Source organism: Ostrea edulis, chromosome 5 (assembly GCF_947568905.1).
Source record: "Ostrea edulis chromosome 5, xbOstEdul1.1, whole genome shotgun sequence".
Taxonomy (NCBI): domain Eukaryota; kingdom Metazoa; phylum Mollusca; class Bivalvia; order Ostreida; family Ostreidae; genus Ostrea; species Ostrea edulis.
Window position 1 is genome coordinate 30,798,477 of NC_079168.1, and position 71,310 is coordinate 30,869,786.

The 71,310-nt window shown below is 38.3% G+C and overlaps 8 protein-coding genes across 13 annotated transcripts in view; 3 read left to right on the forward strand and 5 right to left on the reverse strand.

Moving 5' to 3' along the window:
- LOC125649919 (thioredoxin-related transmembrane protein 1-like) overlaps window positions 1–11,452 on the forward strand; it is a 15,284-nt gene extending 3,832 nt beyond the window's left edge. For both annotated transcript variants that reach the window (XM_048877783.2, XM_048877784.2), the window contains exons 4-8: window positions 2,553–2,681; window positions 2,869–2,914; window positions 3,959–4,060; window positions 4,284–4,382; window positions 8,369–11,452. In XM_048877783.2, coding sequence (XP_048733740.1) covers window positions 2,553–2,681; window positions 2,869–2,914; window positions 3,959–4,060; window positions 4,284–4,382; window positions 8,369–8,479 — 487 coding nt within the window. In that variant the 3' untranslated portion in view covers window positions 8,480–11,452. The remainder of the gene's footprint in view (window positions 1–2,552; window positions 2,682–2,868; window positions 2,915–3,958; window positions 4,061–4,283; window positions 4,383–8,368) is intronic.
- Window positions 11,453–16,810: 5,358 nt separating this feature from the next.
- Window positions 16,811–31,357, reverse strand: LOC125649916 (lysophosphatidylserine lipase ABHD12-like). Of its 4 annotated transcripts, none has more exons than XM_048877779.2 (12): window positions 31,266–31,357; window positions 29,385–29,513; window positions 26,731–26,842; window positions 26,466–26,582; window positions 25,632–25,708; window positions 24,908–25,037; window positions 22,356–22,393; window positions 22,067–22,146; window positions 21,006–21,088; window positions 19,500–19,578; window positions 19,142–19,269; window positions 16,811–17,611 (listed from the first exon to the last, which is right to left on the reverse strand). In XM_048877779.2, exons 2-12 carry the CDS (start codon window positions 29,503–29,505, stop codon window positions 17,584–17,586), a joined length of 993 nt encoding a protein of 330 aa, XP_048733736.2. In that variant the 5' UTR covers window positions 29,506–29,513; window positions 31,266–31,357; the 3' UTR covers window positions 16,811–17,583. The 4 variants fall into 4 exon arrangements, with proteins under 4 accessions (XP_048733736.2, XP_048733737.2, XP_056021729.1 ...); XM_048877780.2 differs by having other exon boundaries at window positions 29,385–29,741; window positions 31,266–31,334; XM_056165754.1 differs by having other exon boundaries at window positions 29,385–29,738; window positions 31,266–31,320.
- Window positions 31,358–32,761: 1,404 nt separating this feature from the next.
- On the forward strand, window positions 32,762–35,369 carry LOC125651226 (uncharacterized). The gene is made up of 3 exons (XM_048879807.2): window positions 32,762–32,932; window positions 33,137–33,339; window positions 34,322–35,369. The coding sequence occupies exons 1-3, from the start codon at window positions 32,762–32,764 to the stop codon at window positions 35,367–35,369; spliced, it is 1,422 nt and encodes a 473-aa protein (XP_048735764.1).
- On the reverse strand, window positions 35,312–40,577 carry LOC125649907 (uncharacterized). The gene is made up of 5 exons (XM_048877761.2): window positions 40,323–40,577; window positions 39,005–39,087; window positions 37,225–37,954; window positions 36,788–36,894; window positions 35,312–36,404 (listed from the first exon to the last, which is right to left on the reverse strand). Exons 1-5 carry the CDS (start codon window positions 40,504–40,506, stop codon window positions 36,144–36,146), a joined length of 1,365 nt encoding a protein of 454 aa, XP_048733718.2. The 5' UTR covers window positions 40,507–40,577; the 3' UTR covers window positions 35,312–36,143.
- A 2,780-nt stretch (window positions 40,578–43,357) lies between these two features.
- LOC130054930 (uncharacterized) lies at window positions 43,358–43,918 on the reverse strand. The gene has a single exon (XM_056166040.1). The coding sequence runs from the start codon at window positions 43,916–43,918 to the stop codon at window positions 43,358–43,360; it is 561 nt and encodes a 186-aa protein (XP_056022015.1).
- A 1,992-nt stretch (window positions 43,919–45,910) lies between these two features.
- LOC125651225 (uncharacterized protein F54H12.2-like) lies at window positions 45,911–47,816 on the reverse strand. The gene is made up of 3 exons (XM_056166041.1): window positions 46,782–47,816; window positions 46,431–46,652; window positions 45,911–45,967 (listed from the first exon to the last, which is right to left on the reverse strand). The coding sequence occupies exons 1-3, from the start codon at window positions 47,814–47,816 to the stop codon at window positions 45,911–45,913; spliced, it is 1,314 nt and encodes a 437-aa protein (XP_056022016.1).
- An 8,214-nt stretch (window positions 47,817–56,030) lies between these two features.
- Window positions 56,031–57,278, reverse strand: LOC130054931 (uncharacterized). The gene has a single exon (XM_056166042.1). It carries the CDS (start codon window positions 57,276–57,278, stop codon window positions 56,031–56,033), a length of 1,248 nt encoding a protein of 415 aa, XP_056022017.1.
- Window positions 57,279–67,108: 9,830 nt separating this feature from the next.
- The window catches only part of LOC125649902 (uncharacterized), a 16,981-nt gene continuing 12,779 nt past the window's right edge, over window positions 67,109–71,310 (forward strand). Inside the window, exons 1-2 of one of the 2 annotated variants that reach the window (XM_048877752.2) lie at window positions 67,109–67,350; window positions 70,776–71,310. The exon at window positions 70,776–71,310 is cut by the window's right edge and continues 1,043 nt beyond it. In XM_048877752.2, the coding sequence (XP_048733709.2) occupies window positions 67,329–67,350; window positions 70,776–71,310 (557 nt within the window). In that variant the 5' untranslated portion in view covers window positions 67,109–67,328. The remainder of the gene's footprint in view (window positions 67,351–70,775) is intronic. The other variant, XM_056165756.1, reaches the window with a different exon arrangement.

A 71,310-nucleotide genomic window follows, 5' to 3' on the forward strand; every position in this document is an offset into this window, starting at 1 on the left:
CTATGCAGTGTCAAACTGTTAACTGATGTAATGGCTTCATGCTCCTGAAAAGTTGATCTCGATAAAATTTTATATCAGAACTTGAAGGCAAGATACCAGTACTTCTTGGTTCAGTTTCAAACTTTGTTCCAAAAGAAAGAGAGGGCAAAGGTCAAATTTTATTTGCACACCAAGCTTTGTATATTAATCTGATTAACATGACAAGGATGATAGAATGAAATATTAATAAAATCTATAAGTACTCACTATAATATGCATATTCATATGTCTAGTGTAGTATTGATTAGGAACTTTACTAATTACTTTTTGAATTCTACCCAGTAATATGTTACAGCTTGTTAATTTCTTACAACCAATGTGTGATATATACCCGCAAACTTTTAAAGAAAAGAGAGGAGATGAAATTGAAAGTATATAATAAAATGTTAGATATTATGGTACATATTGTATGTAGGCAGTTGTATTATGATAGGGGGTGGGGGGTGGTATCATCCCAGTCCTACTCATGAATGTAGTAATGATTTGACATAAGTGACAAGTGACCTTTATTAATAGTTAAAGCTTCAGTGATGTGATTACTATGATATGATTATCACAATTCATAAGCACGCTGCATATTTGTAAAAATTTCATTAGTGTTTCATTATCCGGCCGTCTAAGACGGAGTGTATTAGATTATGGTGATTGTACTAGTCCCTTTGTCCCGCTTCCTGTCCGTTTCATGACTTAAATACTATGAGGCATTAGAATCATGAAATTTTGTCATTTGATACATCTTTGGTAGAGGCCTCTTTAAAGTTAGGTGACTGTGGTCTTTGATTAAGATGATATGACCAAATATGGCAAAATCCTGCCCAACTCAATAATATGGTCTAGAATTATCAAACTTGGTCGGTTAATGCATCTTAAGAAGAAGGTGTGTCACACCCTAAATCAAGGTCACTGTGACCTTTGATTGAGATGGCCGTATATATGTCATAACATTTCTTTTTTTTGGCTCATGTACATTCTAGTCAAAGAATCTACAAACTTTGTCAGTTTGTGTATCTGTAGAGAAATGTGAATTGTAGCTTAGAATTGGGTCATTGAAACTTTCCAAGTCGTTAAGTTGTTTTTTATAAACTGTTTTAAGGGAGGTAATCCCTACATATGTAAGAGTAATGCAGTAACCCTTTTCAATAATTGTTACATCAAGAAATATAATTTTATTAAAACTTTATTAATAATTAAAAACTTTATTAATTAAGTTCATATAATGCAACTACAGAGCAGTGAATAGAAGAATTATTTTGTTTCTAATACTAATGATATAAATATATATATATGCAGTCTTGTACTACAAAATTTGCAAAGACTTAACAAGCACATCACACAACAGATAAAGGAATTATCTTTTGGAAATGATGATCTAAGCAATGGTATTTCAAGGAGTTTTGATTAAAACCAAATTCTGTCTGTCCAGTTAAGATTCCATTTGTCCCTTGGGGATAATTATCTAAGCCATGGTGTTTCAAAGAGTTTAACTTGACATGCAACGCTCATTTTGATAAGAATCTATTTGCATCTGTCCATTTAAAGGTTAATTAATTGGTATAATGTAAGAAGAATGATTTGTCACTCCTTTAGTTATGGGGTATTTCTTTGTACAACCCAAAATATTTGTAGGTTATAGACTTTGTATGGAAAAATATGAAGACCAAGTTTTTGGGCGCGTAGACGGACCGAGCTTGCTAGGTCCGTTCGTGACAAAAAACGAGGTCGTCATATTTCCCATACAAAGTCTATAACCTTTTTATTATATACTTTCAATTTCATTTAGAAACTAACAATAATTTTATTTTTAACAATAACTTTATCGGTTTAACTGAGTAAAAGATGAAAAACACGAAAAATTTGAAAATTAACAGCGTAGAAATTTGATTGTGACGTAATGTTTGCGGGCTGGAATGTTTCCGGGCATATATCGTGTGATATATGCCCGCAAACTTTTAAAGAAAAAAGAAGAGATGAAATTGAAAGCATATAATAATAATAATTATATCATGTGAAAGAAATTTAAATACATGAAGTGAAAAATGTTTTGATATGTAGATATTTAAAAAATACAAGAGACAGATACTGACAATTCAATATTGTTGTACCAAGGTTAACATGATTTTGTCCTATGCACACTCTTCTGTTTATGATTTTGATTAATAAACATTTGACAGGCGCATCATGTGCCGTGGTGGTGCACTTTATTAGAATAGTAAATGTACAAATACTCATAAAAACACATCTTACACATATTTATCAATGGAAATGATGGTTAGCTTTTACAATTATTGATGGACAAACTTATGTATGTGTGTTTGAAATGTTGGTAAGTAATGCTGAATTTCTAAGGAAATTCAATTTATGATAATATTTTATTGAGAAACTGAAAATAGAAATAAATTAGTAATTTCATCGAGAAACTGATAATACAAATAAAACTGAAAGTAAAAATAAATTAGTAATTTAACTGCTACGGTTTTTTTAAAGTTTGGAAATGACACATGACTGTTTTTCAGTATTAAGGATGGAGAGTTCCGTCAGTATAAGGGAGGAAGGAAGGAGTCAGAGCTGATCAGCTTTGTGGATGACAAGAAATGGCAGGAGATGGACCCCATTCCCTGGTACTTCTCCCCGGCTTCCATTCAGTAAGATCTTTTAAGATCCGCGCTCTGTGAGCCAGTTTTGTCTTTCTGAAATAAAGAAAGTTAAAATGTCTTAGGGAATATTATCAAGCACAAAGGAATCTTCACAATGTTCAGAAATTTTTAAGTTTATACAAATGCAAAGAATGTGATTTTGTTGCATAAGCTTATTCCAGCATGTTCTTTTCAGAATGGCTGCTTTAGGAGAGTTCTTCAAAGCTGCCATGATAGTCAGGGTAAGGAAACTTTATACCTTAATATTTGCTTACCTGAGCCCAAGGCCTAAGTGAGCTCTGTCTTGCTGGTTTAAACTTTCACATTTAGATCTCAAGAACCATTGGGTCAACTTCCACCAAACATGTCAGAGAGCATCCTTAGACAAAAGAAGTGAAGAGTCACGCTTCCTTCCGAGGGGAGATGGTTATAAATAGTTAAGATAGGCTGAAGTGTTGAAAGAAAATTGTTTTCTCAAGATCCACTGATGCTAAAATGCCAAAACACGTTTGAAAACTTCATTAGACAATGAAGATGCAAGTTTGATCAATCCATGATTTTTTAATGTTGAGACAGGGTTATTGTACATCAAAAAATTATGTATTCTCCTCCCTCTAGGAAAATATTGCTTTTGTTCTGTTCATCTGACTATCTGTTCTGTCATTCTTTTTATCACAAAGTTTCAGTTGTTTGAATTTCAAGTACTATAGCATGGAGTTTGCCACTTTGAGATACAGGGGTGTTTGTAAATGCTGTTACATTATAAATCAGATTGACGTGACATGTTAAAGAGGGCAACAAGACAATAATTCTATTAAAAAATCTTCTCAATATCCACAAGTGTTTAAGCATCCTCATGGTGTGTATAGTTTGGTGAACCCCTGATGTAAGATTAGGGCCACAATAGAAGTTTCAAGTTTTACATTGGAATCTATTTAAACATTTCATTGAAATCTTCTATTTGGTCATTTCATTGAAATCTTCTATTTGGTCATTTCATTGAAATCTTCTCAAGAGCAACAAGACTGCAATCTCTCAACTTCATGTGCAGGCACAAGCATCCTGAGATAGCGTAGATTTAAGTTTGTTCACACCCTATACTCCATGTGGAACATCAATATAAAGTTTTACATGTGGAAAATACAGCTTCTCAAGTGAACGATGGGCCCATGAGCCTCTTGTTGATTTTAACAAATGCTAGAAATTTTCATTCTACAAATTTACTTGTAGGATTTTAAACATAAAAATTTTGAAATGTTTGACTGATGTAGTATGTCTCTTTACAGGACCTCTACAATACTATGACAAAGGATTATGGGATACCAGAATGGGCATGTTATGTCATATTTGCCATAGCAACCATTCTCTTGGGATTGATTCTTGGATTGGTCAGTAATTGTTATAGATTTTGGAATGTTTGTCTTGTTTGTGCACCGGTCTGTCTACAGCAGTCCTGCTACACAGCTCACCTACAGTTTTTAAAAGTCTTTTATTTTTTATACTATTTTGTCTCTACCAACATTGTGAATTAGTGATATCAGTAAATTGATAAGAAAACAATATGAAATTGAGGAGAAGGCTATTTTTCATCTGTTTAGGGTTTTTTTCCAGTTGATAGTGCTCTGTTGTGATATGATGCTGCCATCCAAATACGTACCACACCCGAAAGAGAGACCCCAACCCGGACCTCAGGGTGACGGCTCGCAAAAGGTAACGCTTGTAAAATGTTGTTAATTTCACCAGGGAAGAACGTGTGATACAAAACACACATTATGAATGCTGCACTAAATAGCCAAAACCACTGTAGTATTAATTGTGTACATGTAATCAGCATGGCATTTAAACATAACACTTAATACTGTCTAAGTGGTATTTTAGCAAGACACAAATTCAGCAATTTTTCCATAAAGAATGGGTATGTATATTTAACAAGAGATAATTTCTGCAACTTTCTAATACCAGGAAGAATAGCTATTACCTCCGAAATAAATTGTTAGCAATATTCAATTTTAGGCCACAGTTTTTTTATTTCTTGGTTTACGGATCTACCGACCCTAATTTCTGGGGAATGGGGGGAAAAATAAAATGCAAATTTCTACTTTTATTAAATTCTGTCGATTCTACCCAACATGTCAAATCGAAAATAAAAATAAAATGCATTTTCAATTTTACGAATAACAAATCGTGAAACGCAAACGTATTGATTTGTATTTGGTAATCACTATTTGTTTTGCGAAATATCTTTATTCCGTATTTTTAAAAACCCTGTAAACAGATATGACCACGCACGATGACAGTAACGATACCTATATCGTTCTTGTCGACGAAACAGATGCCAGATGGCATTTCATCATGGAAAAAAGGAATTGATAGAAATAAATATTTCTCATACATATGTCAGTATTCTTGCTGCTAACATAACACAAAATGCAGTGCTATTTGGGTGTTTAAAGATGAGAGGAAGGTACGGTTGTTAGCGACTTTACTAAACTGGATGTTCTATCGTTAAATTGATAATGTTCTACGGACCCGGTTTGAGTGTGGTGAGGGCCTGTACCGAGACACAGTTAGATTATTCTAACTAGTGACTTTATACCACAGCAGTACATGTCATAATAAATGTATTTGAATACATGTACGTGCATCTCTGCCGTCAAAAATCCTAACAGGGAATAGTTCTAACAGTGTGAGAAATTGTTAGGTGCTTTTGATATTATAATGAACGCCTGTAAAAAATATGACCAGATAAAACTCAGAAAGGTATGCATATTTTTCGTAAATTAGTATACCTTGTGTAGTGGTGTAAAGAATTTGAGTATCAAATAAAAATGAAAAACAAGAAACATTTCTTTCAAAAAGATGATAGATAATTCCATGGGCATGTCTATGTGGGGAAAATGGGGTTAAAAATTATTTCATAGGGTATAAACATTCTGAAATTAAAAATGGAATTACTACATACAATTGTAATTTAGTGCTTATATTTATTTTTTTTCTTTATATTTACAATTTGTAAATGTAAAATCTTTATTGAGCATATACAGTAAAATTACTGAACAACATTACTGGATACTTTACAACATCAAAGAGATATGACCTTATACAGTCTCGGCTTATGTTCTACCAAAGTGTAACATAGATACATGTATATAGTTATACACTGAATTTGAAATTGCATTTTTTTTTCAAAATTCATATTAGCATACTAGTCACTCTAAAGAATTTTTTATCTAATATTTTTTAAATACATGTTTTGTTTATTTGTACTCACGAAATAATGTTAATGATTTTATTGAAAATAAAACGATAGATATTAAAAATGTTTATTTTATTTTTATTTCTCCCGACCGACCCTAAATTTTATTTTTAAAATTAAAAAACTGTGGCTTTAGCGATCTAATCACTCTAGCTATTAATGCCAAAATTAAATCCTTGCTAAATATTCTGTTTATACAGTATATCCTTTCATGGGACAGGTTTTCAGAAATTTCCAGGCAACTTCCAATAGATATTTTATTTAAGTATTTTAACTCCTGATATAAATTTGTTTGAAAATTAGACTTTGGATACAAAGACTCTGGTCAAAAGTTCATTGTGCAAGGGTCACCCTACAAAAAAGTAAACTTAGCTGTGTAGAAATTCTTTTATAATTCATTACAAACTTGTCAAGTATACATGTTAACCATGTAGCAACAAAGCTAGGCAAAAATTACTTAGGAGAGAGTGTGATTTATATTTTATGATCCACATGAAATTCATCATGATAATTATCTTCTTAAGCCTGGCATCATAGTACAGATTACGGAGAAGGTATTAAATTATTTACAGCGGTGATTAACTGGTCTGCCCAATTGTAAGTTATATTCAGACCATAAATACCATTCCGTTTCCTTTTAAACCATTTCCAGCAGAGTTTTGTGGTATTTTGTCACAGTCTACAGATGGGCAGACACCTTTACAGTATCTTGAAGGATGGCATCAGTTTGATACTTTGCAAACTATTTTATAGAGGGGCCGGAGGTCATAAGCTATAAGCATATGCATATTCATGTCCATGAAAATTGATTGGGGCTAGTTTTACCCATGTTTGTTCATTGTCTGTTTGCAAGATACATTTTGTGTGCCTTGAGGCAAGCAAAAAGAAACGAGATAAATATGCTCAAGATACATATAAAAGAAGTACATATTTTGCAATGATTTCTGAATTGAGTAGATATCCCATGTTTTGCTCAATAATTTTATATTTTCATCATACTAGCATATACTTGTCAATAGTCCTGAATCTTCCTTGTTACACTGTGCTTATACACTAATACAGAGAATACCCATCTGTGTTCATACAGTGTGTCCTGTCTATATCTGTCCCTGTTACACCGTACTTATACAGAGAATACCCATCTGTGTTCATACAGTGTGTCCTGTCTATATCTGTCCCTGTTACACCGTACTATTACAGAGAATACCTATCTGTGTTCATACAGTGTGTCCTGTCTATATCTGTCCCTGTTACACCGTACTATTACAGAGAATACCCATCTTTATTCATACAGTATGTCCTGTCTATATCTGTCCCTGTTACACCTTACTTATACAGAGAATACCCATCTGTGTTCATACAGTATGTCCTGTCTATATCTGTCCCTGTTACACCGTACTTATACAGAGAATACCTATCTGTGTTCATACAGTGTGTCCTGTCTATATCTGTCCCTGTTACACCGTACTTATACAGAGAATACCTATCTGTGTTCATACAGTGTGTCCTGTCTATATCTGTCCCTGTTACACCATACTTATACAGAGAATACCTATCTGTGTTCATACAGTGTGTCCTGTCTATATCTGTCCCTGTTACACCGTACTTATACAGAGAATACCCATCTGTGTTCATACAGTGTGTCCTGTCTATATCTGTCCCTGTTACACCATACTTATACAGAGAATACCTATCTGTGTTCATACAGTGTGTCCTGTCTATATCTGTCCCTGTTACACCGTACTATTACAGAGAATACCCATCTGTGTTCATACAGTATGTCCTGTCTATATCTGTCCCTGTTACACTGTACTTATACAGAGAATACCCATCTGTGTTCATACAGCGTACCCTGTCTATATCTGTCCCTGTTACACCGTACTTATACAGAGAATACCTATCTGTGTTCATACAGTGTGTCCTGTCTATATCTGTCCCTGTTACACCATACGTATACAGAGAATACCTATCTGTGTTCATACAGTGTGTCCTGTCTATATCTGTCCCTGTTACACCGTACTTATACAGAGAATACCCATTTGTGTTCATACAACGTGCCCTGTCTATATCTGTCCCTGTTACACCGTACTTATACAAAGAATACCCATCTGTGTTTATACAATATGATTTTTGTAACAGTCACAATAATGTATTAAAAGAACCTTTAAAGTAAGGAAATAGGCTAATTGTAAAAAGCTTTAAATTTCTTTTCCTTTAAAAAAAAAAACAAGTACAGAATCATAGGAGAAATGAATTTTTACTATATTGGTCAAAAAGACTTAAAAGAGGGACAGAAATTGTACCATGATTGGTGTGTGTTATTCATTTTCAAAGAACTTCAGTAATTACATTGCCAGAGAAATCTGATTTGCCAAGGAATTTCATCTAATATAATACTCAATATGTGTATTACATAGACTTTTTACGGACACTTTTTCAGGAGGATGAAGATGCGGATGGTGAGGAATCAGAGACTGACATTATTGATGACACAAAATCAGCTGATGGAGACTCAAAACCAAGGAGGAGGCGGGTGAAAAAAGCAGACTAGTGTGAAAGGGGCGAGTCCACGATGAAAAAAAGCGGATTAGTGTGAAAGGGGCGAGTCGATGATGAACTAAATACAGTAAAACACTCTTACAGTGAAGGGTTGGGGGATGAACAATTACAGTAAAACTCGCTTTTAGTGAAGGTTTGGGGATTAATTACAGTAAAACATGCTTATAGTGAAGGGCTGGGGACAAACAATGACAGTAAAACATGCTTTTAGTGAAAGTTTGGGGATTAATAATTACAGTAAAACATGCTTACAGTGAAGGGCTGGGGATGAACAATTTTGATTAATTATGAATGTAAATCATTATGTCCAATGAGTTCATGTTTGAAAATAACATGGAATGAAAACAACTTCATTTTAAGCAGGAATTCATTATAAACATGTTTGCTATATCCATGTTTTACTGTAAGTGTGAATTCATTATAAACATGTTTGCTGTATCCGTGTTTTACTGTAAGTGTGAATTCATTATAAACGTGTTTGCTGTATCCATGTTTTACTGTGTGTTTGAAATAGTGTAAATGTCACGTATTTAGCATGTAATGAATGACTACATTTCTGATGAATTTTATTCTGTTATGGTAAATTTGTGTTAACTTCTGTTCAGAGGGATACTTTTTATGCTTGGTCCCAAACTGTGTTGTTTTATATCAAGCTGACATGAACTCTGTTTATAGTATGTTATATAGTTCAAAGAAAACATGTTAGAATGTGCCAACGATTTTCAGAAGATTTGCATTTCAAGTTGATATGGTTAAAGTGATGATGTTGATTTAATGATTAGTTAGAATCAATATTTAGTAATATTCTACCGAGAAAGGATTTGGAAAAGAATAGAAATCTGAACAATATTTATGTTGCGTTGTAGTTTAGAATTTTTATGATGTCTGGTATTATCTCGTCATATTGACTGGCAGGGTTTAGTATTGAGTTGTAGTGACGGTATGGAATACGATATTTTAAACAGGAGAGAAAGAGAAGCTTGTGTGATGCATGAACACATCCCTATTCTACAACTACCACTCTGAACACCTACAACTTTTGTGTGTATTTGTTTGTATGGAGATCTGGTGTGATTCCGTGATGGTTCTATAGATTCAATAGGCCACAAAGATATTTCTTTACTAATGAAATGTATTTTGATACAGATTTTTATTAATTTTCATTTATTTTTTGCATTATGATTACAAATACACGTCCCAGAAAAAGCGTGGTTTTAATATTGTGTTTCTGTACGCAGGTTAACTGTAGAATAGGTCAAAATGTATCCCAAATTAAAGACCACTTTTAATTCAGAAGTATTGGATAGGAATTTAGCAATAAGTATTCTTCTAGTCGTTGATGAAAATTGAGAAATAAGAATAGATTTCATTGCCATAGAAAGAGAGAATTGTATGTCTGTAATGGTGAGAAAGCTCCAAATAAGCATTGTGTGCTGTGTGTGTGTGTACGTGCGCGCTATTTCTTATGTTAATACCAAATGGATATGAATGTGCATTTTTTGGTAAAGGTATAGGTGTTGTATGTTAGAATTCCACCCACCTTTAGATTACATTTAGCATTATTTAGAAGCAGTTGTTTTAGTTTTAAACTTTGAGCACTGAAAGATGTTCTGCACCTTTTGCCATAAATTCAAGGTATTCATTAGTGTATTGAGTAATTTTTTTTTTTTACCTCAATGAATAGGATAGTGAAAAATTGGTGTATTTTTAGCATTTGCAAGGAGGGTCTGATTTATCATCGTGTAACAAATTTAAGTTTACATGTCATTACGTGCATTCATAATTGTAGTAGACATCGTAAAAGCAATGTATTGCCATGTTCTCTGTCGTACTTTTTACAGGAAGCACTAGGTAGCAGGACAGAGATGTCATGGTCAGTAGTTGAAAAACACCCAACGAGGAGTGTTATCATCTTTCTATCTCGTATAGATTACTCAGAATTTAGTTGGTAAGAGAATTGAGTTTTAGGCTATTGAGGACTAAGGTCCAGTTGAGTGACAAGTTTGATAGCATTATGGACACATTAGGGGCAAGATCAAAAGATCAATTTCGGATAAAAATCTAAATTCAAGTAAGGGGGGGGTGGTAGAAATTTGCAAAGTATCTGTCATCCAACATCGATTACACTTTAGTGGAAAAAGACAAGTTGCTGTTAAAAACCACATAATAATATTCCATTTTAATGAATATTTAATAGTTTTAATGTACATTTTCATATAAAGGTATACCAAGTGTTATTTAAACTTGTATGTTGTTACTTGTTTAATCGATTAGTTTCAACATTTATCATTTTTTGTTTTTTTGGGGGGGGGGGGGGGGGGGGGGGGTGAAAACTATATGAATTTAGATTTTTGTCAGACATTGAACTTTTGATCTCGCCCCTTATAAAGTGCTTTTTTACTTGTGAATTTCATACCAACCGAAGAGATGTAGATTTGACTTTGGATTAATATTACTGATTTTTGAGGTTCAAGGTCAAATGAAGTAGATGACAGTGTTTTCAAAGATACCAGCCTGGTGGCAAGTGATGGAAAACTTTTGACAATATCAGGGTTGAAAGGTCATGGTCAGTGAGGGGTTGACACTATTTTGAATGGTGTATGAGATGTAGTGTCATTGTCTTGAGAGCAGTGTTCATTGCAGCCGTGGCTTGTGACGATGATTTAATGTTGGAAACGTCCTATATACAGTAGATAGGAAAGAAAAAGTAAATAACGCTCATTGACAGGAAGTGGAACAGACTTTTCGTTCAGAGATGAAGTTATGATATAGTACTTAGATTTTATTTTTAAATGATTTGTTCCTGATTCTTCTTTAAATCTTCAATATTTTAACTAGTATACAATGCTTACTGTTTTTAATCTGTTGAATTTTTATAGCTCAATATTCCAAGAACATAAGCTTGAGTTTGTTTTTATTGTGTTCTATGCAAGTTTTGAATTAAAAAGAATGAGTTTGTACATACTTCTGACTGTATTCTCTTATTTATTACCTCCTATTGAAAAAGAAAGACATATTACTTTGCCTCTGTTGGTGGGTCAATAAATGAAATGTCAGACCATTGACTATAGAACTTTACATAATATTTGTCAAACTTCACATAAGGTGATTATTCATGACATCACAGGTATCTGAATTTTAATCAATAAATAAATATTAGTAGAAAAAAAAACTATTATCTATAAATATTTATAAATGGAGGTTTGTTTGGATTTTTTTTATGCTCCCTGAAAAATTTCAGGGGAGCATATACACCGTCATGTCTGTCCGTCCATCCATCCGAGCTCATATCTCCTAAACCTTTCATCAGAAATTGATTACAAATATTCATTGAGACAAGGACTTTTTTTAAAGTCTTTCAATATAATTTTGAAAAGATCATTCAACAGTTTTTTAATATGAAAGTTCCCCATCTCCTAAACCTTTCATCAGAAACTGATCATAATTGATCACAAATATTCCTTGAGTCAGGAGCAAGGTCATTTTGGAAAGGTCAAGGTCACTCAGAACATCTTGTATAATGAAAAAGTTCTTTATTTCAACAGTTTTTGAACAGATGTTGATCTTATATCACACAAATAAGTAATTGGGGAAATGGCTATCAGACAAAGGTCATTTTGTCAAAGTCTTTCAACATATACCTTCTAATATATGAAAAAGAAACTTTCATTATACCCCCCGCAACAAGTTGTGGGGGGGGGGGGGGGGGGGGGGTATACTGGAATCCGGCTGTCCGTCTGTAGACGCAATGGTTTCCGGGCTCTAAAGCATTATCCTTTCCACCTACTGTCACCATATCATATATATGGACTACCCATGGGATGAAGATGTTCCCTATCGATTTTGGGGTCCAAAGGTCAAGCGCACTGGACATCGAAGTAACAATATGGTTTCCGGGCTCTAAAGCATTATCCTTTCCACCTACCGTCACCATATAATATATATGGACTACCCATGGGATGAAGATGTTCCCTATCGATTTTGGGGTCCAAAGGTCAAGCGCACTGGACATCGAAGTAACAATATGGTTTCCGGGCTCTAAAGCATTATCCTTTCCACCTACCGTCACCATATCATATATATGGACTACCCATGGGATGAAGATGTTCCCTATCGATTTTGGGGTCCAAAGGTCAAGCGCACTGGACATCGAAGTAGCAATATGGTTTCCGGGCTCTAAAGCATTATCCTTTCCACCTACCGTCACCATATCATATATATGGACTACCCATGGGATGAAGATGTTCCCTATCGATTTTGGGGTCAAAAGGTCAAGCGCACTGGACATCGAAGTAGCAATATGGTTTCCAGGCTCTAAAGCATTATCCTTTCCACCTACAGTCACCATATCATACATATGGACTACCCATGGGATGAAGATGTTCCCTATCGATTTTGGGGTTCAAAGGTCAAGCGCACTGGACATCAAAGTAGCAATATGGTTTCCGGGCTCTAAAGCGTTATCCTTTCCACCTACAGTCACCATATCATACATATGGACTACCCATGAGATGAAGATGTTCCCTATCGATTTTGGGGTCAAAAGGTCAAAGGTCACGTGCACTGGACATCGAAGTAGCAATATGGTTTCCGGGCTCTAAAGCGTTATCCTTTCCACCTACAGTCACCATATCATATATATGGACTACCCATGGGATGAAGATGTTCCCTATCGATTTTGGGGTCAAAAGGTCAAAGGTCACGCGCACTGGATATCAAAGTAGCAATATGGTTTCCATTTAAATTCTTTAACGGCTTTTTTCATCGCATGGAGATGCTGTGTTCCTAGATACCTTTTGGATCATAATACTGAAGTTTTACCTATAACCAACACCCTTTGGGAGATTGGGGTAAGCAGGGGGTATTCTTAGTGAGCATTGCTCACAGTACCTCTTGTTTCAACAGTTATTGATCATTGTGCAAGTCATTCGTCATATGAAGTAGTTCATTGGTTAGATACAGTTCAGGGAGCATTCATTAGTTTTACTGATATTCTTGTTTCTTCTATTTATTGATTAAATTCAGACATCTGTGAAGACATTTACATGAATATTGAATTTCCAAGTTTGAATTACTAAGCATGATATACATGCAGTTGTTGCCCGACCTGTAACAGAGAATCTATTATACTAGCATAGACTGGCAGGTCATGACTAGTATATAGTACGGGCCAAAGAACTTGCTGTTAAGATTGTCCAATTAGTGGCTAGATAATACTTCCTCAAGATCACCAAACTTCATAGATACATTCACCAGGACTAGAAGATGACCCTTGGATTTCGGGTCAAAGGTTACATTGAATGCTTGGCACAATTTTATAGATAATGGTCTGGAATTGTCCGAGGTCCAGTAGCACGATAAAGATCCCTCCTTGAACAAAATCAGAGCATAGGCCCAAATTTTGCAGCCCTTCACTGGCAGTGGTGATGTCTCCATAGAAGTGAAAAATTCTCGAGAGGGACGTTAAATAATATACAATCAATCGAACCCTTTACACGAAACTTGATAGGCAGGTAGATCTAGAGTGACGCAGAATTTGTGACACCTTATAGTATTGAGTATTCACTATGTTAAAAGGGCTGGGGTGATAAACTGAAATATCAATTAACAGTCCTCTCATTTAGTGAATTATCAATCTGGAACCTTGTTTTGTTTTATCAACATAGAAAATTCTTCACCAGGCACTACAATAGCAGATTGTATTAGCAATACTTGGAATCGGACTGGTCGATTGTGTAGACAGCACAAAAGATGTTTTACAAAATTAGATATTGTGATATCAAGGCAACTGCATCAACATTTATAATGGCGTATATAAAACCTATTTAAAAAATATACAAAATGTTTGTGAAAAATAAAGGAAATCTATTGCATAATGGACTTGATAAATAATTCAATGAAAACAGAGTTTTTGCCCTTGGATTCAATATTTTGAGAAACATAATTGATTATTCATATGTAACTTAGACATTTCAAATATGTTATGGTAAACAAGATTTTTTACAATAACTATTGAAAGAGACCCCAACAAAATTTATGTTCCTGTCATGCATAAATCTTATTAAATCATTGACTTTGCGAAATCTTGCCACAGGAGGGTGGAACTACGTTAAATTAGTAATTTGCAGCGACTCTTAGAAACATGGGCCACATTGACCCTGCCATTGTTCAGATGTTCTGATTTTTAGAAGAATTTTTATCAATATTTTTTCCAATGAAAACTAATTTTGATCCATATTGTAGCCGTAAAGGATCACGACATAACTGCAAATAAATTCACATGTTCACATCATTCAACTCCAAGGTCAAAGTTCTCCGATAACAAGTTCTTGCCATAAAGAATATATATCAAAATATGAAAGCTCTACCTCAAAAATATGAGGGCAAGTCAATAGGTAACCAGCCTAACTTATTTCCGGTTGATATCCACCTCTTCTAATTTTATGTAATTGTCCTCTAGTGTGATGTACTTAGACCAATGGTGTTCAAGTGACATCAACCCAGAACTGAAAAAGTCAGGCTCCTTTCCATTGATCCACTCCTCAACTGCCGTCACAACTTCTTCATCAGACCAGAAATGACGTCCACGGATATACTTTTCCAAGTTTGGGAATAGGAAGAAGTCGCTAGGAACTAGGTCAGGCGAATAGGCAGGATGTGGTATTAATTCATATCCGTTTCACTCTACAGCATCCATTGCTACTTTGCAAGTGTGGACTCTCGCATTGTCCTGTTGCAGCAAAACACCTTTAGAGTTTACCTCGACGTTTTTCACAGATGGCGGTTCTCAGCTGGTCTAGCAAGTTTGCATAGTACACTCCAGTTATTGTACTTCTCATGGGTAAAAAGTCCAACATAATAACACCTTTTGCATCCAAATATATTGTGGTCAACACCTTGCCACCAGATGGTTGCATCTTGAACTTCTTTGGCATCGGGGACCCAGGCACTACCCACTGACGACTCCGAGCTTTATTCATGAACCCAAGTCTCATCTACAGTCACCAGACGCAAACAAATCATCTTTTGACCTAAAACGCTTCAACAAGGCACTGCATACTGATGCTCTGGTTGCCATTTGTTCATTGCCAAGAGATTTGGGGACCCAATGGACTGTTAGCATGCGTAAACCTAAACGATCATGTAAGATTGTTGAAACACTACCATGAGAAATGCCTAATGCTTGCGCTATTTCTTCCACCTGAATTCGCCTATCCGAGTATACCATATCCTTAACTTTTTTACACATTTCTTCATCAGTGGCATCCTCTGGGCGTCCAGACCTGGCTTCATCTTCTAAAGACCTTCTACCATGTTTGAATTCCCCTACCCAGAATTTAACCTGAGCATAATTAAGATGGTGCTTTAAAGACCCATAAACATCGGCTAACTCGCCGTATATTTTCTTACCTGTTTTACCTTTTAAATATGGTACTCAACTTTAGATGAAAAGCATGCCTTTGCACCACTAGCCATATTTGACATTCAATATCTTATTAAAGAATGACTTGATACATGTGCAATTTTGTACCCAGGTATAAAACATGTATTGAAACAAGGCATGAAAATTATGTAACCGTCTCAGTCAATCGGAAATGGGATAGGCTGGTTACTTATTGACTCGACCTTGTAGTTAAAGACATATTGAATAAGGTCATGTTTTTTTTTAATGTAGGTCAAACTCCCAAGGTCAAATACCATTGTGTCACAAGATCTTTCCATATTAAATAATCTATATAATACAAAATATGAAAGCTCTACCTAAAATGGTTCCAGATTGGCGGATTTAGATTTTTATTACATGTTTACTCATTTATCCAGTAGATATCGCCCAATACATAAATTTTAATTACCCTATGTTTTTGAACGCCGTTTGATGTCACAAATAAACGTCAATTTCACATAGTATGTTTACAAATTGTCAGGAAGCAAATTCCCCAACTATAAAGTAACATAAATGACTAACGGGGCTGGGGGTGTTAACATGTGATAAAAAGAATCTCCCATCAAATGTGGTTTGATATGATTTATATCCATTTTCTAGAAAACACGACACCCATTGAATTTAAATAATATGAAAATCACAATCCATGGGAGATCCTATATATACACACTACTGCAAAAATATTACAATGTCAAGGCTCATAATAAATAAAAGTATTATAAATATAAGCTTTATGTTATCTGATCATTATACCTACCCCAGATAGGGGCAGTCTCTGAATGACAGACATACAATACTGTAATCATGCAGCACTGACTGATGTCTGTAAACAACGCTATCCTTATCTTAATAATGTAGCAATATGAATAAAATCAAAGATTGGCATTATTCTACCAATTTATTTAGCTTGCAAAATATATCACAATATTTCTGCTAAATAATCCATTTTCACACTTTTTTCATACCTTCAATATATATATATCACACAAATATCACACACAAATATATTCATATTGATTTACGAAGATAACTTTAGCACAAGACAATAATCTCCACAAGCTGACAAATTCAAAAACTTGTAAATCATTTCACACTTGTAAATGATGCAAAATACAGATTACAGTGATTTGAAACATTAAGAAAAATAATTTAAAAACTGCTTTTATTTGAGAATGTGAAATAACGAGTGTGAAGATTAAAAAAAATTGCATAATGCTATCATAATCTTCAGTGGTCAAGCAGTCCAATGAGCAAGCCCAACAATACATGACCATGCAATCACTCTGGTTCTTTAATCCCAGATTTGCTAAACATTCTTCTAAATGCACATAAAAAAATAGCGAATAAAGATACATCTCTTATATAAACAAAATGAGAGTTATGCACCAGGCTGTTTCACCAGCTGTAACTGGGTTTTTTTTTTTTATCCCGCCCATTTCCTCACGAGTTAAATGTGTGCGATCCCTGAAAACTAGAAGCAACACCTGTTATGGACAAAGACACTGTAAATAACTAACCAATGTGGAACGACTATTAATACGAGATCAACGCAAACAAAAATGTGGAAAATGTTCAGAATTTGATCAAAGCCTTTCACATCAAATGAATGGTGTCCTGGATCAGCCGTAAACTTATTCTCTGCACTAGTTCTTTCATCTCTTCAAGGATGCCACAAAATTTCTGAAATTCAAAAAAGTCAAATCAAATTTTCCAAGCTTCCTGTTCATTTACACATACTATTCATTAATATCACATTTAATGTTTTCAAAGTTTATGTGCAATAGCAATGCCAGACCATCCCCTTTGTAAATTTACGAGTGAAAACCTCAAATTTCACATATTTTAATAATTTTCCTACACAAAATCATTGATGCCCCTCCAAAAGTCAATACTAGTAATATTATGGTTTTTAAAAAATCCGAATCTTCACTACTACATCAGTAGAAACTTTAACAATTTTTAGTTTTTCTGGTCTAGTGGTTCTTGAGAAAATTTCATACATATGCATATCCCTTCTTAACATCACTTTCCATATCCCCCTGTACAAGGAAAACGGCCCTTCATTTGAAGAAACGTACTTGATTCAAGAATGAGTTGGGCCAAGTTAGTTTAAATTGCCCTCATGGAAGAAATGGAGAACATGAAAATTAGATAGTGACAGGTGTCAACAGGCAAATTTTGAAACAAATGGCTCACTTGAGCTTTCCTACTTTAGGGAGCTAACAAGTTAGGTATTGAAAAAAGATTTGGCTTCTGTAAGGTCAAGTAAAATTAATTAGTAGATTATCATTCAAACTTCACAAAAAAATGGGGCGGGTGGGAGGATTTTATTTTTTATTTTTTATTTTTCGCCATGGTATTCTTGACCTCGAAAATGCCTTCTCTCATTGAGAAAAGGCTTTATAAATCATAATTTAAATGCGTATTTGGGTTTCTAAAAGGCAAAGTGAAACAAAGTATGTTTACAATACCGGACCAGACATAAAAATATCCGGAAATCGTAATTTTGAAAAATAAAAAAAATCAGGGCGGGGTGATTTTCGAGGGGCGGGCGGGAATGATAATCTGCTAATTAATTTTACTTGGCCTAACAAAACAGTAACTTCACTGTGAATGGTACTAAGGAAAAAATAAATTCTTTCTGACTCTGTATTTCATCACAATAACAAAACACTAGTTTTTCTTTGATATCTAAGAAATTCCTGGGATATTCTTTTCACCAGGACTGTTCCTTCACCCCAGATGGAAGTTTTTGGTGGTCCAACAACCCTTCACCTCAAATTCTGCGTATATATCATCTTTTATATCTTATTACGCAATTCACAATTCCATATTTTCTATGTCCAAGAATCATAACTCAACAAAAAAATCAATGGACTGGAACAAAATTTGATCTTGATCTGTAACTTGTCATGATAAAGCAATGTACCAAATATTACCGTGGTAAATGAACATCTGGATAAAACATGTAAAAAAACTGATTGGCCAGACTGACACATAGACCGCCTGACAGAGCGCAAACCTTAAGTACTGTCCGACTTCGCCGGTAAGGGACTAACAAGCTTAAATGACAAATTGTGGACAGACTGAACTTTATGAGTAAACAAGCCTCATCCATTTCATAGGAAAGGCCTGAGGTGTTCCAGGTGAAACAAGCCTCATCCATTTCATAGGAAAGGCCTGAGGTGTTCCGGGTGAAACAAGCCTTACACAACATGCTGTAGAAGTTCAGGACTTTTGTATAATCCATTGTGGCCATATTGGTGTTTCTTGTCAAAGGACACAAAGTGAATGTCAGTGCTGGTCACCTCACAAACTCTTCTGGCCTCTTTGTGAAGCTGTTGAATAGAAATTTGTTAGAATTAACATAAGCATGTCATAGAAACTTTTTGAATCACTGGTCCATTGTAGCAGATGTGGACATTGGCCTGAACAGCTCACTGGTTTAATTGTGGCTGAATTCTAAATTTGGGAATGCTTAACTTTACCAGACAAACACACAGGCAAATAGGTAGATAGTCCTTATTCTGTAAAATAGCAACCCAGAAATGAATATTAGAAGACTTACCCGTTCACCAAGTTCATGGGGAATGGTGAAGTCATCTTCTGCATGAAGAAGTAAAATTGGGATGGTAACACTCGCAATACTGAAATAAGTACGTGTTTGAGTATTATATATATATATATATCATATTCTCAGGAAATCATTCTACACACAGGGTATTTAAATTTAGAGAGTCAGTGGTGGCTTACAGAGCAAAAGTACTGTGTCAGGGATGTCAACTGTGTGCATTTTGTTCTAATCACAGAAACAAAATAGATAAGAAGCCCCTGTGTTCTAATATGCAAAGCAGATGTGATCTACCACAAAGTAAAGGCTAAAATCTACCACAAAATAAAGGCTAAAGTCTACCACAAAGTATAGGCTAAAATCTACCACAAAGTAAAGGCTAAAATCTATCACAAAATAAAGCCTAAAATCTATCACAAAGAATAAGCTAAAATCTACCACAATGTATAGGCTAAAATCTACTACAAAGTAAAGGCTAAAATCTACCACAAAGTAAAGGCTAAAATTTACCACAAAGTATAGACTAAATCTACCACAAAGTATAGACTAAATCTACCACAAAGTAAAGGTTAAAATCTGCCAAAAAAGGTTAAAATTTACTACAAAATAAAGGTTAAAATCTACCACAAAATAAAGGCTAAAGTCTACCACAAAGTAAACGGCTAAAATCTACCACAAAGTAAAGTCTAAAATCTACCACAAAGTAAAGTGTAAAATCTACCATAAAGCATAGGCTAAAATCTACCACAAGGTATAGGAAATCTACCACAAAGTAAAATCTAAAATCTACCACAAAGTAAAGGCTAAATCTACCACAAAGAAACGGCTAAAATCTACCACAAAGTATAGGCTAAAGTCTACCACAAAGTATAGGCTAAAATCTATCACAAAGTATAGGCTAAAATCTACCATAAAGTATAAGCTAAAATCTACCACAAAGTATAGGCTAAAATCTATCACAAAGTGAAAGCTAAAATCTACCACAAAGTAAAGGCTAAAATCTACCACAAAGTATAGCTAAAATCTACCACAAAATAAAGGCTAAAGTCTACCACAAAGTAAAGGCTAAAATCTACCACAAAGTAAAGGCTAAAATCTATCACAAAATAAAGCCTAAAATCTACCACAAAGAATAGGCTAAAATCTAACACAAAGTAAAGGCTAAAATCTACCACAAAGTATAGACTAATATCTACCACAAAGTAAAGGCTAAAATCTACCACAAAGTATAGACTAATATCTACCACAAAGTAAAGGCTTAAATCTATCACAAAGTATAGGCTAAAATCTACCACAAAGTAAAGGCTAAAATCTTCCACAAATGTTTTGTTTATTGTGCAACATGAATACAATATCAAATGAAATATTTCACCAAATGAAAAAAAAATCATTTTACATTTGAAAAATAACATGAGGCATCATCTCTGAGTATATCAAACTATAGAGAATGGAATTGGAAAAAAATGACTACCCTGGCTACAAAAATCTGTTACGGTAACTTACTTTTCATCGGATTTAAAATGCAGACCAATTCTATCGAAGGCACTTAATATGGCCCAGTCGAACCATGGAAGGAATCTAAACAACTGAAAAGAAAAATATCTCCAACTCAGTATGTATGTACTCAGTTGGAAAAAAGAATAGACATGAAGTTGAATATTTATATATCCTATGTTTTTACTTTCATTATCTTTACAAATTGTAAGGATAACCATTTCCTCATGAATGAGTTGTAGTTGTAAACAATGTGCGTATGAATACAGAACTACTCAATAAATATAGTTCATCTATTTCAACGGCTGGGAATTCCAACAGAAATGAAAGTAGAATGTAAATATAAGAAATAAATTTTTGAACAATACATGAGGGTATGAACTGCAATCCAGCATATGTTTCAGTGCTAACACGCAACATGAAGTATGCTGGCAAAAAACATCGCACAGTTCAATACCCTCCTAAATTTTCAAAATTGAAATTCATTTCTCAAATTCATTCAACAAGAAAACAATCTAATAGTATCAATAATATAATTGAAGTCTGATAAAAACTAGGTGTTCAAGGAATATGTACATGGAAAGAAGGATGGACATGTAAATAAACATGAACACATGTGTAGCGGTCAGGCGGGTTCGATCGCCGGTGGCCAGTTAGCTCAGTTGGTAGAGCACCTGACTAGAGATTCAGGGGGCCCCAGGTTCGAATCCCAGTCTGGTCTGTTGTATTTTCTCCCTTCCTGTTACACATGTAAATAAACATGAACACACGTAAATAAACATGAACACCTTGAGTGACCTTTGTTTGAAAGGCATTTGTCAATTACTTATTTGTGTGATATATGATCAATACCTGTTCAAAATTGTTGAAATAAGGAACTTTTTCTTTATATAAGGTATATGAGTTACCTTGACCTTTCTAAAACGACCTTAGTCCAAAAGTCCCTGTCTCAGGGAATATTTGTGATAAATTATGATCAATTTCTGATGAAATGTTTAGCAGATATGAGCCCGGATGGACAGACAAACACGGCAGTGCCTATTTTAAGTTGGCTGAATGCTCATACTTACAGTAGAAAATGGGTGGAGTTTTGATACGTGTTTCAGATTAGTGAATGGGGCCTGTAGAATGAGACCATCTGGAGGTTCACCTGAGAGAATAAAATCAGTTCCTTCAATATAACACCATCCTCACAAGTCAAGGTTTTGGGATTACGTACTGTGGAGAGTATGTAATCACAAAACCTTGACTTGTGAGGATGATATAACACATACACTGAATGTTTTTTGTTCATATAGACTTATAAAGTAATGAAAATAGAAATAGATATTTACTTGAATGTTCCAAAAGTTTACCTACCATTTTCACAAAGTTGTTTTGTCAGTTTTGTTCCAATACTGAAACAGAAATGACAATTCCATGAACAGTGCTCTCTCTGAAAATATTGCTCTGTGAGAAAAGGCTTTAAGGACAAATAAAGTTCATACCTATGGAGTATTAAAAATAACTCAATTGAGAATCAATCCACTTTGATTTGCATGTGATTGAAAACAATTTCTATTTCAATCATCTTTAGAAAGGTGAAGATAACGAACAGATATCAATCTCATAACTCCTATAAGCAATACAAAATAGAAAGTTGGGCAAACACAGATCCCTGGATATACCAGAGGTGGGATCAGGTGCCTAGGAGGAGTAAGCATCCCATGTCAACCGGCCACACCTGCTCTGAGCCCTATATCTTGATCAGGTAAACAGAGTTATCCATAGTCAAAATCAGTGTGCCAAGATCGGCCTAACAATCAGTATGAAACAAGTCAGATAGCATTTGAAAGTTAAGTAGCTAATTTGCTGTTGATATTGATTTTCAATAAAATATCTAAGTATGAAGCAAAAGTAGATGACTCTGTTGTGTCTTTTATTTCGAGCTCACAGAGATATATCAAATCGACAATCACATATGAATGAAAGTTATTATTGTTAATAGATAAAATGTCGTCAATATATCTAAATATCGTATTGACGGCCACAGCAAAAGATTTTTTCTTCTCACATAGGAGATTTTGAATAAATTCTGCTTCATAAGAATATAACAAGAGGCCCATGGCCTACATCACTCACCTGAGTCACCTTGGCCCATATCTGAAGACTTTCCATATATATTTGCATGTAAAACTTTACTACCTATTGTGGCCCCAACCTACCCCTGGAGGCCATGATTTTTACAGACTTGATTCTGCACTATGTCAGAAAGCTTTCATGTAAATGTCAACTTCTTTGGCCCAATAGATTTTTAAAGATTTCCCCTATATATTTCTATGTAAAACTTTGATCCCCTATTGTGGCTCCAACCTACCCCCGGGGGCCATGATTTTAAGAAACTTGAATCTGCACTGTGTCAGGAAGCTTTCAGGTAAATTTCAGATCTGGTTCAGTGGTTCTTGAGAAGAAGATTTTTAAAGATATTCCCTATATAATACTATGTAAATCTTTGATTCCCTGTTGTGGCCCCAACCTACCTCTGGGGGCCATGATTTGAACAAACTTGAATCTGCACTGTATTAGGAAGCTTTCATATAAATGTCAGCTCCTCTGGCCCAGTGTTTCTTAAGAAGATTTTTAAATGACCCTACCCTAATTTTGCATTTTTGTTATTATCTCCCCTTTGAAGGAGAAATGGCCCTCCATTTGAACAAACTTGAAAACCCTTCACCCAACGATGCTTTGTGCCAAGTTTGGTTGAAATTGACCAAGTGGTTCTGGAGAAGATGAAAATGTGAAAAGTTTACAACAACAACGACAACGCCGACAGACAACGGACAAATTTTGATCAGAAAAGCTCACTTGAGCCTTCGGATCAGGTGAGCTAAAAACATGTCAGCTAACAAAGGAGCACAATTTGAGTCCATGGGAATTCAAACAGACTGTTGGAAGATATTGTCAATAATGAACTCCAGTATAGTTTAGCATATAAACAAGATGTGTTTGTGAAACACAAATAATGGCCAATTCCAAAGATGGCCAAGGTCACAAGGACAAATATCTTGGTACCAGTAGAAAGGTCTTGTCACAAGAAATGCTTATGTGCAATATGAAAGCTCTAATATTTACCATTTAGAAGTTATGACCAATGTCAATTCTTTTAAAAGTAGGTAAGATGTCAAGGTCAAAAGGTTTAGTACCAATGGAAAGGTCTTGTCACAAGAAATACTCATGTGAAATATTAAAGCCCAATCACTTACTGTTCAAAAGTTATTAGCAAGGCTAAAATTTTCAAAAAAGTAGGTCAAACTCCAAGGTCAAGGTCACAGGGTCAAAAATGTTGGTACCCACGGAAATTTATAGTCACAAGAAATACTCATGTGAAATATCAAAGCTCTAGCTCTTACTGTTCAAAAGTTACTAGCAAGGTTAAAGTTTTCAAAAAGTAGGTCAAATTCCCAGGTCAAGGTCACAGGGTCAAAAATGTTGGTATCCACAGAAAGATCTTGTCACAAGGAATACTCATGTCAAATATCAATGCTCTATCACTTATTGTTCGAAAGTTATTAGCAAGGTTAAAGTTTTCAAAAAAGAGGTCAAACTCCAAGGTCAAGGTCACAGGGTAAAAAATGTTGGTATTCACGGAAAGGTCTTGTCATAAGGAATACTCATGTGCAATATCAAAGCTCTATCACTTACTGTTCAAAAGTTATTAGCAAGGTTAAAGTTTCAGCCAGAATGACAGAATTACAGAATGATAGACAGGACAAAAACAATATGCCCCCTGATCTTCAATCTCGGGGGCATAACAATAACTCTATACTATCACTTTCAATCATTTATATCTCGCAGTTGATGATTAATAAAATATATTTCACCTCAGGCAAAGCTGAATGATTACAGAGATACACTATGTGATTAACACTTACCCTGTTCCTAAGGAGTGTCCCCATATCACGACCGGAACCTCGCCAGAACGTTTCCTAATCCATCTATACAGAAAGTACGAATCAGCGACCACACCATCTTCTGACGGAAAACCAGTAGAGTCTCCAAAACCTACAGTTCAATACAAAACCAGTACAATCTCTAAAACCTACAGTTCAATACAAAACCAGTACAATCTCTAAAACTTACAGTTCAATACAAAACCAGTACAATCTCTAAAACCTACAGTTCAATACAAAACCAGTACAATCTCTAAAACCTACAGTTCAATACAAAACCAGTACAATCTCTAACACATACAGTTTATTACAAAACCAGTACAATCTCTAAAACCTACAGTTCAATACAAAACCAGTACAATCTCTAAAACCTACACTTTATTACAAAACCAGTACAATCTCTAAAACCTACACTTTATTACAAAACCAGTACAATCTCTAAAACCTACACTTTATTACAAAACCAGTACAATCTCTAAAACCTACACTTTATTACAAAACCAGTACAATCTCTAAAACCTACACTTTATTACAAAACCAGTACAATCTCTAAAACCTACACTTTATTACAAAACCAGTACAATCTCTAAAACCTACACTTTATTACAAAACCAGTACAACTCCAAAAATCAGTTGTTTGTTTGACTCTGACTACATCAGTGAAAGCTGTTCAGAACAGCGAACAAAATCTACACGATACACGTACCTCTGTAGTCCAGTGCCACCACGTGATAGTTCAATTTACAGAGTAGCTTCATTAACTCTACTCTGTGTGGCTGAGCTCTGGAGAAAAAAATGGTAGCAAATTTAGTTAATTTAAGGAAATTAAGAAATGAATCTTACAATTATTTTCTTGATGCAGGTATCAACAGGACAATTGGACGGATTTATCACTGCACTGCACGCACTGATGAAGTTTTCCATCCAATTTTCCCTATGATACCGCCATCAAGAAAAGAATTATAAGATTCATTTCTTATCATTTAAATATTTCAAAACACTGAGTTTAAATAATAAAACATGATTTTGTTTTCAATTTCATATGACATATCAATACACAACATGCAGTCTTTGATGCAGAAATCAAACAAATTTTTCAGCCTATCAAAACTGCCGTAATTTCATCAAGACAATAAATATTTTTCAAAATGATAAACATGGAAAGCATAGATATTACTTTTAAAATTACATTGTTAGTTTTCATCATTCTTACACGTTGTATTCTAAAACTTGATTGATGAAACGTGAAGATAACGAACAGTGATATATCTCCGAAATTCCATAAAGAATACAAATTTTAAATCAAAATTAGGGCAAACACAGACCCCTGGACTCACTGGAGGTGGAACTAGGTGCCTAGGAGGGTAAGCATACCCTACTGACCGGTCACACTCGCCGGTGATACAGTGTATATTTAATAAAAATGTGATTCAATCATGTGGATTAGAATTAAACTAAAGATGTACGTGAAGTCTTAATGTGACAAGTTTTAAACTCTCCTGTGCATGCTCTGAAACACACATGTTCCTTTGAAATATACCTTGAGGAAGAGTTTCCATGGAGATACAGAATTATAGGGTTTCCCTCTTGCAACTTCTTTTCCCAAAATCCATCATTACTATCAATTTGGTCACCTGAATTTTCAGGTAAGGCATGCCTAGTCAACACAAAGATATATAAATAAAAGATATGTAATAAAGAAATATACATGCAATTCTAAAAGTTACATTACATCATTAATGTGATGATTTCTTATTGGACAATTTTTACTTATACAAACTGCTTGTATCATTTCAAAGTTTTACCAAACTCCAATGGTACTTTCTTCATCAACATCAAGGTAGAAATTTCTGGTGTTCTTTAATCCAAAGCTTTCTGGCTTTTTCAGGTCTTTGAAGACTACTTTAGGGTGTTCCACTAAAATGTAGTAAAACAAGAGGCCCATGGGCCACATCGCTCACCTGAGTCACCTTGGTCCATATCAGAAGACTTTCCATATATATTTGCATGTAAAACCGTAGTCCCTATTATGGCCCCAACCTACCCCTGGAGGCCATGGTTTTTCCAAACTTGAATCTACACTATGTCAGAAAGCTTTCATGTAAATGTGAACTTCTTTGGCCCAATGGTTCTTGAGAAGAAGATTTTTAAAGATTTTTCCTATATATTTGTAAGCAAAACTTTGATCACCCCTTGTGGCCCCATCCTACCCCCAGGGGCCATGATTTGAACAAACTTGAATCTGCACTACGTCAGAAAGCTTTCATGTAAATATCAGCTTTTCTGGCTCAGTGGTTCTTGAGAAGACGATTTTTAAAGATTTTCCCTATATATTTGTATGTAAAACTTTGATCCCCTACTGTGGCACCATCCGCCCCCCGGGGGCCATCATTTTAATAAACTTGAATCTGCACTATATCAGAAAGCTTTCATATAAATCTCAGTTTTTCTGGCTCAGTGGTTCTTGAGAAGAAGATTTTTAAAGATTTTCCCTATATATTTGTATGCGCAGTTGTGTTAAGTAGGGCCATAGAAATATGTCAGGAAAAAAGCGTTAATAAACAGATCAATTTGTGACAAATTCTGTAAACACAACCCTTTTATACAAAAACAATATGTATATATCATTAAGTGCATACTGACCTCTTATATATTTTTCACCAGACCGACAGTCTCTACATCAACTTTGTATCATGTGATCAAATATCAAGATAAAAACGTATCGTGTATGTATAAATCGTGGAATTGGCACGATATCCAGATATTAATGCAAGTTGAAGTTAATATAACTTCAAAGCATATTGATTCCTTAATTTGAAAAGTGCTGAGAGCAAGTTTATTGTGACTTGTAACATGTCTAATTTTTGCATTGAATATGCAAGATGCAGCGATTTTTGCACATACGAAGTTGAATCTAGCCTGAAAAACATATTTTCTGTTGAAGCCAGAACTTGCTCCCCTAACTTTCTTCTGGCACTGAAGTTCACAGGTCACATAAATCAAACATCTTTCACTTAAAAACCTCGGGGTGTCGTGCCAATGATAAAAATCTTATGTACGGAAACCCTGTTTATGCAAATGAGTCCATTGTGAAAGTAACTATACGTGTAGATTAGGGGCGATATCAAGATCACAATATGATATGGATATTACTTTAGCATGTATGCTATATAAAGAAGAAATTGAAACTTTTTCAATATCAAAGAGAATTAATATAACCCATTTGACAGAAACTTTTATGCGATTGCAGTTTACCGTTTGACAGCGGTGGTAAATAACGAAACAATATTTTGACATTTCCAACCACAAAAGGACTGTAGATATGTACGTCATGACGTATTTTTCATTGTGACGTTGTGCAATGTGCCAGTGCGGTAAAGTATATTTATGTACAGCATTGGTATTAAAAAATTTATGGGGAAAGCCTTAACTCAACCGCGTGTAAAACTTTGATCCCATTGTAGCAACATCCGACCCTCGGGGGCCATCATTTTAACAAACTTGAATCTGCACTATCTCAGGAAGCTTTCATGTAAATCTCAGCTTTTCTGGCTCAGTGGTTCTTGAGAAGAAGATTTTTAAAGATTGTCCCTATATATTTGTATGTAAAACTTTGATCCCCTATTGCGGCCCCATCCTACCCCCAGGGACCATGATTTTAACAAACCTAAATCTGCACTATATCAGAAAGCTTTCATGTAAATCTCAGCTTTTCTGGCTCAGTGGTTCTTGAGAAGAAGATTTTTAAAGATTTTCCCTATATATTTGTATGTAAAACTTTAATCCCCTATTGTGGCCCCATCCGACCCCCGGTGACCATGATTTTAACAATTTAGAATCTGTACTATATCAGGAAGCTTTCATATAAATCTCAGCTTTTCTGGCTCAGTGGTTCTTGAGAAGAAGATTTTTAAAGATTTTTCCTATATATTTGTTTGTAAAACTTTGATCCCCTATTGTGGCCCCATCCAACCCCCGGGGGCCATGATTTTAACAATTTAGAATCTGCACTACCTAATAAAGCTTATCTTTAAATTTTATCTTTTCTGGCCCAGTGGTTCTTGATAGGATGATTTTTTAATGACCCTACTCTATTTTTACCTTTTCTTGATTATCTCCCCTTGGAAGGTGGCCTGGCCCTCTATTTTAACAATTTAGAATTCCCTTTACCTAAGGATGTGTTGTGCCAACTTTGGTTGAAATTGGCCCAGTGGTTTTTGAGAAGAAGTCAAAAATGTTAAAAGTATACAGACGGACGGACGCCAGAATACGGGTGATCAGAAAAGCTCTCTTGAGCTTTTAGCTCAGGTGAGCTAAAAATACTAATAATTACGACACAGATGTTCTCATGAGAGAGAGACAGAGACAGAGAGAGAGAGAGAGAAACAGAGAGAAAGAGAAACAAAGAGATAGAGACACAGAGAGAGAAACAGAGGAGAAAGAGAAAACAAGGACATACCAAAGTGAAGAAACACAATTTTGTGAGCAATCCATGGAAATAACCTCACGATGAAGGGAAGCAACACATAAATGACACACAGTCCTCCTCCACTCCATGCAAAAGTTCCCAAAAGATCCATTAATGACCCTTACATAGAAAAATAATGCATTGCATCAGCGAGTAATCAATTAAGCAAGTACAAACAGGCACATAGTAATGGGAATATCATCGTGGTCATCCAACTCAACTTAATACAAAGTAAATTATCCTAATGCCTGCATTCAGTGGATATACAACGTAAATTATCCTAATGCCTGCATTCAGTGGACTGATTTGCTTATTTACAGCTAGTCTGCTTGGTTGTCTATGTTTCTGCTGAAAAAAAATCACATTAAATTTACTCATCATGAAGAAAATGTAGACTTTCTTGTTGGTAGTCATTTAAAACCTCAATAACAGATATCTCAGCAACAAATGACCTCAATAACAGACATCTCAGCAACAAATGACCTCAATAACAGACATCTCAGCAACAAATGACCTCAATAACAGACATCTCAGCAACAAATGACCTCAATAACAGACATCTCAGCAACAAATGACCTCAATAACAGACATCTCAGCAACAAATAACCTCAATAACAGACATCTCAGCAACAAATGACCTCAATAACAGACATCTCAGCAACAAATGACCTCAATAACAGATATCACAGCAACAAATGACCTCAATAACAGATATCTCAACAACAAATGACCTCTATAACATATATCTCAGCAACAAATGACCTCAATAACAGATATCTCAACAACAAATGACCTCAATAACAGATATCTTAGCAACAAATGACCTCAATAACAGGTATCTCAGCAACAAATGACCTCAATAATAGATATCTTAACAACAAATTACCTCAATAATAGATATCTCAACAACAAATGACCTCAATAATAGATATCTCAACAACAAAAGACCCCAATAATAGATATCTCAACAACAAATTACCTCTATAACATATCTCAGCTTGATTTTACTTTGATGTCACAGTGATAGTTTGATTGATGCCTACAATACATTAGTCAGAATATCTCGACCTAGTCAATTATCTTACCGAGATAATGTGGACGGCATTCCAAAATCTACAGTAGATGATCAAGTGTGCATTTGCCATTTCATATATTTTCTTTTTACTATATATATAATGCATGCAAACATGCATGCATTATCATTTTATTGAAAACTAAATTATCTAAAATTTAAGATCAAGTTTCCTCGACATGTCAGATTATCACAATCAGTTTACTTTTATTTTCAAGTCAACCTTTGATTTATTTCAATGTACCAAGCTCTGGTCAACTCAGTGTGCCTGGTCATCACCATACAAATGATGGATCATGCTATACTAGCTGACTAATACAGACATGTCAATTAATTCAATTATCTGAAAACTTACAGCTTCAAAATTGAATAGTCAATATTACAACTTCTGTAAATACATTTATGTGCCACAGGCTCTCGACGTTTTAATTATATATATATAGATCTATAGGCCTATAATTTAAAAAAATGTCTTCCTGTAAATAAACTATATATACATATAGGATAAGACATTTTTTTCCTCATGTGTATTTGATTAAAACGTCGAGAGCCTGTGATATCTGCCTGTTATATATGATATGACTACGGAAGAAGAAAATTCGGACTAACACTAAGTTATTGTTAGTTCGAATTTTCTGTTTCCGCTGTCAAACTTAGTAACGTTAGTTTTGTAAATAAAAACGTATGCGCAAATATCCCAACTAAAGCGTACGACTAAACCATGGATGTTTTTCATCTAAAACAATTTTTTTATAAAAAGAATCAAGTCCAAAAACAAGATTATGAACATATTACAATACCAAGCAACCGGCTAGATCTACGAAATCCGTCCCTGCTCGAATCTACTTTCACTTTCAAGTAAAATAGAGTTACCCTCCTTTCACTGCGCACTTATCGAAGGGGCGTTTCCAAATAAACAACTGGGGTTGCAGTCGGGTTTCGTTCGCCTGGTTGAGTATAGATTCGTTTCCTTATTATTGTAATCTTTTCTTTGGGTTAATCAGGGGTATGTAATTAAAAATATTAGTCATGGGGCTAGTGGTAGTAACAAAGTTACTAGGGCATAGCCCAGATCGTCGGTTAGCGCGTATAGCGCCGTGAACTATACTGACAGTAATATATTACAAAAGCCAGTGGCGTAGCTAGGTTTGAAACATTTGTAAGCATTTGTATTTTCTGAAAATCGGTATAAAATCCAGTGAAATCCTGTGTATTTCTATGTATTCCTGTGTATTAAATCTAAAGAATAACACAAGGTTTTAAGTTGACATGTTTATTAAAGAACAATGGTACAAGCATAGAACAATGCAAAACAGTTCAATAAGCATAAAAACAGTTCAATAAGCATAACAGTTCAAGCACAGTCCATTACTTTCTGCTGAGTTTCTTCTTCTTTTTTGACGGTTCTTCAGTAGGTGCGGGCGGATTCCACATCTCTAACGGTTTGTATTCTCTCTTCACAGGGGGTTTTGAGCCAGGTACGGGCCCAATCATCGCATCTATCTCCGGTTGTTCTTTTGGACACTCACTAATCCAGTGTCCTATTTTTCCGCATTTGTAGCAAGGATCCTTTTGTTTGGTTTTCTTGCTGGTCTGTTGAGAATCTGCTGACCTCGATTTCTTACTGGTCTGCGGATAATCTGTTTTCTGTGGGCAATCCGGCGACCAATGTCCTGTTTCTCCACACGTGTAGCACGGGTTAGCAGTGTAATCTGGAGTGTATTCCTTCCTAGGTTTTTTAGAAGTCAGCTCTTCCATCTTCTTCAGCAGGACTGTGGTATGATTTCCAATCTCATTACTCAGCACATTAATACGGTTAACGATCCCGTCTAGTGTCGTGGTAATGATCGCAAAGTCTTCTTTGTTCATGGTCGGAGGCTCATTCTGAGCGTTGTAGAGGCCCAGTTCCAGTCCCGTGACATCTTGTGACTCTGGGATGTCCGGGGAAAAAAATCCCAAGCCGGGGTCTGTAGGATTCTGGCTAGGTAAAAACTCCTCAGTCTTAGCCTTTTTCAGCTGTTGTGCTATGTAACCCTCTTGTACCTCCTGTCTATCTTCTTCGCTCAAGAAATCTTGTTGCATTCCCGTCTTTTTCTGTACCATGTTATTCACTTTCTTCTGAGCTCTGTCCACGTATTCTAGCTGTTTCTGAGCCATGTTCTCAGGTCAGGGTCTGAAGTCGATGTGTAGAGTGAGAATGGGGGCTCTGCTTTTATACTCCCTTTTCGCAGAATATTCATAAACCGCGCTTCTAAATCGAAAACGAGGCTACCGTCGTATCCAAGTATAAACAAGTATGGCGTCGACCTTAGACGGAGGCAAGAACGACAGGCATTGTTGCGTGCCGAACTGTAATGGAAATGGACGCCGCAACCCAGAGCTCTCTTTTCATCAAATCCCACAAAGATTGGAGCTTCGCAAGGCTTGGATACATGCTATTCGGAGGGATCCTGGTCCATTATTCAGAGTATGTTTATGTAACTTTGTTCCAAATAATACGGAGAGATGACCCCCTTATATCATAGAATTAAGTAGGCCTCGAAATAGGTTGGTCCTTGCACGTGTGTACGTCAGTGTGTGTTTAATGAAATGACTTCAAACAAGTCTTAACGGGTTATAATCTTTCTAACAGATCTGTGATCAAACAGTTGTTTGCTCACGTCATTTTAAGAGGGACGACTTCAAATGGACCCCAGTAAGGAAGACACTCAAGAAAGAAAGTGTTCCTTCCATATTCAACTGGAAATCTGACGAAAAAGCTGCGCGACGGGAAATTTTTAAGCATCCTGTTCCAGAGAAAATGCCTAGATTTGACACTGATGAGAATAACAACAACCCGGTCTCAAATGAAAATTTAAATTTGAATGTGGAGAGGTAATGGCATTTTAAAAATCTCTATAATTTATGTGATAGTCAATCAGAATGAATCAGGTTATATCCATAACATTATATAGGTCTATGTGTGTGTCATTTTATTTAACAGAAGGTCTGACTAATTTTACAAGAAGCACATGTAATAATCGAAGCAATGTTTCTTTTTCTACCTTCGAATTACTATTTCTATAAACAGTTGAAAATACTAGGAGAATCAAGGCAAATATAATTTAGCAATAAGTATGATTTAAGTTTCTTCAGTGCTGCTGCATGTCATTGGGACTTTCAATGTGAAATTGGTTTTACTTATTGTTCATGAATTATTCTCAGAATGATTAATCAATTGTCAAACTAGTTTTATTCATGCTGGTTTGCAATTGTATTAAACTATTTTGAATAATTCAACTCACAACAAGATCAACTGCTGCTGGACAGTAGGATGCTGGATCATCAAGATCTTTGTGAGGTATGAAATTTTGTATTATTCATTCAGACTTAGAAATTGTATTGAAATATTTTCACTATATTAAATGATGGTCTATAATAATAAAAAATACTGTATGTTTTGCACTTTGTTAAAGTAACATGCTCTATATAACTTTGAAAATCACCTGTGCTTATGTATATTTCTTCTTCTCTTAATTCATAGTATGAATGCTGTTCTTTACACCACCATGTTAATTTTGAGAAAATGATATTCTTATGTAATGATTTAATATGCATGTAATTTAAAATATCTACCAACTTCGAAAAGGTATAGAGCGTCCTCCTATAAATTTCACATTCATCAGAGATATGCATAATTTTGTAATATATAAATAAATGAATACATCGAAGTACACAAATACTTATTACTGACACAACAGAGATCCTTTATAAAAGATAGGGGGGGGGGGTGATCAGTCTGTAACTGGCTATGATGAAATTGTTTGACTAACTTTCCAATTATTTATACAGTATGGATGTGAATTATATATTGCAGCAGTATGTATGAAGAAGTGCAGCCTGAGACAAATAGGGTGAATGAGTTAGAGGATATGCTGAAGAAGAAGGAAGGGGAAATTCAAAAATTACAGCAACGACTTGAGATAGAAAGATTTGGCATTCAAAGATTTTCAAATGACAATGCATTAATTTCATTTTATACAGGTTTTGCATCCATGATCATGTTTACAACTTTTTATGAATTTATCAAACCTGGTGCTAATAGAATGACCAGTTATTATTACAGATCTTCTGACAGAATCAACCAGCACGTACTGGTGGGCAATCCGAGGAACATGTTGCTCATTGACGAATTGTTCATGTTTTTATGCCGTTTAAAATGTGGTCTTATGGAGCAGGATTTGGCTGTAAGATTTAAATGTCATTTGTCTACTGTAAGTAGGAAAATTATTACATGGGCAAATCTTTTATACTTTGCTCTTGGTAGCATAGATATCTGGCCAAGTAGAGAGCAAATAAATGAGAACATGCCTAACCAATTCAAAAGTATGTATCCCTCTACACGGGTAATCATTGATTGTACAGAGTTAAAGACAGAGAGACCTTCATCTCTTGTTCTCAGTTCCAAGTGTTATTCGTCATACAAAAGCTCTCACACATGGAAAGGACTTGTTGGGATTGCTCCACATGGAGCTCTGACCTTTGTATCAAGTTTGTACACAGGAAATATGTCAGATGTAGAAATTACCAAGCTTTCTGGCCTGATTGATCTCCTGGATAGGGGTGATTCAATAATGGCTGACAAAGGATTTGTTCTGAACAAGGTATTAGAGGGGACAGGTATTTCAGTTAACACGCCCCCATTCCTCCAAAGTCAAGGTCAATTTTCAAGGCAAGAAGTGGAGCAAACCCAGGTGATAGCAAAACTAAGGATACATATTGAGAGGCATATCCGCAGAGTCAAGGAGTACCACCTTTTTGATGGTGTCATTCCCTTAAGTATGGTAGGAACAATAAATCAATTATGGACAGTGGCAAACATGCTAACTTTATTCAAGGGTCCTCTTGTCAAGGAATGGAAGTAAATTGAAGATGAAATCAATCAGGAAAATGAGATAAATATATACAATTATCAGAATATAAAAATTGTATCAGAATTGTACCAGAAATTAAAGTAACATATTACAAGATCTATAAATTTCATGACATGTAATTCACGACACATATTACCTGTGTGTTGGTTGTTTTATAATTAATAACAATAACTCTAGTTAATTACACAACCATATTTAGAAGTAACTTTCATTAGGAAAGTTTTTAAGCCCCCCCCCCCTCCCCCTTGCAACTAATGTTGGAGGAATATTAAATTTGTCCTGTCTATCCAAAAAATTAACCTGGCACATAATTTTAAATGGTAAGTGATAAAGCTCTCAGTCTTCATATGTGAGAAAATTTGATTTGTTACCAAAGTTTCTGACCTCATGACCTTGAAGATTGATCTTCTTTTAAGAAAATATCTCCTGAATTATTTAAGGCATGCTTTCATATTTTGTATATAGATTTCTTATGGCAAGACTTTGCATTTAATAACATGACCGTTGACCTGGTTACTTTGGCATAAACATGTTGAAGCTGAATGGAAATAATTAGCAAATCTTGAATAGATATAGAAAATGCTACTTTAAGTAATGAAAACATTCCTTCAAATGAAAATGATCTATATCAAATATTGATCAGCCTTTCAAGTAATGGTCAAAATAAAACATATCAAGCTTGTCTTTCATTTCTTGCCATCTACTTGAGTCAAATGTTATAAGCTCAAGATGAGATTCATCTGAAGTCCAAACAAACAAGTAACACTACTCTAGTCCTGTTACTGCAAGCTGCATCATAATCTGATGAAAATAGTTATGTGTCCTATTCAGTTTAAACCCATTTTCATCCTTGTTGAGGTAAACACATTGTGATAGGGGGTTGACAGGACACTTGATTTCCAGTAAACCATAACATGGAGTAAGGGCAGGGCAATACACCTTTCTGTCTGGGCTTGCTGCCAACCAAGGTGACCATGGACTGACACATATTCCACAGGGATAAATGTTGACATTGTCATTCATCCTCTGAAAATACAGAAAGTAGTAGAACATAGTTTTAAAATATTGCTGACTCTTATATATGTTTTATTTATTTGTATGATTTTTTTTTTACATGAAATCTTTCATCAATACATTGGTGCTTTATTCAAAACACATATCCAAAGACCTCAAATTATGACAATATTATTTATATTCAAAAGATCTTGTAAATTTTGTGTATTTATTTATAATTTATGTATTTATCAAATTGATATACATGTATAGACCTATGCATTTAGTTTTCTTTGGGTTAAATGCCTAAGGTATTTACAACTGGACATATAATAAGTGGACTAGTTATTCTAACAAATATTTGTGCCTGCATTTATTATCAAATACATGAAAACATATATTGTAAGAGTTCTTACTGCTACAAATGCTTCAGCTGCTGTAGGCTCACATGCTATCCCATGTCTCATATTGGCTGTCACCACAGATCTGGAAGTCCTTAGTCGCTCCACCAAGGGGTCATAGTCTATACCAAAAACAGCATTGTTTGAAAATTTGTTTTTGAAAAGAAGTTGTTCAATGTCTTTAATTTGTAGCTATTGGTCAATTAACTAAACAAGCTAAGCTAAGGCACCACTGAGGGCTACAAATTTAAGACATACAAGAAAAATTGAACTTTACATTGTACTATATATACAATTGTTCTCTAGAATAATAATTCATGATCTTGTCTATTTCGTTGAATTAAACATGTTGTATTTTAAGTGTACATATCAAATTAAAAATGCAGAATCTTATTTGAAATGTAGTAATGTTCATTACATGTATCAAGCCGATACATTTTTCACATAATTACCTTTTCTCCTTTTGACAATGGAACCAGCAATAGATGCCGTTATCCTATCAAGCCTAATCCTGTGCCATTTGGGATCCTGGGACTGTAACTGAGTCAGAGATTCTATCTCTGAAGCCTCATCAGTAGTGACACTTAATGAGTCAGTTTTCAAGTGTTTTGTTTCAGATAACACAGTAGATATATTGTTAATCATCACATTTTGAGATGGTAATTTAGGAAAGCCATCAGCATCCAATATATTCAGAATTAAATTACTGTTCATTTTTTGCTGCACTGCAAGTGGACTCCCCTTGGGGAATTTGCCAAACTTCGTGTCTACAACTTTCTCCTGACGTTCTAAATTTACCACGCTCAAAAGCATACAGGTGTCGTCAACTTCTTCAAGGTTATCACACAATTCCTGTAAAGGTAGTTCGGACACATTTTCAATAGGGTTGTATAATGTTGTTCGAATTCCTCTAGGTGGCACATATGGGTTCCTCATATCAAAACCTAACACTCGAACGTTGTCAATGGAGCTCCCTGCTACCTTTTCCCCTCTTGGTACATGCCATGTTTGTGGAAGTGAGGTTTTTGCTACATCTGTTGGAATAACCAGCATTCCAGTTGTTTTCATATGAGCAAGAGTATACAAAAGACCTGTAATGTGACCACATGCACCAGAGGTTCCAATTGGACAGGAGCAACTGCTGTCATCTCTCTCAAATATTGGTCCTGATTTTAGATGTATCTGTAAAGACAAATTTAAAAACATTAAGTAAATTAATGTAAATTTAAATATTTTAAAACAAGTATAGTTGGATTTAGGTAATAATTTAATAGTCAATTCATTTATTGTACAGTGTTTAACAACAAGTGGTCCATGGGCCACATTGCTCACCTTGGCCCATATTTAAAGATTTTCCCTATAAATTTGTATGTAAATCTTTGTTTCCCTATTGTGCCTGCACCCTAACTCTGGGTGCCGTATGTTAACAAACTTGAATCTACACTATGTCAGGAAGCTTTTATGTAAATGTTAACTTTTCTGGCCCACTGGTTCTTGAGAAGAAGACTTTTAAAGATTTTCCCAATATCCCAACAGGAAAAAATTTGATCCCCAATTGTGACCCCACCCTACCCCCAGGGGTCATGATTTTAACAAATTTGAATTTCCACTATGTCAGGAAGCTTTCATGTAAATTTCTGCTTTATTCTGGCTCAGTGGTTCTTGAGAAGACCTTACCCTAGTTTTGCATTTTTGTGATTATCTCCCCTTTGAAGGGGGTATGGCCTTTCATTTGAACAAACTGGAATCTCCTTCACCCAATGATGATTTGTTTCAAGTTTGGTTGAAATTGGCCCGTTGGTTCCGGAGAAGCAGTCGTTAGTATGAAAATTTTACAGACAGACGACAGACAACAGACAATCAGAAAAGCTCATTTAAGCTTTCAGCTCAGGTGAGCTAAAAATGAATTATACAACTTCAATGCAGTGATCAATACATTGGTACAGATGTTGATATGAATGGGTTCATCTGGAGGGAGGAACCCCCCACATGCATGTATGGGTGAGTGACCACCCTATCAAGTTGGACTCAATCCCAAATTTCAGAGGGGAAACCCGAGTTCTAAGGAAGCATATGCTTTAACCAATAATTTTTGTATACTGGTATTTGTGACTATAACTTACAGGTTAAGTAGTACATATTAGATGGTATCTCAAAAATGTAAATAGAATAATTAATCATTATGATACATATGACTGATAAAACATCATAAACAATCAAATTGAATATTACCTCAATTGTGTGTGGAGACTCATTTTTCTTCTGTGATCGGTAGGATCTAGCTTTAACAACACAGCCATCATCCAATTTATACACTACAATAAGAAATGTTTGATTAAAATTTTATTACAAGTGTATATATATATATATATATATATAACACATATACTATATTTAACAATTACATTATGACTACATGATAATGATACACATGTATACCTTAAATACACATGTTAAGAATTTCTATATTGACATTGGTCTAGAGTTGGCTCATACAATGTAACAATACTTATTGAAAATGCACTGTATAAGAAGGATGATATATGGGGAGTTGTTGTTCTGAACACAGGGGGTACCAAGGGACAGTGCCTGCATGTGTCATGTCGACTAGTCTTGTACCCTAAGTATTCGAAACAGCTTATCTATAGTATACAATTTTAACAATTGAACATTATAACTACATGATACAATATACATATGTATACCATGATATATGCATGTTATGGTTACATGTATGATGTAATGTCTCATGTGGTTTACATTGTCTAAGCACATGCTACTAGTAATACAGTGTATTATGTATGAACCATGAGAAACCATGTTTGCACATATGCACTGTTTGTAGTTTCTTCATGTGATTTCAATATAATGTTATCTGTAGGTGTTGCGGTGAAATCACACATCAAATGCAAAGTTGAAACTTTACGGCACAAGTTAATTGCATGTAATACGTTAAGTATTAATACCATGTTCAAAATGTCTCATGTTATGAACATTGTTTGTAGCTCATAATACTAAATTACAATGCACTTTTTTTTTCTTCTTCTCATAAACATTACATACTGAAATCTGTCAAATGCATTATGATTTAAACATATCTTATTGAGAATATATATGTATTAATAATAGTGATGTATGCCCAGGAGGGCCCTAATTTGGAATAAATAAATCATATGATATATATATGCAGGGGCTATAAATTGATAAAATGATGCTAGTTTGTCATAAATTAACTCATTGAAACTACTAGATTATTTATCATTCAACAAAAATATATGGTTTTTCAGCAGGCTGGGATGCTATAGGCCTAAAACTTTTTTTTCTGAGGGAGGGGAGGGGGGGGGGGGTACTTGGACATGTATACGATCGATCAGTTTTACCAACAATCATCATATTTAATTCATATAACTAATTATTATGTAAGATCATCTCTTCAGTAGACATCTTTGTTACATGCTGATATGGTGTAAGTTACAGCCACAAAACGATTCAAGATCGATCAGTTGATAGTATCTGTCAAACTGATCAGCTGATAGACGATTTGACCTACCTCTGATATCCGAGATGTATTTCTCGCTGAAATATTTGTATCCCTTGGAAACTTCTTTGCATCCTTCACTCTTGTTTAAAGTTTTTATTGTTTCTTCAACAAAACCGAAGGTAATGAGGGGGACAATACTGAGATCTCGCGTTGCGCAACCAACCGACTTCGTACATTCCGCTAAATCCGACATGTTTGTTGTGCGTCGAAACCGACGGTAGCCTCGTTTTCGATGCGGTATGCATATTTATGAGCATCTCATTAAGAAAGGAAACCGGTTTTTCCCCAGTGGTGGCTCAGTGCCAGCTGGCATGGTGCCAATGGGTTTTTCCCAGGGCCTGCTGGCTCAGTGCCAAATGGTTCTCAGTGTCTACTGGCACAGTGCCAATGGGTTTTTCCCCAGTGCTGGCTCAGTGCCAAATGGTTCTCAGTGTCTACTGACACAGTGCCAATGGGTTTTTCCCAGTGCTGGCACGGTGCCAGGTAGTGCACTTATTGCACTGATTGGGGCTTGGGGGGTTTGTGTGTCACTCATATTTGTTTTAAAGTAGCTCTAAAAAGGGCTGTGCATGAAGTTTTTATTTTAAAAATGGCCGGCTTCATACGCAGGTTCTTCTATATACACGTGTAAGTCATGATCTTCGGATATAATGTGCTGTACTAATTGTCGAGCTCTTCTCCCAGGGAAACGTATCTCTTCGACGGTTTCCCACATCCAGTCTGCATCCCAAAACAATCCCCATACACTTCTTCGGTGACGTGGTTTCTCCAGTCGAATAAATCCCGATACTTTTTGAGTGCCGTTCAATAACGTGTAAAACTGGTAAATCATGTACTGTATGAGGGGGGAATTTTTCAGGTACATGTCACTTAAACGCGACCAAATATCCTCCACTGTTTCATGTGACCGCAATACATAGTCAAAACACCAATTTTTAGATCGGCCCCAGCGTAATCGATGGCGACATCTCTGTACTAAATTGTCCCAGATCTCCATCTCGTCTACATAATCTTCTACTATGGTTAAATTCTCCACTTGTTGTATTCCCTGGCGGCGTCTCGCTCTTAAAACTCTCCGTGTATCCATGACTGAAGGTCAGACAAGAATGACTGTAGAAACCAGCTGACGTACAGGTGCTTGATCATGTGGTGCAGGTGCTTGATCACGTGATGCATAACCTTTACCTATAAATACAGGTGTTTTCTGAACGTTCGTTATTCACTATGGGCGGCAGTGCTACTACGAGAATGGATGGATATAGCTATGTACTACAATGTATGAACGTGGCCTTACATGACCCTCTCATTCAAAATGCTCGTCAATTTGTACAAGAGATGTCACCGGAGGTCAGAAATGTACATAGTTTTCAACGGATTGCTGATTCATTAGCGGAGAATACCAATACGGGACGTTTACTCATGATTTATTTGTATGCTGAGGAATTGAAACAGAACCTTCCAGACCAGATGAGTGACATTGATCGGATCTTACGCGATTGTCTACAAAAAGGATTCGTGGAACTGATTCGTATGAAAGGAATGGCTGTCCTGTTATAAAACAAGAACGTTTTGGAATTTTTTCATTTGATCATCATGGCTGAATGGGACAACAACAATTTTCTTACCGCTGTATTACAGTATTTCAAGGACTACAAAGAATCGGTGAACAACGCTCGTAGCGCTGCATTACAGTGTATCAAGGACTGGAAAGAAAAACAGCCGTTGAGATATAAATTCGCCATGAAGTTGTTGATCTTTTGGGAATTTCCTATGACCTTATATGAATATTCCGGCGTTTGCAAGCATATAGCCGACAACCTGAACAGAGAGTCTGGATTGATCATGATTTATACCATGGAGCAAGAATTTAGACGACGGGAACCTGAGAAGACTGGGGCGATTGTAGCGATTACCGATCACTGGCTGGAAAAGGTGTATAAAAAAACCTAACCGTTTTCTTTTCCTTTATTCCTGGAGGATGGCCAGCAGTGACCACATCACAGAGAAAGCGATAGCTTATGTATTGGATTATCTCACAGACATTCATTCTTGGCAGTTTGAATTTGTGTTACACTATCTGCGAGAAGAATTATTTCCCATCAGCTTAAAGGAGTATCCATGTCTCTGTCAGCATTTGATCGAGAACCGGATCACCCCGCAAGCCTTAGTACTGATTCATTTAATGGGCCAGGAATTGAAACGAATTCGACCCACAGACAGAGCAGAAATCGAGAAAATCAGACTACGATGTCTTCGAGAGATGTACGTCAAGTTAAACGTGTGACCTTTAATCTGGAACGGAATCAAGTGTATTGGCTACCTGAAGAAGATCGAACCAGTCCTTGGATGACCATGGCCGTGGATCGATGTCGATTTCAAACTAGGATTCGAGCCATGGAACAGATCTTGGAGCCTATATTGAATGACTTTTTACAAAAAACTGTTTTTGAATTGATATTGTGATATGGTGAATAAAAATAGAGTCACCAGTTCTGTGTTTGTTGAATCTTACAAAGGAGGGTATATAATAAGGAGATGAGGAAGTCTAGGCTGAAATCAAGATAGAAATCCGATTCTATACTTTGATTTCTATCTCTGAGGATGAATTGGATATTTCTACAGGTGTACACCCCTGAGAAATAAATAGTTTAAACCCGCTAGGAGAAAATTTTACCTCGTCTCGACTCTTTGGCGGGATGATCCTGAATTCATTTCAGGGTGTATGAGCATAAAATGCATAGGATTAGATGCAGCCCGGTGAAAACTAGGCGTTGGCTTGAACACCGGGGAGAAAACGAGTCCTCGACATGAATAAACGAGGAAAAACTCTCTACTCGAAAGCACAAATCCGCCATTTTGGACGTCCACCATCATGGCGTTCAAACTGGACAGGGATGTTTTCAACGACGTCCGTGCTGGAGTCGTTTTAAACCAGCGCAACGTCAAATTCCAGCATTCCGTTCTAGGAACCAGCGACTTGTAAAGTCAAAGAAGAAGAAAAGAAGTAAGAAGAAGAAGAAGATGGCAGGCGCTAGTTATGATTTTCAAGGAGGGTTTGACTCACGTTTCCGACTTGTAGTCATTGGCGAGAAGAAAGAAGGGGATACCTGGGTGCAGTCTAGTATTACAGAACTGGGGGTGTTTACACCCCCAGATTTGACCCAAGTCATAGTTAACCGGGCGGTCGATCGAGCTCGAAAGAGGTATGGCGCCGAGGGAGGAGGACCATTCCGTAGCACCTTTACTAGGATGCGGGACTTGGCCACAGTAGCTGCGACAGCGCCACCGCCACCGCCTCCGTCCTCAGCATCCCACACCGTGCCGCCACCCAGACCAGCGACGCCGCCTAGCCCTAGGTTGTCCAGGACAGTGTCGGCCTTCCTGCCACCCCCACCACTACCGCTAGCGCCACCCCCACCACTACAGCTATCGCCACCATCACCACCACCTATGCTAGAGTACACTCCGGTGTCAAGTCCAGAGGTTTCCCCGAGGTCGCCCTCGCCCCAGAGCCGCGCCAGGAGCAGGTCGCCCAGCCGGAGGACCCCGCCACCCAGACCCCCGCCGCCCAGAGTCATCAATTGCCCGATCACCAACAGAACCATTAGGATTCCGCCATGGGCCGTAAGAGTGCGGGACCGGCTGATGAAATGCCCCATCTGTTGGTTGGACGACCGGCATTCCGGGATCAAGTGCCGGGGGTGTGGGCAGCGAGTAGTATGCTGCGATTGCCTCGAAAGGAATGAGAACGGGCGGTATACAAGAGGAAGGTGTCCGCATTGCCGGCATGAGGGACCCCATTAAAGAACAGGGAGACCAAACGGCCCTTTTCAGGGCCACCAACTTTTTTTGAAAAGACACTTTTTATTGCAAAAATCAAGAAACACACAAGTTTTTTTTTTTTTAAAGTTTTATTAACACAAGTCACATAGTAGGCAGAATAAAGTTTTTTTTTACAAGTAATAGCTAGAATAAAGCTATAATAAAGTTACATTTTCTTGACAATGTAAACATGTTTATGATACTGATAAGCAAAGTCACAAATCCATTGTCTATAATGAGTCCAATTGCCTCCGGCTAATCCACATCCAATACGATAAGGAAACGCTAAAGTCTGGTAAGACAAAGTGCCTAATTCCTGTAAACATTGTTGAAACCAAAGTTCACGTTGTTCGGGGGTATCGGCATACAGGGGTAAGCGTTGAGTGCCTCTCCCGTAATCCCATTGCGCTAACAAACAGATCACATCAGGATGAGTAGAATGAGGCATAATACACACAGTACCCGGTATTCCTCGATCCGCTTCTATAGCTAAATTTCTCCGTCCTAAAGGTTGTCGGGTCGCATACAGATTAGCCCAAGGAAATCGGTCGGCAATACGTTGACTTAATCCATGAGGTTTCACCGTTAAACAGTTACATTGTTGTACAATAGCATCCACCCAAGGTAGAGATAATACATCTCCTCGTAGATCCGTCACCGACATGCTGGTTGACAGGTCTCACAGGTACACGTTGACCAGGGTTCTTGACTGTAAGGACAATGTTGAAACAGCCGGGGATCAAACTTTCTCTGAGTCCAGCGCTCTCTAAACTCCTGCAAGATCTCACAGGTACAGTCCTTATGCGCTATTTCTTCTTCAGGGGTGATGGTACAATGCTGCGGACACTTACACTCTAGCCAGGGTTCTCTAGTGTGACTACAACATTTATAGACAAAGGGATAATACGTCAGCTCTGCCAATCTCTCTATCCACTTCTGTTTGACCAGGATGTTTTCTTTTTTATAATGAAAACAGCCACAAGTTAACCAATGTCCTCGGCAATACCCACACACTAGTACATCTTTCTCATCATCCGCGTACCGTTCAAACGACATGATTGAGAAAAATGGTAACAAGTGACCTATTTATATAGTGTTTTTTGATGAGTCATCAACATGACGTCCGCCATCTTTGACTGAGGTAGGGGATGTTTTCAAGGACGTCCGCGCTCTCGCCTTTTTAAACGAGCGCAACGTCAAAATCTGGCATTCCGATTTTTTAAGGAACCAGAGAAGTAGATATGAGTCGTAGAGTAGGACCAGACCCTACAGTGAATGACTATTTTTTCAAATGGGAGGAGGATTGGGACCGAGAGATTGCCCCGCCGGCCTCACGGGAGGCTCTTCCCCCACCGCCCATGAGCCAGGATCTGCCCCCGCCAGAGGAAAACTGGGACGCAGAGTTGGAAGTGGTGCAGCGGCCTCCGGGGAGAGTGTTTTTTAAACACGGGTTGCCTGTTTTTGTGTTTGACCACCAACAACCCCCGGAGGAGCAGAAAAAGAAGAGAAGAAAGAGGAAGAAGAACAGACAGTGAGGGGGGACAGAGAAGAGAAGAAGAGAAGGAGAAGAGAGAGAAGAAGAAGAAGAAGAAGAGAAAAGACCAAGAACAGAGAGAGAGAGAAAGAAAACAGCCCTTTTCAGGGCTACCCATTCTTTTTGAAAAGACATGGTTGATTACAATGACAAGAAAAAACAAACCCAGAAGATTTTTCCAACGTTTTATTAAACTCCAACTATGAACAATAACAATACAATAACATAGTTTACAATACATTCAGTCTTTGACATTGACAAGTTTGTCCTTGATGGGTTCTCGGTTTTCGGAAGGTCTCTTTAAACCAATCAGCCACAAAACGATCGCGTTGTAAGGCCGTGCCTTTCCAGGGAAGTAACCATTCTTGTACGGTGCTTCTATGTCGATGGCGTTGATGTAAAAAATACACACAGTATTGTCCACAGACATCCGTATTCAAATCTTGATAACAATGGGTGTTATGAATCCAAGTCTCTCCGTGGCGTTGAATAAAGTCTTGGATGTCTTTATGGCTGGGAGGTAATCCGTAAGAATCAAAATATTCGACGGTAGGGCTACTCAAATACAAACAGACTCAATGCGCTCCAGGGCGATCGTGAGGGTCTGTATTCACCACGATGGCTTTGTGATGAGGTAACAGCTCAGGTATGACATCTCGAGGATACACACCTGCAAACGCCGGTCCTAAATCTCGTTGTAAAACATCTCTCAATTGCTGAGTATCCATCTCTCTCTCTCTCTCTTAGTAATCGATGCTGACTTCTCGTTGTTTGTTGATTTCTAGCAGATTGTCGAACACGGCATACACCACACAGTTTAAGGTCCTGGCCACGTTGGCGGCAAATTGCACTTCCACTCTCAAGTTCCCAGTCTGTATGAGCTGAAATTTATCCGTCTGGGCTTCTTGATCTTTCGTGAAATCCACACACCAGAGGGTGTAACCGTTTTTATACTCTTCCAGGGTAATGTCCGGAGCCCAGTCCTGGCCTAATTTTCCCAAGCCTTTGTACAGACTCAAATACGATCTCAGGTACTGATCGTCGGTGAAATTAGGTTCCAAAGGTCGGGTTTCCATCATTTCTCCATTGATACTGATTTCTAATTTCTTGACTTTCTCATTTTGGAAATGAAAGGGGTTTCTGGTATTATCCCCATTAAAAGCCGCATTGTCCACAAAGCCCAACACGACCAGTTTAGGCATCTGTCCTTGAAACAGATGATCGGTGATTTTAGATTGGGTGCCACTAGGAATGGTGAAGGTTTTCACTTCCACTCGTCTCAATGGATATTTCGCCGTTTGAGTACTCAGTTGCTGATTGATGAGATTAATGATACTCGGCACAGGTTTGACTTTCCTCACCCACAAGATCATACTTTGAATGACCACTTTCCCACTACTCCCGGCAGCGGTCATCATGTAGAACTGGGGTCGAGCGCGATTGAATCTGAGACGGACATCCACGCCATTAGGGAGACATTTCTCTTGCTCAAACAAATCCAGATGTAATCGATCCATCAACACGATCTCCTTACTGTCTGTAATCTTCTCGTGACGTTTTCTCAACCCTACATTCTTGGAATCATCCGGATACTCGGGAGTCGGGATGACGGCCGCGATGTTGACTTTGTTAGACACTACTGCAAATTCCACAGGAGTTTGAGTCAGAGCTTCTAATTTGACCTCATCCATATGTCCTGCCGTATCTTTTTCCCACAAGCTACAGGCTCTCATCTGGGTTTCCAGAGTCTTGGGTGCATAAGACAACAATTTCTCCAGATACGCTTTGTAGGGATAAGTATCCGTCCCCGGGGTAATGACTTTTCCATTGAGACTGACATCGATTTCACTGAACAAGGAATGGAGAATGTTATTCACGGGGGTCGAGGTCGAATTGCCTCCTGCGAGATTCGTTCCATTGGCTTTCGTGAATTTACATACCATCTGGAGATAAGTTTGGGATAAATCCAGATATTCATCTCCTTGTCCTTTGATTTCAAATTCAATCGGAGCCGTATCCGAGTTGAGGGTACTGGAAATGGGGTAATATTCCATCCATTTCGAATCTTCTAAAGTGACGTTGGTCGGGGGCACTTTAAACAGTTCTAAACTGTCGGTGCCACAAGCGCAAGATTCTCTGTGCATCATATTGGAACGATGTGTTACTCAGCGTGAACTGGCATCAAATGTGTTCTGGTCTCCTTCTCACCCCCTTTTTATAAGGTTCTCAGTCGAAAATATCCAGAGAGCGTTTTGGCTTACCCCTTTTCACTAGCTTCCTACCTCCCTTCCTAGATCGCTTCCTAGGTCTCTTATGAGGCCCTCCCCGAGCTAAGATACGTTGTTTTCTTTTAACAAATCCTTTTCCTTCCTGTATTCCCACCTGTTTTCCCGCCTGTTTTCTTTTGAGGGTCGTGGTTCCAGGCTTCCTGAGTATTCCTGTGCGCGCTTTTCTTCCTCGTTTGGATGGGGCTTTTCGAGACCTTCGCCTACGAGCATACCCTGCTGTCTCTTTCAGGGCTTGGGCACCGTGTGTCTTGAGAGCGTCTTTGAGTGATCGTTTATTATCTAACACATCCATCCCTGTTTTAGCAGCAGCCTTTAAGGCACTTTTAGCCCCCGATTTGAGTAAATCGGTGAAAAATCCTTTTCCCTTCTGCTTTTCAGATTCTGGATCATATTCTTCTGTTGGATGGATTCTACGTCGTCTCCTCTGATAAGAGCGATAAGGGCGGTCGTAATCATAATATCTCTCTTGATAGACAGGACGCTGTTGTTGTTGTTGCTGTTGTGCGGGGGCTCCACCTAATAATCCGCTGATCAGGGGACCCGCCACTTTGCTAGCTATTCCCAGCAGGGCTCCAAGCCCGTGACCCTGCTGCCGTATTAAACCTTTATGGTAGTGCATCTTGATGTAAATGAACTTCGTTAGGGGTTACACCCGCTTTTTATACTTTTTACGCCGTCTCTTTCTCTTCTTTCCTTGGCCCGCTTGACCCGCAATGGCATTGGCAATCCATGGAATGAGAAACCAGATTCCGTGTCCTTTCTGGCGTCTGACTCCTCGATGGTACTTCATCTTTCAATACACTTTGCGGAAATGAAGTTTGACTAAGGACCGCCCATTTAAAAAGCCCATAGGACGCCCTAAAGAATTCATGATGTGTACCTCAATGGTATCGAAATATTTCTTACTCAGTTTCAAATATTCGGCTCGAATCGGTTCCCAACGGGCTTGTTGTCGATCGTCGTATTGAGCCGTACAGGGGACGACTCTCAATAATTTCAATTTGTTGGTGCCCACCACTTGAGGATCCACAATGTCACAATACACATACATGGCTTTCAGATTGTCGTAGACATCCATGGTCGTGTTCCCCAAGTAATTCACGTTGATCCATTTCGTCATGGTTTCATGGCCCAGGATCATTTTGTCACTATCCAGACCTAGCTTGTACGCTAAGGGCGTAGGGAAACGAATGCACATGGGGGTGGCTCTCAGTGTTCTCCCATTAAAGTGATACTCGACACGATCGTACTCGGGGTGATACACTAAGATCTGGTTGTTCCCCTCTTCGTTAGGATCCCCTAACTCGCTCCATACTTTCCACAGGGTTCTCCTTAAGGCTGCGTTGATTTCATTGATTAACGCCAAAGGTTGTGTATAAGCTCCGGGTCGGAAGTGAATGCGAATGATATCGAAGGGAAATAAACTATCCCCTCCCTCAAAGAGATGGGACCATGGCGTCAGATGCCAGGGGACCACCACCACACACCTGGCCATCGTGACTTTGCCCATATTCTCTGTCTTAAATCTTTCCCATTTATAAGTGTTGGGATCTTGGACATGTTTCGTATACGGATCTGGAATGAGAACGTCCACATAAGTCTCGCTATCCGATACGTTTTGTAAGTTGGCCGAGTACATCATCCGACTTCCCATTCTCCATCCGTTAAGTCCATGGTGTGTGGCAATAACGTTTTAAATTGAGCAGTCGTATTCGTCGGAAACGATTCCATCGACCCATCACTCAACAGAGTCATGTAAAACCCTTCTCCTCCAGCCATGATGTCTTAAATGAGACCCTGTCTCTGTTTCCTTCTCTATTTATACACAACACCGTTTTGTTTTTTCACAATTTTTATTTGAAACAACATACAACATGACAATACATTCAATTCAATTCATTCTTCTTGATCGCGGCCACCACCGCACATCAACGCATCCGAGTCTGGTAACGTCAGGATTCGTCTCGGGACTAAGCGTCGTCGCATCACCAGATAGTGTCGGGTTCCCCAGCAATCGGCTACATCATAACCTCCATTGATCATGTCTTTAAAATGGTGGAGACAAGCTTTCACGTTGTCGTACCAAGGACTATCATTTAAGGTCCAATCGGATTCGTCTTGTCGTCCCATCAATCCCCAGAAGGCTTTGACTTTCCAGCGAAACTCTTGATATTTAGTCTTTCTGATAAATGGCACCCAACCATCAGGAATCACGATCCGTTTGTACAAGTACACAGGATGCGTCGACGTTTTGTGTTGTTTACAATGCATCAAACACATCTGCTTATCCCAGAACCAGGTACTTTTCTTCCCCTCTTGTTTCCAGGCGTACTGTGGCTTAGCCATGGTGAACTGATCTCTCAGGTGAAGGGGACTCCTGTTTTATAGGAGGTGCATTCATTTGAGGACTAGGCATGACGTAGCCCACCAAAGAACTTAAGGTCACCATCCAAAAATCGCGATTGGGATCGCGTATGGCTAACATGACTACCGAGGTGATAATGATGGTTCAACAGAGGAATAATTGTGCAAAATACACAATTTCACTCCGGGGGACTTTTTCACCCAAGAAAGTCCACTGGGTGGTCATGACAGAATGAGATCCGCTTGCGGAATCCATGAATCAAAACTGGGAGGATATCCTTTCCAACGCACTTTGACTTCTGAAATGACTTTTTTTCCCACACGCCGCTTTTTATACCCTAAGATTTCTTCCACTTCATAGACATCATCGTCTTTAATCACTTGTTGTAATTCCTTCTCGTAAAAGGTTCCTTCTAATTCTTCCCCGTGATCATCTTGAATGCGATAGACGTTTCGTCCTGGCACTTTTCTAGAGATGGTAAACAGTTCTTTGGTCCAATTCGGTAAATATCCTTTTTCAAACGTACGTTTGGCTTTACTAATGCGTACACGATCCCCCACTTGCAAGCGACTCGTGGTATCGGCACTCTGTTTTCCATACAAGGTTTTCCATACGGTCAAGACATTCTTGGCATTGACTTGAGCAGGAGCTCGCCGGATACTGCGATGATAGGTATGATTGTAACCATACACCAGATCGGCCAAGACATCGACATACCGTCGTGTTTTATGGCCTGTAAAATACCGCCACATGCGTGCTTTCAGCGTGCATTGAAAACGTTCCACAATACTGGCTTTGGTTTCGGCATTACGGGTCGTAAAGAAATGAATGGATTTGAAGGCTTGACGAAATTCTTTATTGGTAAATTCTTTTCCTTGATCGGACTGAATGCGCACGGGGCGACGTCCCTCTCGAAAAATCCGTCGTAAGCCTCGTATCATTTCTTTCCCCGTTTTCTGTTTTAAAGGCACGACCCAGGCATATTTAGACAGCACGTCAATGGCACATAATAAAAACGTATACCCATTATTGTCTTGTTTCAAGCTGGAGACATCGGCTAAATCTAATTGCCATTGTTCATCCATATCCGTCACTCGTGTTTGTCGTCGCTTGAATTTCCTCCGTATCGGTTTATGCAAGGTATAGGTATCTTGAGCTTTCACCCATTCTCGAATTTGAGACAGGGTAATCTTGTGTCCTAATTGACGCACTTGACGATACAACGCCTGGACTCCCCCATAACCTGTCTTGGGATCGTAATACAGTCGCTGTAAGATCTGTTCTGGTTTCATGGTAGATTTAACCATTTTCCGATGTCACGGGCCGTCTTTCTACCAGCATCTCTGATCGGTTTAGGGGTTAGACGTTGCGGTGTTTCATAGAACGATTGATCAAATCCCGTGAGCTCTTGAAATCCACTCTCCTCTTCCTCTAGAGGTCTAGGCGTACTGATTTTCCCTGGTTTGTCCATGGCTTTTATAACATCCCGATTGCTCACATATCCTTTGGGAGCATGAGTCTCTTTTAACGCTTGAGCAAATTCCTCTAATCCCGCGGGGGGATCACGATGTCTTAAGGGTCTTTGTCGCTGGGTTTCGCTCATTAAATCCACAATATTGGAATCGGGAACCCTGCGTCCTCTATAGCTGATTCCTCCTTCTTTATTCCAAGTCACCACTTTGGATTTCTTGAGATGATCGAGTAATAAACCTGCTTTCTTTTGACCCGGTTTATTGACGCTTTTGATAATCTGTTCCTCCAAGTCATCGGGTGCTGAGGCGGCTGAGGGTGGTGAGGCGGCACTGGCTGCACTGGTTGGGGAGGGCAGAGTCGCTGTGGTGGGATGTCGAGCTTGTTGTAAATATTGACGATAGCGATGAAGTTGATGACCGTACAACCCCACTTTTTCTTTCTCGGTTAAATCATCTCGATGTTCAATCTCATCCAAATCACTGCGTAAACCAATAGTCGAGGTAAATTCGGGAGGTTTAGGTAATTTGCCTTTTAATTCGTTGAGCATCGCTTCCGGTACCAACACCATTTTTCGACTCATGATTTCTTACAAATCTTGCCACACACAAACGAACCCAATCCTTTTTGGTGGATGAGTATACCTCGTCGTTTTTTCACAGGTTGAGGCTGGACTAAGCGTCTTAAGATGTGTTTCTTTCGACCCAGTTGTCGCTTCTGAGTAGGGGTGAGAGGAATCACCCCTTTTAATAGATTGTACACAATCTCACAAATCTTTAAAATGCAGTCATTGGAACAATGTTTCAACACCTCTGTCTTTAATTTGCTGGAATAGTGAGGAGCCGCTAACGTCTGCAAGAGCGGTAAATGAGGTCGTAATCGACATTCACACTTCTTCGTATGAGCCATGGTAATGAAGGGTGGGGCACCTTCCCCCTCCTTTTTATACCTAGTCCCGGACAATGGCACTCGGATGTTTAGGATCAAAACGCTTGTGATGGACGGTCTCTTCGTGACGATTGCGGTTCTCTCTCGCATTGAAGACCAGAGGGCAAAATTTACATTTATATTTCTTTTGCACCTGAACCGGTGTTGAGGTGGTTAAGGGTTGAAATTTCATGCCTCCAAAGGTATGAGCAAAACTCGGTAGAGCAGTATCACTGGTTCTGGAACTTCCTATAGGCCCATGCATGGGTCGTTCCATTTTCTTTTGAGCTAATCCGGCTTTCAGATCGGCTAACGTTTTAGTGGCCTTGGGGGGAGTGGCCTTGGGAAACGGCATCTTCACAATGAGAGGGGTTTTCTTTGGAGCCCAATTGGGAAACGGATTCTTCATCCTGAGAGGTGTCTTCTTAGGTGTCTTCTTAGGGGACTTCTTAGGTGTCTTCTTAGGTAAGCGAATAATGAGTTTAGGAATTCTCTGAGGCGATTTTTTAGCTTTCTTAGCCCGTGGTTTCTTGGTTTTCTTGGGTTGTCTCCCACGGGGCTTACGGCCTGTTTCCCATTTGAATAAATGACGGATAATGGTCCCTCCTAAGAATCCGGCGCCTCCTCGTTTCAAAATGGCTTTTTTACGCTCTTCTTCATTGGCCTTCTTATCGGCAATGACACTCAAGTCTTGGCGATGGGATTGAATGAACCGCTGAGTGATTTTATTGCCTGGTAAGACGCCTCGCAATAAATTTCGAGCTCCCATCGCAAACCAGTTGAGTAAGGCTCTACGTCCTAATTCAATGAGATGGCTCCGTTGAACGGGATCCCGTTCCCGTTGTAAACGGCGTAACGTTTTGACTAATTTACTCTTCGCGGAAGGTCTACCCATGGTGAAGACTGTCTTTCAAATGATACACCTGCCCATGATGTGACATTATTTATACTCTCGGGGGCATGTGCACAGCCAAGTTGGTAAAGAGTTGACTTCTTAATCTTAAATCGTCCGACGTCTGAGGACTCAAGTCCACTAGTAAATACCCGTGAGGTACACGGGTGGCGTCCTCATAGGCTGGAAGTAAATGCGGCATTTGTAATTGCCGACTTAACACCCCAATCTGAGATTTATCTCGAGGATTTTTAAACAGCACAAGATAGTGAGCATTCAGACTGATGGTACGATGTTGTACTGCTCGATCAAACAGATTTTGTGTGATATAAATGACACTGGTATTTCGATGATGCGCTTTGCGCGTAAACCAGTCGACAATCGATTCGATGGCTTTACCTCCCATCATATCATCAAAAATGAGTAGATGACGCGTACTGAGATCCGCCACTATCTGCTCATCGTCTTGAGGTATATTGCGGATAAAAGTGACCTTGTCCTGTAAGGATTCGTACGCGGGCTGCCATTCTCGATAACACCATACTATCTTTTCGGGAGGCGGTGCAATCCACTGCGTATTTTGCACCAGCTGTTTGACAAATTCTGTTTTACCCGATTTAGAGGGTCCGGCCACCACCATGGTAAATTCATGTTTCAACTGAAAAGGCTCAAGTGTCTCGTAGGTATACATCTTGATAAATGACACAAGTTCAGGAAAATCATATCTATTTATTAACAAATAAAAATACGTACAGCTTGCTCAACACCATGTCTACAAATAGGACATTGTGTCAGTCCCGTAGCACATATAGCACAAGTACATAAATGACCACAAGGTAAAAAAGCTATTCTCAAGTCTCTTTCTAAACACAGATGACATTTCTCCGTCGTAGCCGGATTCTCCACACTGTCTACAGGCAAGTCTCCCCATTCCTTCCCCGTGTCTCGCATTCGGCTAACGGCGTCGAACATTTGGCGTACCCATTGTTTGCCCTTATTACACTTCAGGTAAGGACAGTGAGGATACCAATAAGCATGTTGTATCCAAGGATTGTCGACAGCTCCCCAATGGTGAAGTCCAAAGTTGCAATAAAAACAGCACGTGTTATCCCCGTACCCTTTGTAAAAGTATCCCGCTTCTGCAATGGTAGGTAATAGCTTCTGCAAGTGTTCGGCACCATTTTCAAACGACGCTACTCGATCTGACAGTAGAGCATAACGTGGTGTACCCGGGTTATGTAGTGATTCGTAGTCCGTCATTTTGCCGACTGATGGTTTTCTCTAGCATGTCCTTTTTTTAATACCCGTAAGGCAGCGTGTCATAGTCATGAATACGTTGACGTTTATCATACACCATGCGGTATTTCTTCACCAGAGGAATGGTTCGCACATCATGTTGGCGGGTTCGTTGAATAAAGTGCGGATAGCGGACATGGACTTCTTCTTCTTCTCCTTTCAACATTTTTTCCAACGTATCGAGAGACACGACTCTAGAGGCACGATAATTGAGTGTCAATCCTTTGACTTTGCAGACAGATTTTCCATTCTGGGTCTCGTACGCATAATTTTTGGGCCCGCCCGACATGTACTTGGTGATACGATCTCCACCCAATTCATCGGTCCAGCCGCCTAAACTGTTGATAATGGTCGGGTTGAACTGGGTCTCGTCGTGCTGATAGATGATACTATCCGTGTCAAAGTATAAGACACGCTCTCCCAAAGGCTGTAACGTCTCGTACAAATGTAAACGAGCATGAGCTGTTGTAAAACACGCCAGCACCACGTTTCCAAAGGGGCAGTCTTCTAAAAATTCTTCTTTCTCCTGATAATTGATCAGCATCATATCACATTCGGGGCGTTCACGATTTTCTAAGAGTTCGATGCCTTTGACTTCTAAAGTGGCATCTTGTAATTTCTGTTGTAATTCTTCTTCTTCCGTGAGATACAGGGATTTGGGTAATTGTAATCGTTGAGCAAATTTTCCCCACAAGCAATTTAAAAAGAGTTTTGCAATGGTTCTTCGGACCGGATTTTTCTGGATGTCGGCCGGGTTCATGGCAATGCCTTCTCGTTGCTGAATTTCCTCAATGTAATGTTGCTGCTGTTGGGCTGTTTGACAATCCTCGGGGAATCCGGAAGCTTCTTGTTTAATTTTCAAAAAGGTGTTGATATACGATCGAAATAAGTGCTCACTGGTTTTCTCAAAATGCCAAACTTCGTAAATGCGGTCGAGACGATAACCCAGATCTAATGCTTTGTGAAGTTCGGTGGTCACCCAGGTTCCAGTGAGACTGCGTTCAGAATCGGTGTGCTGGCACCGCTCGTCGGGTCCTAAGTTGCGCTGTTCCGCACAGGTGCGGCATAAGGGAAAGAGTAATTTGCCCCCGGTCTTGTAAGGTAATACGGGGTGATACAGCTCTCAGGGTGGTAAGACACGACAACGAATGAGCCCGAAATAGTCTCTGACATCGGTGAAATGGCTGGTGATGACTTGGGGATGTTGGACGGGAAATGGCTTGTATTTCAACACGTACGGGTACAGGGAACAGACATCCACGTATCGCATATCCCCTTCCTCACAATACAGTCGTGTAGCATTGGTCCGGCCTCCGTACAAAGCGTCACGGGGATTCAAAGGATCTTGTATATCGACTCCTTGTAAAAATTCCTGTAAGTCGGCATTGGTCTGGGTCTGACGATCAAACTCGTGTTCCCATATGCTCACGACTGTATAGCCTTGGTCTTCTAAAGCACTGGCTCGTTTTAAGGTGTCCAGGTAGAGGTCTTGATACGTATGCTGAACACGATGAGGATGCATGTCAGTCAACAGATTCGGGTAACAGGTGGGACAGCCGTGCCAGTAACAGCCATAGAATTCGTACACGATACGGGATTCCTCATCATACCCATCTACTGTATAGGGTCTAAGCGTGACTTCGCCCCCATTTCTAGCATGTCGTATGCAGTGATGTTGATGTTCTAGCCAGGCGAGCCATCGACAAGCTTTAGCTGAATATCGTCGTGCTGGCCGGTAGCCCATATTAGGAATGATGGCGATGGTATTTTCATCCATGAATCCTCGTCGGTAGGCTAAATTAGCCGTGCTGGCAAACGTGATGGATTCTTGAAAGGGGTCTACTTCCACCAGATCAAACAGGGTGGACTTGAAATGGGCACAACAGCGGCGTAAAATATCCACGTCCGAGATGCAGTAAGCTAAGAATTCTTTCTGGAAATCAAAGACTTTGCCCTCTTGTTGATGGTACCAAGTATAGAAGGCTTCACGATTGGCGGTGGACATATCGTCAGGATTGTAGAAATGAGCGGCCGGGTAAGGACCCACATACTGCTGGTTCTCTGTCGTGTTGAAAAAGTGAGGGAAATATCCTTTTTTCAATTCCGTTAATCCGAAAGCAGAGGGCATCTTGGCAAGAGCAAAGGGTAGAAAGTTGTAAGAATCGATGAATCTCAACCCCAAGACTTGCATGGATAAGATTTTACTGCCGTTCAGGATGACGGTGGGTTTGATACACGCCGTGTGAACCAGGTAATTCAAAATAAACTGCCCATCGTATCCTTTGAAATTGTGGGCAATGATGGTGACTTCATCGTGTTTGAGTTCCACATGGCCTTGCTCATCGGTCTCGCTCTGTAAGAGCCATTCCATAAACTGTTTTAACGTGTCGGGTCCTTGAAATAGGAAGCGGCGTTGTGATCCGAATCCTTCACAATAAGAACAGGGCTTGTCGATATCCACACTGTCGCAATGTTGACACACACGTTCTGCCACGCATAAATTGGGGGTGTGAATACCGTTTTCCTGACTGCATTCGAAATCGTAATAAATGTATATTTTCAACTCCTCTTCTTCTTCTTTTTCTTTCTTAGGTTTGGGTTTCGTCTGTACAAAGCAGTGATGAGGCATGGTGACGACTTTGTGACAGATGCGGCATTCGGTTTGACCCCCACACGCGTGGCGTTTTAATAATTTCTTGGACATCCATTTCTGACACTGGTTACAGCGCCCCATTAAACTGCAGACCGTGGTCGTTGTATTACTGCTGTAGGGTTTTAAATGGTTCTGGTAACAAGCTGCATTTCTGAAAAATCCCTTACAATGAGGGCAATTCGTCTGAGTCCCGTCCGGGATACAGGGGGTATCGGCTAAACAAAATGAGCATCGATGAGGACAGACGGTCCGATGTTCTTCAATGTGACTGTAGCCAACATCGCAATAATCGCAATAGTATTTGTTTTCCGTCACTCCAGGCATAGACACAATGGCATCGTAATGCTCGTTATCCAGCAGGATATTCAAACAAGTCCCGTGCCCCGGTCCTTTGTAAATAGGTTCCAGTCGTAAACGAGCTGTATTCGTTTTGAATTGAAATATTTTCAATCGATACTGCGGGGCGAGCGCGTGCTGTAATTGCCCCCATTCACGTGGCCCACACGGCTGGTTCATAACACACCCAGCTTGTTCCATCAAGGCTATCGCTTCTCGTTTCTGGTCGAGAGTTTTGAAATCCCCTTTTCTCATGCGTAACCATTTCGTTTCCCATGCCGGGTCGTTTAATTTCTGGCTGTGTAGACGTGCTACCACAATAGCCCGGGACAAGCAGAGAGAATCCTCAGGATTTTGAATGCGAACGATCGCTCTCTTGGAGTTTTTGAATTTTTCCTTTTCCACATGCAGATGTTTTTTCTTAGTGCACCCGCTGCCTTGTGGATATTTGACATGGAAAAAATCCAACTGCACTGCCCCGTCGGTGATTAGGAATTCCTTTTTAGATTGCTGCACGGATTCTATTTTGTTCAGAATTTTGTCCTCGTTGAGCTGATTGGACTGCGTAAATTCGTACCAAATATCTGAATCCAGAGACGGGTGCCGAATATTTAAACGTAGATAATCATTGGGATTGCACTGCATTTCCTGTTTCACATTTTTTAACATATCCCGGAAGAGGCGACGAATGAAGGCTGTATTTTCTTTCTCTGGAATAGGCTTGAAGGCAACATTGTAGACATTTTCCTTGACTTTAAATTTCCGTGATTGACGTCCTCGTTCCAGTTGAATTTTGTAATAATCCGAAATGAGTTTCTTTTTTCCCCCTCCCCGCTGTAAATACTGTAGTCGCCGTTGATTCTCTCTGCGGAGTTGTAATTCACGCTGCCGTTGTCTGTTCAGCTGATCATTCAAAAATCTCAATCGCTGTTCAATATAACTCCGTGGAAGTCCACTAGGTAACTTGTCTGACATGATGTCGAAAGTGACACCCAATGCACCGCGCGCCGCTTTATATATATACCTGTAGACAGCGCTGGGAAAAACTTGGCACCGTGCCAGCTCTGGGGAAAAACTTGGCACCATGCCACCACTGGGAAAAACCCATCGGCACTGACCCAGCAGGCGGTGGAAAAACCCAGGCTGGACACCTGGCGATCACGTGATAGGAAAGTTCTAGAACCTTTGGCTTGAAAAACTGCACTCCGTTGACCTTCCTCGGTTGGCTTGATATACAATTGTACACTCCGTTAACCCCAACAGCAATAGCAACAGCTATGCTCTGCACTCTATCCCACTGACCTTTAAACCGGACCATGCTATAGGACCCCTGCTGGGGCCCGCTTGACCAGTGCACTCCGTTGACCCCGACACCGCTTGACCAATCAGAAGCCGCCCTTGCTTGACCTCATTTGCATAAAAAGTGCACTCAGTTGAACTCCCTATCGGGAGGGCTTATACTACTTTCAATTATTGCTCTCATAAATTGATGCACGCGCATTAACTCAATAGAACAGAACGATAACACGTATTGGCAGTCTTTGTCATGGCTTTACTTAATAAAAACGTATTTTCAATTCAACGACAATGTTCATATTAATACAAAACATCAGTATGTATAAATCCATGATCTACAACGACTTTTGGATAGTTATGTTGTAGCATCAATAGTCCATCCATGTTTCGGTCAATCAATCAATAATTCACTCAATATTTTCAATCAATCAATATTTCAATCCACCAATGTGTCAATCAATCAATCAATATTTCAATTCACCAATGTGTCAATCAATCAATATTTTCAATCAATCAATCAATATTTCATTCCACCAATGTGTCAATCAATCAATATATCAATCAATCATTTCAATCAATCAATCATTTCAATTTGTCAATCAATCAATATCAATCATGCAATGTCAATAAGCCTAATTATTAGCCACGGACCTGGGATGAAACAAAATCTGTGGCAGGCTTAGCAAAATTCGGCCAAATGTCTTCATGTATGTATGAGAAATATTTACGTACATGAAGACATCCGCCACGAGCGGGTAAAATTTTGCTCGAGCCATGACAGGGAGACTGCTTATCAAATAGCCGTGTGGTTAAGGAAATATTCGAGCGTTTCTTTGGATGATGCTAAGCAATGCATCCCGGATGGTGTTTAAAAACGTAACCTGAGCAATATCCGACAAATGCGTACCGTCTCTATAAAACGTGGAAGAACATTGTTGAAGTCCTGGGTATTTTATGTATGCGCCATTGCGTGCTATTACAAATGGCGCTAAAGATTTGTTGATACGCTTACATGCTTTATCGGCTGCAATATTTGAGAACATGTCTATAGTAACGCCTGGGGAGAATTTGGGACCATATGAATCGAGTTTGTGGAAGAAAAGTTTGTAAATTTGCAAAAGTTAATTTCATGAACTTTTGCAATCTAGCCAAGGGCATTGTACCAATACTGTTACCCCCGCCATGAATTAATATAACGTGAGGTTTGCCCCTTTTTTGAACAATACTTTTAACTATTGGCTCCACCTCCTCCCACACCATACCGCTCTTACCGGACCAAAAAATTGAGATATTGTGCTGTAGTAGATCCATATGCTGGTTTCCGAAATGCTTTTCTGCGTGGCGGGCAGCATGATTAATAATGAAAGAGCCAATGATCCAGACAGTAGTACGGGAACCTACAAACTTGGGTATTCAATTAGAACACGAAATGTTGCAGGTATACTAAAAAATTTAAACTTTAGGCTCTGATATAGGAATTAAATGCGTCAGATTTCCATCTGCCTCTAGCCTTAATTTCATCTTCGGGGATTCCTTGTAAAAACAAATGGGTAGTTCCACCTATTCTGAATGAATGAGACTTAAAAATAGAGGTATCTAAACCGATAAATTCAATAGACCTGTGCAATAATGATGTAAATTGATATCTAGTGAGCGGTTTGGCGTTAAGGTGGCAGAAAAATGGGCCACGTGATTGGGGTCTAATGGACAAAAAGTTGTGCAAGTGCTTGAACAATGAATCTGTTTGGGAGTTCAGTGGAATGTGCAAAGTAGAACCCTTATTGTATTGATCCGTTTTTGAACCAGTTATAAACAACGAAATATGTTCATCGCCTATTGATACGTCATTGTACAACAGTGTAGGAGTGGCATGACTAGTGAAGGTAATTTCGCCAACCCGCAACAATGCAAAAAATGCCAACTGAAAAGCGGTGGAAAACATAGTGGCTTCGTATGAGCTTGAACAAACTACAGGCAGGATAGGTATTAACTGGTTCAGTATACGAAGAGTGATAGGGGAACGGGTATCCTTTGCTGGGTTCAGCCTATGGAATCCCTCTAGCATTTTCCTTACTATGAATGCCCTAGTATTGTCAATACCGCCCTCTAACTGAATTTTGTAACTAATGCCACTTAGGTAACACCTAGCGGTTGAAAACGATACTTTGTTGGCACTCAAGAAAGCAATATAGTTAATAAACTGGTCAACTGGTGGGGGCCAACATAACTGCAATTTATATTTGATACGAAAGTTCAGAAAAGAGTTTAGGGCTTTTTGATAAGTTGATGCTGTGTTTTTTGCTATGGCGGCGTCAAGCAAACAATCTACTTGAGGTCTAAAAGAGTCAATAATGCCGGAGGTATGAGGGCTGGATTCTTGTCTGCATGTGGAGCGAGGGTCCTGAATTTTTCCCACTGAAATCGAGAAATAGAGTCTGCAATGGAATTTTTATAGCCCGATATATGAGTGGATTTAATCTGGATGTTGTACTTCAGGCATAACAATATTAGTGGCCTTAAGAGAGACATGACGCGCTGAGACTTACTAGACTGAGAATTTAGTATGTGTACCAAAGCTATGTTGTCGGTGTTTATAAGCAATTTCTTTGCTTTAAAATGATCAGCCCAGACCCAAATAGCTAATAAGATGGGAACTAGCTCTAAAAAAGTAATATCCCGTCGTACCTCGTTACCCCATGAAGATGGCCAGGAAATTACTGCCCAATGATTCTGAAAAATTGCACCTCCGCCGTAGGATCCGCAACTATCGGTAAAGAGGTTAAGGGCCTGGTTAGTAGACCAATGTAATTCTGGAAAGGGGGAATACCCATTGTAATGCTCGAGAAAATTGAGCCAAACATTTGCGTCGTCTCTGATTGCTTGTGTAACTTTGATTAGAAAGTAAAGTTTCCGTATGCCAATGGTGGAGTTATAGAATCTGCGGTTAAATGCCCTGCTGCCTGGAATGGCTTTAGCAAAGAAATTGAGGGAGCCGCATAATGATTGCATTTCGTTAAGGGTAACCTTTTTTAAAGCGACTAACGCATGAAGTTTGGACTGAAGTTCTTGAATCTTATTGTCTGGTATAAAAATGGTCTGTGTTACCGTATCGATTCCCAGACCTAAAAAACACAATCGTGTGGTCGGGCCTTGTGTTTTTTTATGGTTTATTGGAACGCCTAATTCCTCACAAGTTGCCTGAAAATTATTGGCAATATCTAAACATTGTGAAGTATTTTGTTTACCAACGAACAAGAAATCGTCAAGGTAATGGGTGAGATTTTGATTGAGTGCCTTTCGGCCTACTAGCCAATGGAGGAATGATGAAAATTTTTCGAATGTTGAACAAGCGATGGCACACCCAAACGGCATACACATATCAAAGTAATATTGGTCTCGAATACACATGCCTAATAAAGCAAAATCTGATGGATGAATTGGCAAAAGTCTGAATGCACTAGACAAGTCCATCTGGCAAAGTAACGCCCCTTTACCCGAGGTTTGTATTAAGGAAATTGCCTGGTCGAATGAAGCATAGTGAACTGAACACAAAATGGGGTCAATATGCTCATTAACGCTAATACCTACAGGTGCCGATAGATTTGAAATTAACCTCCAACCCCCGTCTTTCTTAGGCAAAACGCCTATAGGGTTACAACGGAAATTGGGGAAAGGGGGGTTGGAAAAAGGTCCAGCTATACGTCCTAATGCGATTTCTTTTTCAATAATAGTCAATAACTGATTTGCATGCTCGCTTGCTGATTTCATGTTTTTCGGATGTAGGTAAACTGTAGGACCCGAGTAGTTCAAATAAAATCCGAAAGAGAAACCGTTAAGCAAAAATTGGGCATCTTCGGTATTTGGATATAGTGCTAAATATTTCGCAAGTACTGGGCGCTTAATTGGAGTTGAACCTAGGTTGATTAAATCTCGTCCGCTGTGGTTGAAAAGAATGTTTTGGTTTGTAATTTCGAAAATCGTTACTTTGTGGGGGATAGTTTTGAGCCGTGTTTGGACGAGGGGGAGTTGGGGTAGTAGACTTGGATTGAGGAGAGTTGAATGACCAACAGTGTATGCGGGGATGAGACTTGTTGCAGTGCATACAAACATGTTGGAATGTGCAGTGTGGTTTAAGGCATGAACCTTTAAAATTATAATCGAAACACTTGAATGCAGTTTTTGAGTGATTTGATGAGTAGGAGACCTGTGATTGCATAATACATGAGCCATAACTCAGCATCAATGGAACCAAAGGAGATAGTGGGATTTTTTGAGATTTTTAGCCTGAACTGCCTATCGTACTCGAGCCAGTTACAATTTGTTTGGCGGCCATGTGCCATGCGAATGGTATGGATATATTTCAAGATGGCCTGGATGTCGGAAGGGTGCCTAGCGAGATATATACTTGCGAATATTAAAAACGCATCGATCCAGTTATCGATCGTGGCAATTTTAATATGTTTGACCTTGGGTTGTGCAACTAATTGACCCTCTATGATTGAAAATTTGTGAATCGAGAAGTTTTGACAAATCAACATATTGTTTTGCCCAAATTTTATCTTTGATGGCTTGAGGGACGTGAACCCCAAGCTCATCAGTGATGCTTATAAGAGGATTTTCACCTGTTATGTAGGGTGTCTCAGGTGCTGCTGGTGGCTGTGTGGATACAGTTGCTTCCGTGATGAGGCTGGGAGGCTGCCTTAGTGGTTGAGCGAGAGGCGTGTCCTCTATCTGGTTCTCCACTTGGGGTTGGGTTGTCGAACGGGGTTGAGTCTGGGCAATAATTGCAGGGGTCGAAGTCCGTGTGGGCAATGAACGAAGTGCAGGGTGTTGTGCCGGTCTGGCATAAGGTGATTTGGAAGGGCGTTTCGTACGTCGCAACATTTTCGCAAATTATATATGTGTTTACTTTACCCAAATATGTTGGAAGTCAGTCGAGGACGGGCGATGGTGTTGAATTGGATTTCGTGATCGAGACAATTTGTATTTTCGTCGACATGGAACTCAAAAAGAACTAGCAATTCGCGCTTGCGCAGTAGATATACGCGGGTTAGAAAAGGGAAAGTGTCACGATAGGTGTTTGGGGGGATAGTGTCAAAACCGCGCAATTCTATCGAATGCGAGAGTTATGTTTCTTTGCCTGGACAAATACATGTTCTGTTCATTTCAATAACTGGACTTAACTCATAGTGAGTTAAGTCGGATTAACTCAAATAAAGAGAGGATACGCACATCAGTTTATTGCTCGGACAAGAGAGACGAGAACATCAATGTGGTGGAAATATTGCTCGAAAAATTAATTTAGAGCTCGATATAAATGATTTAGTGCGCGCATCAATTCTTTTAAAGTTGTTGAATCAATTCATTTAACGAGAGCAACAATTAATTGATTTATAGCGCGCAGCAATTCATCAGAATAATTTAATGCTATCATCAATTCAATTTAATGCGCGCAATAATTCAGATTTGAAGATATCATTAATTATTAAAAGAGATCATAAACTGAATTCTTGTGCGCATTCATGATCAAATGAATTGATGATATCTTCAAGCAACTAAAGCCGATATCTTTATTTTTTGAGTTTATGTTAATTTGGTGTTCCATGTATTCTATACTTTCTATTGCATTACAAGCGATACTTTTTTCAACAGTCACGTGGTGTTGTCCATTGTCAACTGTATCTGTTTAGCTATCGTTTTCTCTTAGTGATTGTTTCATTAATGAAAAGAAAAAGGTCAAGATATTGAACATTGATCAAAAATCCTATAAAGAATACAAAATTGTGGACAGAGAAAACAACGAAACACGGACCCCCGGAATCCCAATTTTGTCACTGAAATGACAATCGGAACTAAGAAATCCCCCCCCCCTCCAAAAAATAAAGAAGTTACAAAAATTATACTTCTTGTACATACAAATTAGTGATGGCTAAAGACGAATCTGCTCCGATATCTGATTGTTGCAATCGAACATCATAACACAAAAACACGAGTTACTAGATTACATTTCTGGTGTTTGGTAGCGGAAGGCAATTTGAAAATCACTCACAGCATCGTGTAGCTGCAATAATGTAGCCCCCTCCCATTTTTAAATTTTTTTTTTTTTTTTTTTTTTTTTGTATTATTTTGTTTTAAGGAAACGTCAGAATAAAACAAAATCGGAGAGGGTTACATTATTGCAGCTTAGCATCGTGTGTATGATATGTACATGTATGTGGATATTTACTCAGTTGGTTTGGTTTGAGATTTTTTTCCGGGTTAAACTATAGTGTACAACAATCGACCGCTATCGTAAATAATGATATGTGCATCCAATCTGCGTTTAAAGTCACTGCTGGGCCGTTGCGTTTTATGTGTTTTGTTCCACATTTCCTGCAATCAAACGATATTTCTTGATAAATTTCGATGAAAATTGCTTTTGAGTTTTCAAATCTGGAGTTTTCATTCCAAGAATGATATTGTTTTGAGTATGTTTTCTTTAAAGCATGAAGTTTTTTCTTCTTCATTGATGGTTTTTATTTGCTCTCTGGATTATTCATTTGCCTTCTCGTAGTATTGAGTCTTTCTTTCACACTCGACAAGTAAGCTCCACAGACAATTCTGTCTCTGGTGATCTCGATTGTTTTTCAAATTCACAGTCCTTTCCTAGTATTTTTAGTTCTGCATGTGACATACTGGTCAATACATTCACTGGATCCTTGTGTCCGAGTGTTAAATCTGTGTCTTGTGATAATTATATGTTTGTTTATGGAATGCAGAAATCTACCTTAACGAGGATATCGAGTTTGTCTTGACCCCCCCCCCCCCCCCCCCCCCCCCCCCCCCCCCCCCCGTTTGAAAGAAAATGTTTTGTAGATTTCTCTCCCCTCTTAAACTTAATGCAAATTTGCATTTAAATTTTGGTTTTGTCTGCAAGTGCCACGTCTAGGTATTATAAGTTCATCGTTTGCTTCCATCTCTTCTATTTTTCAGAGAGGTTTGCTTCATGTGAGAAGTCCATTTCTGGGGGTTTCTTGAAATGACTCTTCTTCTTCCAATTGCTGGCCTCCTTCAACTCATTGAATATTCTGCCAGTTTGTGAGTGTACGTATGTGGTTAAAAAACAGGGTAAAAACAGTCTATTTAGTGGTGGAAAAGATTGTTCACTTGTTGAGATTTGAACATCTCAAGTGATGCTGCTGAGGTGATATCCGGAGGTAGGTTGTTCCAGTTCCGTACCGTGTTGATGAAGAATGACCATTTCCTGCAGTCCTTCCTCGCTGATGGTAATACGAGTATATGGTGTTGTGAAGTGTTGACTCTCAGCCATTTTTAATACGAAATGAAACTGATGAATTCTCCGATACATGTATGTCAGTCACAGTACTTCTGACACCATGTTGTATTTCCATTGTATATGAATGGATATGTCAGACAAAAACTATTATACTTTAGTAACAACTATTCTAGACTAATTCTAACAAGCATGTGCTAAGCATCGTACAAGCAAAATATTACACAAAATCCCTAGGTTCTTTTTCAAAGAACACGTGCAGATGTAGGCGGGTTTTTGTTTTTTTTTTCAGAGAGTAATCAGATCACTACAAAGTAGAAGATATTTTAAAAGTTTTCAGACAGACAGGCGGACAGACGACGAGCGAAGCCTTTGGCCCAGGTGAGCTAAAAAAGCGACTCTATAATTATAGACTCGTGCGGGTTTGGAGAAACCCCCCAAATAGAAATCTTTTGTAGAACGAGGAAGAAAAGGCATTGATTCGAAACTGGCTGATGTTTCTCTTTTGATGCAAGGGTCCCTTTGACATGCTAGATGTTTACTTCAAGTAGGCCTACTTGTCATCACCAGATATTATTGTGCGATAGAAGAGTTGTTCCTGTTAAAGTTTAGGGTATGTAAAGAAATTTTGGAAAACTTTGCGACATAAACAGCGACGCTTTGGGACATGTCGATTGTCATGTTTATTTATATCATTGGTTCATTCACACCGCGTTACAGGCCTAGTACTAGTACTTTTTGTATGTTGCCTGTGTAATATTGCCTGCAATTGCCGGTTCCTGTGCCGTGACGTTAGGGCCCAGTCTTAGCTATAGACCACCGTCTGTCCAAGACGTAGTAAATTATCCGACGCAGATACAGAAATGTACCCCTGGTTGGGGGTGTGTAAGAATCTGAAAATTTAACAAATTGGAAGGGGGTGGGTTCGGACACAGCCTCCCGACGTGTGGATTGCGTGTATAAATCTTCTGTACACCCCCCCCCCTTTCTAGACCCAATGTCAATGAAAAAATATAGAACCAATAATTCATCCAAAATATGTTATTTCCCCACCGATCACCCTCCTAAGTTGATCTGAATAGTCAGTTTCGTCTTTTTGTAAGCTTTTGAGATGAATACTTGTGAGATAACAATTTTATGTAAAGGTGCGCAACAAAATCATGCAAACAAACAGGGCTACCCGCTCCGAGACGTATAAACAGCTTTCCCAATGGAAATTCTGTGAATATCTCATCAGGGTAGTGTAGTTCTACTTATAATGTCTATTATCCAAATCTCATGCCATCAGCTTTATTTGTTGTATTCTGTCGTTTATTTCACCTGACTTGAGTTTTTACGTCTGTTGACAGCCCTAAAGGAGGCTGCGGTGACATAATTTTTTGGGATTTTTCTGTCTTGCATTGCTGCAACGTAATTGATTGTGATATCACTATATATTTGCTATGATTTCTGTAACAGAGTGAAGTAAAATATTTTGTATTTCTTTTCTTTAAATTTCAATCTGATATAATTGATAGCTTTTGATGGACATCCTTGGGTTTGTTTTTTTTTGGGGGGGGGGGGGGGGTTCCGGCTATACTCTTTCTGCCTATCTAATAATGATAATAATAATAGCCTTTATTTATCCAGGATAACACAAATTAGCATATACCTAGTTTACATTGTGGTCCTGCAGTAAAACATATACACAAACATAAAATTAACATCTAAAATTAGTATCAAAACATGAATACGATATAAAAGGAAAAGGGAGAAAATATAGCATAAGACACACCTAATTAGTGATAGAATTATTACCTAAATATGAATACATGACATAAAAGGAAAGAGGGAAAAATAGCATAAGACACACGCACACACAGTGCCATATCACAACTACATTTGGCACACCTGAACAAAAAGAGGAAAGCACGATGTTTAAGTGCTACTTCTTTGAAAATATTCCATCAAATACACAGCTTTAAAAATGCCAACTGAACCAGAGCTTCGAACATTTTGAGACAGTTTGTTCCAAAGGAATGCAGAAGAGTAGCTGTATGAACGTTTATAATTTTCAGTTTTAGCTCTTGGTAAAATATAATAAATTAGACATATAATCATTTGACCTGGTTCGGCGGCAACTCACATCTCTTGTATATTTAAACACGTTTAGGTAATTTGGCATTTGATTATTTAAAACTTTGAACAGAAAGACAACCTTTCTAAACATAAAATAATCCTTAATTGGCATCCAGTTCAAACAAGAAAATTAGCTTTTGCATAAGTTCAGATGAGGATTTTGAATTTTCTTAATTAAAAGCTCCTGAATTTATGCACGAAACTGTGGGTGAAATGTGAGAAAAATAATCCTTCATTATTTATTCGTGTGGGATAGGGAAATTCCACCTCTGGAACAAGATTCACTGTTGACTCCGAATGACTCGGCAAAGCCTCGTCCTAGACTGCGAATCTTGTCCCCTCGGTGGAATTTCCCTATCTCACACTCGTACTAATGAAGGATTCTATTAATCTCACAATGGTAGTACATGTATGGAGAGAAATCTCACATTGATACTCTAAATCACATTGATAGTAAGGGGAGAAAACTATCTCACATTGTTATTAAGGGGTGAAGACTCTATCTCACATTAATATTAAAGACCCAGTTTTAAGTTAACACCCCCAAATTGTAAGCCGCCTGTCAATCAAACATTTAACAATAGCTCTCAGTTGCAGTGACATCTGCAGAAACAGTGGTCTGGAGGGACCCCAGAGAGGTGTTTTGATAACAATAATAGCCAGTACCTACAGACATTCTTTGGATCTTGAAGACCTGTATTCTAGAGTTTTTATAGCATTGGCATGTCCACAACTGCCATTTTCTTGCAATTCAATTGTTTTTAAAAAGAACCTTGAACAATACAATTTTAATATAATTGCACCCCCCCCCCTCTATATATACATGTATTATAAATCACACAATCAGAAATCAAACAATAGTTTGCACATTAATTTCTAAAACTTGTAACTTATTGTGAAATAATTAATATGTTATCAATTTACATGTATGATACATCTACATTTATAACAGAAATTATTCATCGAGTCAAAGACTGAGAGTAAGAGAAAGAGGGGATGGGTGTAGAATATGTGTCAGCTACCCTTAGGAATGCAACTATTATTCAAACACTATGACCACAGAAACTCTGCAGAGGGTCATGAGACAGGTCCTGTGTATATCAAAACTATACACAACACCCTGATGTCTTAGCAAAGTAAATTCCAGGTAAATAACAATGACCATAGATGAGCTCTGTCCACATCCAGTGATCCGTGAAGAAACTGTATGGTATTTTTGTTGGATCTTTAAGAGGAGAAAACTCTATCTCACATTAATATCAAGGGGAGAAAACTCTTTCTCACATTTTCAGTAGTGTGAGATCGACTTTACCCATGTGAGACAGCCATGTGAGATTTTTCTGTCTCACACTGCTGCGACGTCATTTGATTGTGACATCATATATTTTCTATGATTTACATTACACAGTGAAGTAAAAATATTTTGAATTGTTATCTTTAAATTTTATTGTATATATAGCTTTCTGGTGGACAACCTTGGGTTTTTTTTAGTTTACACTTACTGTACAGTGTAAACCATTTTCGGGTATGCTCTTTCTGCCTATCTAATTAGTTTTTGAATTAAAGTCCAAATGAGGATTTTGCTAATTTAGAATTTTCTCAAAGCTCAAAAAGTTATGCACTAAACTGTACATAAAATGTGAGAAAAATAATCCTTCATTATTTACTTGTGTAGGATAGGGAAATTCCACCTCTGGAACAAGATTCGCTGTCTAGGACTCAGCAAAGCTTCGTCCTAGACTGCGAATTTTGTCCCCTCATTGGAATTTCCCTACCCCACACTCATACTAATGAAGGATTCTATTAATCTCATATTGATATTAAGGGGAGAAAACTCTATCTCACATTGATATCATGGGAAGAAAACTATCTTACATTGATATTAAGGGGAGAAAACTCTATCTCACATTGATATCAAGGGGAGAAAACTATCTCACATTGATTTAAAGGGGAGAAAACTCTATCTCACATTGATATTATGGGGAGAAAACTATCTCACATTGATATTAAGGGGAGAAAACTCTATCTTATTTATGTATAAAAACTCTATCCTGTAATGATTGAACAGTTAGTTTTAAAGTGTTTCCAAATCAACGAGGATACACACCATATTGTATATTGGCTTTACAAATAGTAATCTAGAATAAAGGAACAATATAGTTGTACAATACTATTGCGTGATTTTTTCACAGGTACTGGTATCAGAATGGAGGAACCCATCACACATGGTCCGTCATCGGCCAAAAAGGTGAAAGTGGACACAGATGCCCCAGAGGACAATGAATTGAATGATGATAACAGCTGCGGGAGTGGGGGTTTTGCTCCCTGTACTGAGGAAGATGCTTTGTGTGATCAGGACACAGAACCGTACGATACAGAAGAAGGCGAATCAAACGAGAATTTATTTGGAAGAGCTTTGAGCCCGACTCTAAAGGATTCTGACAGTCCAATCAGAGAGGAGGCTGGAACACCCGTCGTAGAGTTAACTGAGGAGGATATAAAATTGTCTCCACCGAAGATGACGAAGATTGAATCGGTGCTGAAGGACGCTAACTTAATATCAAATATTGTAAACGGTATCGATGTTGACGTTGTGTACGAGAAACTCAAAGGGAGGCGAGGTAACCCAAACAGAGTGGACCAGGTGATTAATGAAATTTTAGAGGATGTAGATAAAGGTAAGAAAGAAGATGAGAAGAAGAGCTCAAAAGAAGATGTCTCTTGTGT

What these genes read in the sequence shown, in the direction of transcription:
- LOC125649916 (XM_048877779.2), bottom strand. Translation starts at nt 29,505, where the DNA reads ATGGATCTTTTGGGAACTTTTGCATGGAGTGGAGGAGGACTGTGTGTC. An exon ending in GGTGGCACTGGACTACAGAG is followed by an intron (nt 25,038 to 25,631) that starts GTACGTGTATCG and finishes ATTGAACTGTAG; the next exon opens with GTTTTGGAGACTCTACTGGT. An exon ending in CCCATGAACTTGGTGAACGG is followed by an intron (nt 19,270 to 19,499) that starts GTAAGTCTTCTA and finishes TCTATTCAACAG; the next exon opens with CTTCACAAAGAGGCCAGAAG.
- LOC125651226 (XM_048879807.2), top strand. Translation starts at nt 32,762, where the DNA reads ATGGCGTCGACCTTAGACGGAGGCAAGAACGACAGGCATTGTTGCGTG. An exon ending in ATCCTGGTCCATTATTCAGA is followed by an intron (nt 32,933 to 33,136) that starts GTATGTTTATGT and finishes CGTCATTTTAAG; the next exon opens with AGGGACGACTTCAAATGGAC. An exon ending in TTAAATTTGAATGTGGAGAG is followed by an intron (nt 33,340 to 34,321) that starts GTAATGGCATTT and finishes TATATATTGCAG; the next exon opens with CAGTATGTATGAAGAAGTGC.
- LOC125649907 (XM_048877761.2), bottom strand. Translation starts at nt 40,506, where the DNA reads ATGTCGGATTTAGCGGAATGTACGAAGTCGGTTGGTTGCGCAACGCGA. An exon ending in ATACATCTCGGATATCAGAG is followed by an intron (nt 39,088 to 40,322) that starts GTAGGTCAAATC and finishes TTCTTATTGTAG; the next exon opens with TGTATAAATTGGATGATGGC. An exon ending in CATTGTCAAAAGGAGAAAAG is followed by an intron (nt 36,895 to 37,224) that starts GTAATTATGTGA and finishes TTTTTGGTATAG; the next exon opens with ACTATGACCCCTTGGTGGAG.
- LOC130054930 (XM_056166040.1), bottom strand. Translation starts at nt 43,918, where the DNA reads ATGGTTCTGTTGGTGATCGGGCAATTGATGACTCTGGGCGGCGGGGGT.
- LOC125651225 (XM_056166041.1), bottom strand. Translation starts at nt 47,816, where the DNA reads ATGATGCACAGAGAATCTTGCGCTTGTGGCACCGACAGTTTAGAACTG. An exon ending in TTCATTTCCAAAATGAGAAA is followed by an intron (nt 46,653 to 46,781) that starts GTCAAGAAATTA and finishes AAATTAGGCCAG; the next exon opens with GACTGGGCTCCGGACATTAC. An exon ending in AAATCAACAAACAACGAGAA is followed by an intron (nt 45,968 to 46,430) that starts GTCAGCATCGAT and finishes ATTGGTTTAAAG; the next exon opens with AGACCTTCCGAAAACCGAGA.
- LOC130054931 (XM_056166042.1), bottom strand. Translation starts at nt 57,278, where the DNA reads ATGGAATGGCTCTTACAGAGCGAGACCGATGAGCAAGGCCATGTGGAA.